Genomic DNA, 60,948 nt, shown 5'->3' with positions numbered 1-60,948 from the left:
TGGCCTATGGTCCCTCTGTGGGCTGGTCCCCCTCCCCTGCCCGCCTCTGGCACTGCTGTATTTTTAGCTGCCACTCTCTCGTGGCCGAGGAGCAGTTAGTCTCTCGTTTCAACACAGCCCAGGCTGAGTTGGGGAGTCCTGGCCTACACTGCCCCACCCTTGAGGGGGTGGAGGAGATGAGCACTGGGGCTCCCCTCTTCCTTATCCAGCAGCCCAACATTAGGGGCTGGGAAGCCCACTAGATGGGCAGGAAGCAGAAGCCTGGGCAGGAGGCTGAGGCCGTGGCTTGGGAGCCTGAGGCCAGAGCTGGGGTTGCTAGGCGCAAAGGTCCCAAGACTGAGCAGAGTGAGGTAGTTTCTCTACCAGGCACTGGGATTGCTCAGGAGAGTCATGGAGGGAGGGGCATTGGGGACAGGGGGACTGAGAAGAGGAATTAGGTCAGGGATGTGGGTGGGTGGGTGAGAGGGGAGGGGGCAGCCCCTGAGCGCTTCCTCCTGGCTCCAAAAGCATCTCCTCACTTCCCTTCCTCTCTCCTCCCCCAGGTCCTGGGAGAATTCGCCGGTATTCCCCCTCCCCCATAGGCCCCCCCCCCAGTTCTTGCCACAAGGGTGGGGGGCGGGGTGGGGGGAGGCCAGCCTCAGCTGTCTGAAGGATGGAGGGGCTGGGGAAGTAGGGCTAGGTGCCCAGACGGCCGCGTGTGTGGGAGGGGATGTCCTCAGATGCCCTCCACCCGGCAGTCCCCGCTCTGACGTGGGTGCCCCCCCTCTCCCCGCCCGGATTAGTGGCAGCTTGGCCTGACTCTCCGGGGCTCCTTCCCCCGCCCCCGCCTGCTGCCTTCCCTGGGCAGGGGGCTGCTCCGCCCGAGGGGCACTGTGCTTGCCCAGGTAAGGGTCTCTGGGGACAGGGTGAGGGCAGCTGGCTGGTGAGAGCCGGCTTGTCAGCATGGACGCGTGTGGCAGTGTGTGTGTGTCGGTGCGTGAGGGGTCGGCGTGGGGCCGGGTGGGCCCACACGCCTCTGGGGGTGCTATTCAGCTTGCCTTTGTCCACCAGTCCAGTATTGTGTCCACGCATTGTGTGGCTTTCCCTCTGTTTGTGTCTTTTGTGTGTCTCCTCAGCTTGCTGGGTCCTCAGGCACAGAACAGCCGGCTCCAAGGGCTCTGTGGGCCTGTGGAGCAGGATGGGGAGCTGGTTGAGGGTGGAAAGGGGATTCCTTTCCTATCCTGACTCCTTCCATGACACCCTGGGTATGTCAGGAGCCTGTCCTGAGAGTTCTGGTCTAGTCCAGAGACTGGGACCTGACAAAACAGGCATGGCAACTGGGGGTGGGGTGGGGAGCTGTCTCTGCGGCTCCCCAGGGACAGTCCCTATCCTTTCAGGGATGACAGTAACAGGCCCTCAGGGACCTGATGGCCCAAGCTCCCACCCAGCCCTGCCCAACCTCTTCTAGGCCCAAAGCCGCAGGAATCTCCCCCTGGGCTCTCCCACAAGCCTTGGCTGCCAGAGGACACAGATGGGGGACCACAGGCACACCCAGCCCACCATCCGCACCCTAGAGCTAGTCTGGAAGTGGGGAACTGGGGACTGTTGTCTGGGTTAGACCCTCCACAATCATTCCCCCTGGCCCATCAGGTCTGGGTCACCCCTCAGGGGAGCTGGGGGTGGAAGGGAGTGTTAATAACTCAGTCATGTAAACAACCCCTACCAGCCTGCCCTGCCACAGAGCTGGCCTCTGGAGGAAGGCGAAGGAGCTGGGCAAGTCTTTGCCACCGGCCCTAGCCGCCCCCTCCCCTTCTTCTCAGAGGACAGGAGGATCCTGAACCCTTCTGGTCTCCTGGGAGAAGGTTCCTTCCCAGCTGGCTGTTTGGCTCTTGATGGTTTCCCTCTCCAGGGATAGTGGCGTGACCTGGGACCAGGCTGGAGGCCTTGGAGAACTCATCTCCCAGATGGGGAGGGGTGGGTGGGGTGGTGCGGCCTGTCCCAGGCTGGGTGAAGGCAGCCCAAGGATGGCTTCCACAAGGAGGCAGAGGAGTCTCCCGGGTGGGAGGTGGGTGCCGGAGGGGAAGGGAAGAGCCCGTTGGGCGTGTGGGTTTCTGTGTGTGTCTGAATCTGTCTGTGTGTGTTTGAATCTGTCTGTTTGTGTCTGTGCTCTGGAACCACCCCCGCAGAGGAGCCGGGATGCTTCCTCGGGTGGAGGGTGCCCTGCTTTCCCATTTCCTCTCCTCTCTGCTCCCTCCCAGGAGCCACTCCCATGGGCTCCTCTCCAGGGCCTGGTCTGGAAGCACTAGAAACCCCGAATGGGATAGACCCCCAGAATGCCAGGCAGAGCAGGTGGTGGAGCATGTCTCCTTCCCCCTCCTCTCTGGACACTTGGTGAAACCAAGGCCCTTAGGGCAGGAACAGACTTGGGCCCTCCCAGAGCTGCTGATGCAGGACACTGCCATTGGGCCCTGGGTGGGTGGGTGGGTGGGTGGGTGGGGGGCTTGGAGGGGCCTTGGGTGGGGTATAGTGAAGAGTAGCTTGGCCAGGTGAGGACCAAACAGGGCAGACTTGGCCCTCCAAGTATGCTCATGTGCCAGTGTTGGAGAGGACCGGGAGCAGTGGTCCAGCAGGCACAGGGCCGGCTGGCGTGGGTCAGAGCGCCCATCACTGACCCGTGAGAACCCGACTGCCCCTGCCAGCTCTGGCACTACCCCCTCCCAGCCACCCCGCCCTAGCACCCCAGGGGGCACCCCGCCCCACAGTGGCCTGGTCCGGCCCCTCCCGCCCTTTGCTCCAGTTCCCGGGTTTGGCACCTATAGTGGGGGTGCTGCCCGCCTGCCAGGCTCCGGGGCCGGGCCCACGGAGGGTGGGGCGGCTGGGAAGCTGGCACGCTGCCCCGGGGGAGCCTCTCTCGGCAGGCGCCCGGGTGCCGCGGGGGGGAGGGGGGAACAAAGGGCTCATTCTCCCCGTGCGCAGCCGGTGGCATCGCCGGGGCGTTGGCGGAAGCCCCCGGGGCCCTGGAGGGGGCAGGCCCAGGCGGGGCCGCCGAATCACGGGCTCCTGTTTCCCGCAGGGTGCTGGAGGAGGAAACCGGCGGAGCAGCTTCCCCACTCTCAGTTGCGCGTCTGGCGATGGCGATCAGAGGTCCTGCTGCGCTCTCCGCTGCGCTCTCCCTCCATTAGCCGTGCTGCGCCGCGCTGCGCCCTCGTTGGTGCCGCTCTCCTGGGTCCTGGGATCGGCCCCCTTTCCAGGCACGACCCCCTCCCCCGGCCCCTCGGCCATCCCCCCCACTCGGCCGTCTCCGATCCGGGGCGCGCGTTCCCCCCGGCCCGGCTCTCTCTCTCCCTCAGGGGGCACCCGCTCCCTCACCCCGGCCCGGCCCTCCCCGCGGCGCAGCACGGAGTCTCGGCGTCCCATGGCGCAACCCACGGCCTCGGCCCAGAAGCTGGTGCGGCCGATCCGCGCCGTGTGCCGCATCCTGCAGATCCCGGAGTCCGACCCCTCCAACCTGCGGCCCTAGAGCGCCCCCGCCGCCCCGGGGGAAAGAGCGCGCCAGCGCGCTGAGCAGAGAGATCGGGAGAGCGAGCCGTCGCCCGCCGGCCGGGAGGCCCCGGAGCCGGCCCATGGGGAGCAGGCGCCCGGCGCTGGCCACGACGACCGCCGCCGCCCGCACCGCGCCCGGCCCGTAAGCCCAGGTAAGCGCCGAGAGGGGGCGCCCGGGCCGCGCCTTCTGGGGACTCCAGGAGGGGGTCCTTTCCGAGCCCAGCGCGGCGCGGCGCTGCGGGGAAGGCGGGAGCTCTCCGGGCTGGTCCGGGCTGCCTCGCGCATCTTTAAGTTAGGATGCGCCATGGGTGGGACCCCGTCGGGAGCGGTGACCCCAGAAACCCCAAGCGCTCTTTGTCTTGGCTCCCTCAATTCCCTTCTGGGGCTTCACCCAGCAGCCCCGGGAGCTGCGCAGGGAGAGGCATTGGGCTGCGAGAGCGCTGCGGCGCTCGGTGCCACCTGTCATCCTGGTCCTTTGCACGCACGTTCAATTTTCCCTCCTTTGCCTCTCTGCGGCCCAGCCCGCTTTCCCCGCCTCCTTCCCTCCCCCTAGTCAGGCTGCAGTTACCAGCGTCTGCCGATGGCTCTGGCACCACTGCTGGCTGGACTGGGACAACTTGACCCATCCCAGCTGAGGCCTCTTAACCCCCTCTCCTGAGCTGGCTCACTTCCTCCCTGGGGGCATTGGTGGAGATCCCAGTGCCCCCCCCCCCACGGCGGGAGTGATGGGGCTCTGTCTCAGGAGCCAAGAAACTGTAGAGCCCTGGAAGGTGGCAACTATGGGCTGACCAGGTGTGGAGAGACATAGCAGCCAGCAGTGCTGGCTGGCACCTCTCCCCGGTGACTCCAGCCTGCCCCGCCTGTTCTTCCCACCCCTGCGAGCCTGGGTGGGGCAGAGGGGTGGGGTGGGCAAGCAGTACCCCCAGAACTACAGGCTGCAGGGTGGGGAGAGGCCTCCAAGTCTGCCAGTTTTCAACCCCATTTTTGTACAAGGGGACGCTGAGGCCTGGAGGAGTGGCATACTTGCCCGAGGTCAGACAGTGGGCGACTGGGTCAGGGCCAGGATCCAGCTTTATCTGCCAGTGTGGTGCCTTCCTTCCAACAAGCTCGCCTTTTAGGTTCTACCCCTGTGCTTCAGCATGGCTCTGCTAGGCCAGGGGATGGCATCCTGGACATGGCAGCCTCTGCTGAGGGATGCTGGCCTAGGTGGGCTGTCAAGTCCCAGACATCTGGGGGAAGGGGTGACCTCCTACTCTGGAGCAGGTCATATGGGCCACTCGTGGGCAGGCAACAGAAAGCCCAGCTGTGGGTGGGCCCTTGCACTACTGGTTTGAGTCGGCTTGGTGCTGCCAGGGCGGTGCCCACTCTGTACCGGGCAGTAGGGTGCTTGAGCACATGCCTAGGAAACTCATGCCATGGTGGTTATGCCCCAGGGACCCACTCGGGGAGAGCCCCATGAGGGCAGGAGAGTGATGGAGAGTACGCCCAGCTTCCTGAAGGACACCCCAATCTGGGAGAAGACAGCCTCTGAGAATGGCATCGTGGGACAGGGGCGGGAGATCCCGCTTGAAGATGGCCTACACCGTGGGGCGCTATGTCTGGGAGAGCCTGCACCTTTCTGGAGGGGTGTCCTGAGCACCCCAGACTCCTGGCTTCCTTCTGGCTTTCCCCAGAGCCCCAAGGACGTCCTCCCACTGGTAGAGGGTGAAGGACCCCGGAATGGAGAGAGAAAGGCCGGCTGGCTGGGCGGCAAGGAGGGGCTGCGTTGGAAGGAGGCAATGCTTACACATCCACTAGCGTTCTGCGGGTCAGCGTGCCCACCTCGCTATGGTCCTCTGATTCCTGAGCACAGTGGTGGCCATACTAAGAGTGACCCTGTGGCCTTCCGGCCCTTGCACTGCCCTTTCCTTCTGGAGACCAAGATCCTGGAACGAGCTCCTTTCTGGGTGCCCACCTGCTTGCCACCCTACCTAGTGTCCAGCCTGCCCCCAGAGCGTCCATGTGACTGGCCCTTGGCCCCACACCCCTGGGTGTACTCAGGGGGGCAGCCCAAAATGCCCTCGGCCTTCACCTTAGGCAACAAGGTGAGTGTTGGGAGCAGAGAGCATACCTGGGGCCCAGACCACACAGAGTAGCTCAGCGATCCCAGCAGCCCTGCCAGGGCCACAGCACTCAGCCTTCCATTCTGCTGTAAAGAGAAGGCGGCCCACAGCAGAGGCCTGTCAGTTGAAAGTCACCCTAAGCAGCTCCTCTTCAGGGCAACTTTGTCTCCCCAGCCTCTGCCTCTGGGCCATTCCAGCAAGTGACTCACCCTGTGTCCACTCAGAACAAGAACCTGAAACTGGGATGTTGGATGTGTGGTCTTGTCCCCTGGGAGGGCAGACCAGGCCTTCTGTCCAGGAGTGGGAGGGATGTGCAGGCACCCTCTGCCCTATGTTCAGGGTGACTTTCCCATAGGGAACCCCCATACCCAGGGATGAGATGTCAAATATTTTAAAACCAGTATGGCTCAGTGCATCAGGTGGTCTAACTAGGTCCTGGAGGTCTTTCAGCTGTGCCAGGCATTAACTATTTAGCCACTGGAGTACGGGGAGGTTTGAGTACTCCTGGGAAAGGAAGGCTCTGGGAGGCGCTTAGCAGAGCAGTGCTTATTAACCACTACGTGGTCAGGATTTTCACAGCCTTTAAGGCCACAGGGGCACACACCTGCATGTTTTGAGCTCTGGGAGCCAAAGCTAGCACTAGCCTAATCCTTTCTTCTCTCTTTAGGGCTTTTACCACAAGGATCCGAGCATTCTCAGGTTGGCAAAGGAGCCTTTGGCAACTGCGGAACCTGGGTTGTTGGGCTTAGCCCCCAATGGGCATCTCCAGAGAACTGGGGGCATAGAACGCCCTTCACTACACCAGAGGGATGGAGAGACAGGAGTTGGCAGGCATGCAAATCTTTGCCCACTTCTCCTGGGGCACCCAGACACTGTTCCTCGGGCCCCCTGGACCACTTGTCCCCCAGGCCTAGTTCATACTCTTGGCAACTTCTGGGCTGTACCAGGGAGTGGAAGCCTCGGGTACCAACTGGGGCCATCAGCCACACCACGATGTCCCTCTCCTGGGCCTCCTGTCACCCAGGTGGGTTGCTGTTCCTCCCACCCACCTGCTAGGGATGAAGGTCTGAGTTCTTGTGGAAAGTGCCAGGAGGATGTGGACGTGGGCACCAGTGGACCCAGTGACTCCAGTGAGGAAGTGAACAAGGCCGCTGCCCCTAGAGCCTGCCCTCCCAGCCATCACACCAAACTGAAGAAGACATGGCTCACTCGACACTCAGAGCAGTTTGGGTGCCCAGGCGGCTGCGCTGGAGATGAGAGCACGGCAGCCCCGCTTCGGGCTCTGAAGAGGGCAAGCAGCCCTGAGGTCCAGGGGGCAGTGGGCGGCCCAGCCTCCAAGCGCCCACCTGACCCTTTCCCAGGCCATGCGGGGCAGGAGGCCAGAGGTTGGCAGGAGGTGCCGGATTCGTCCTTTGGGAACAAGGTGGAGGCAGAACAGCATGCAGATCACAGAGGTAAGGGAGCCGGGGGAGGCCACGGTGGGGGGGGGCTGTTTGGGAGGGGTAACCAGGCCTGGAACTTTGAGGGAGGCAGGGGCTGTAGGTCCTTTATAAGCGCGTCACACCAGTTGTCAGATTTTCCTCCTGGCTGTGATGGCTCTCTGGGAGCTGCTCAGCACCTGCAGGCCAGAGCCTTCCAGCAAGTGGCTTCTACTTCCAAATGCCTCCTCCAAGCCGTGGTGTGTTGGTGACGGTGTGATGACGTGGCTGGGAGTACGGACTCTGGAGTCTCAGAGTGCCCACTCCTCACTGCTGATTGGTAGCTGCGTGACCTTGGGCTGATTACTTCATCTCTCTGGAGCTCAGTTTCTTCATCTATGAGATGGGAATAAAGATGGCACCTATCTCATAGAGACGGCTGCAAAGATTAAATGACATAATTCACAGCAAGGGCCTTGAAGAATTCCTGGCTCTTAGTAAGCACTCAACAAATGTTTGCCTTTGTGATTATTTGTGCCACAAATCCCCGTCTGGGGCATTGCCTCTCCTGAAGGACCCCTTGTCCTGCCTCAGGAACAAACAACCGCTCTCTTGTTCTGCGAGCTCATGGAAACTCAGTTTGGACTCTGCCAGCTCTAGGGCTTTGGGCATATCCCGGACCCCTCTGTCACACTGTGTCCTTCGTGTAGGGTTCTGGCACTGCTGACCCTAGTCTCGGATCTTTGGATCACTTCAGTTTCTTGGCCTCCTGGACGGCTGGGCCTGGATCTGGACTCTCCACAGCCTTGCTTAAGTACTTCTGCACCTGGCGCGGTCTGTGACCCTCTCCCAGGCCTCTGTCTGCCTGGGGAGCTGTTGGCCTCCCTGCCTTCTTGGGTTACGGCACCTGTGGCCTGTGTTGAAACTCGCCGGCCTCTCACCTTCTGGCGCCCTCCGTCCATGCTAGGAATGTCTCCGCGCACTGTCAGGCAGCCAGTTGTATCACTAATCCCACAGCAGTGCTATCCACCATTTATACTGACTGCATCCTGCACTTGTCAGGAAAATCACTCCAGCTGTCCCCACCTTAGGCCCACATAGCAGAACTCTCCTCTCGGCCCATCAGTCCGTGTTAGGGTATTCTCAGGCTTCCTGTTCAGTCTTTTTTGTGAAGTTTCTGGCTGTCTGGTCTGCTCTTGCTCTTCTGAATCAAGTCTCAGAGACCTGGGCCTAGGGGCTGGGCTGGCCTGGCTGTGCGTGTGGATGGGCTGGGTGCTCAGGCAGGACCTGGGGTTCACATAAGTCCAGGAAACCCAGACTCTTGACCAGCTGCATTGTCCCTTCAGGGCCCCGAGATGGCAGGGCCGGTCTCAAGGACCCGGGACTTCAGGATACACCTTGCTTGACATCTCTGGCGGGCATCACCACATGCCAAAGCTGTGGCCAGGCAGCTGGGGAGGCGGGAGAGCTGGCATGCCACTCCCAACAAGTGCCGAGGTGAGCCCTTACCCCTGGATGCCCTAGCTGCCTCCCACTTGTGACTCCCCGCTCAACTTCCTCTGTCCTGTGTCCAGACTGCCTCTGGGAGGAGAGCAGCAGCAGGAGGAAGACCCGGCAGTCACCTCTGAAGAGGCCCAACTCAGCAAGAGCCTCGCCAAGCACCTGCTAAGTGGTTTAGGGGATCGACTGTGCCGTCTGCTGCGGAGGGAGCGAGAGGCTCTGGCCTGGGCCCAGCGGGAAGGTGAGCAGGCCCCACAGGGCAGGCGGGGCCCCAGGGGGCCTGGCCCTGTGGTTGCTGGGCTTTCACAGAATCAACTTTCACTTCTACCGGCACTGCTGTCCCTCTGCTAACTCAGGAGCATGCCTGTTCCAAGGCTTTGACCATTTTCCTGGCTTAAGCTCTTAGTCAACACGTGCTCTGAAGTTTCTGGCTGGGGTTGGAAGATGCTGGGAAGGTGTAAAACCCAGCCCAGCCCAACACCTAAGAGCTTTGTTGGGAAAACAAGACTGAGAGAGCCAAGTGTTGGGAAGAGCCCTCACAGTGCGGGAGCTCCCTGCCTGGAGGAAGAGTAAGAAAAGCTTCCTGGGGGTGAGGCTCACGGCCACCCAGGAGGCTGGTGGCATTAGGACGGGCGCTAGAGACCCAGGTGCACCAGGCATCTGGGTTCTTCTCCTTGGATTCCTTTTCCAGCACCACGAGGGTGGTCTTGGAAAACACATACCTGCAACCCTGTCTCCCTGATAGGGGCCCACTGGTGGCTTCATCTTGTCCCAGGTGGGAAGTCCAGTGCCCCTCCCTGGGCATCAGAACTCTCCTGCCACCCTGCCACTCCCTCCGCCTGCATTCCCAGCAAGTTGCCTGCCTGTCCCTGGCTGGCTCACCGGAGCTTGTCCGTCCCCTCAGGCCTTGGCACTCTGTCCCTTCTGTCTGGAATGCCCTCTCCTCCCTCCCTTTCTACCTGGTGAATGGAAACTTACTCATCACTTGGGACCCATCTTTGAAACTGCCCCTGCCCTTCCCACCCATATCCTTTCGTGCTGGTTCACACTGCAGAGCTTCCTGTGGCCCTGATCACAGCCGTGTTCATGGCTCCACCTCCCCCCTTACAGCCAAGCGCTGGGAGGGCCGGGGCTAAGTCCTGACCAGCTTCGAATCCCCGGCACCCAGCCTGGACAGGCCAAGGTGTTGGTTGAACTGGGTGTTCTCTATCTAGCAGGGGGGCTCAGGCTGAGCTCTGGGTCAGAAAGGAGTAGGCTCTGACATATCCTCTGTGCTACTGAAGACACGCCACCTGGGGAGGGTGTGGAGGGAGGTGGGTGAAGAAATGTGTTGGAAAAGATGTGAATTAGTGATTCAGGGCTGACGGGAAATCCCCGGGCAGGACTGAGTCCATGAGACTGTCCCTGGAGGCTTCGCTGCAGACAATAGAGTGGGCAAGTCAGTGGGTGCTCATAAGGGGTCTTGCTCCCTGGCCCACGACCCCTCAGTGAAAACTGCTCCTGTTTCTCTCCATCCCTGCCTAGAAGCCTCCCACATGAGGTCTCAAAAAGGGCCCATGGCTTGAGCCCCCTCTGACCTTTGTTTCTCCCATGGTCAGCAGGCCAGGGGCCAGCCAGGACAGAGGACAATCCAGACATTCCACACTACTGCAGCCGCTGCCACCATGGACTCTTCAACACCCACTGGAGATGCCCTCGCTGTGCCCACCGGCTCTGCGTGGCCTGTGGTCGAATGCTGGGCGCTGGGAGGGCCAGGGACAGAACAGGTAAGAAGGGAGCTGGGGCTGAGGGTGAGGGGCCAGGAGTGGGGGTCTCAGAAAGGCTGCTGAAAGGATTGAGGTCATTTCTTGGTTGTCTCTCCCCAAGAAAGTCTCCCCACTCCCCAGCCCCAGCCACTGTTGCTCAATGCTTCGAGCAGACCTTCCACTCTCCCCAGCTCAGAGGGCCACGCCTGTGCCCTTCCCACTCCTAAAGGAAGCCAAATGCTGCTCTTTGTCTCCCACTTTGCTCAACTTGCACCTTTTTAAACCTGACAGCACCGTGCGGTGGGTGTTGTTGACTCCACTTTCCAGATAAGAAAAACTAAGGTTAAGTGACTAGTCCAATGTCACACAGCTAATAAGCCTTGGATTTAGATTTCGATCATCTGACTCCAAATCCTGTTCTTTTTATGGTTCTTAGCTCTCTCTCCCTTGGCTCACCTCTGTCATCTGAGGACTGAAATTTCCCAGTGTTCCAATAGTTTGGCCAAAACAATTCCAGGGTCAGGAACACCCTGAAACACGTTATTCCACATGACTACCTTGGAGTCTTGAAATGCACATTGGCGTATTAAAGACTCTGTGTTCTGCAAGCCAAGAATCCTATGTCAGTATTTATCCAAGTTTCCCAGAAAGCCTGTGTTATAGGGGTCCCCAGACTTAGATCAAGTCCTTGCCCTTCCCTGACCTTATCCTGTGCTACCTTGATCCCTCAGCCTGCCACTCCTCCCTTCCTGCCTCACAGGCCCTCAGGAGCAGTCCACTGACGAGTGCACCCAGGAGGCTGGGCACAGTGTTTGCTCCCTGATGCTCACCCAGTTCATCTCCAGCCAGGGTGAGCCATCCTGGGGAGGCAGAGTGTGCAGAGGGCAAGGCCTGGGGAGACTGGCTTCCTGACTGGTGTCCCTCAGCCCAATCCCATGCCCTCCTGGTTGGCGAGGCCCAGCTGTGCAGGGCAGCCTCCTGTCTGCACTCACCACCACATTCCATCTCCCCTCCCTGCTCACAGCTTTGGCAGAACTGAGCACTGCAATGCACCAGGTCTGGGTGAAGTTTGACATCCGGGGACACTGCCCCTGCCAAGCTGATGTCCGGGCGTGGGCCCCTGGGGATGGGGGCCAGCAGGTGAGAAGCAAGGCACGGAACAGGTGCAGAGCACGGGGATGGGGCACGTGCCTGCAGATCACTGACCTTTGCAGGGTTTGGCCCTTCTCTTCTGATGGGGATGAAGGGGACATGGAAGCTGAGTGCCATCAGGCTTCTTCCCACCTTCCCCTGCGAACAAGCACTGGCCTCTGCCTCGCCTCCCCCCACCCTGTGGAAGCCCTCTCTCCCCACCTGCCCTCTCCCTACCTGCCCTGAGCTCTTGCCCACTTTGTTAGGAACTGCCCACATCACGCAGACCTGCCTGTCCCTGGCGGGGGATCCTGCACTGGAGTGCTGGCCGCTCCTCGTCCTCCTGCACCCGGCATATGGTGCACGCTCACTGTGCATGCCACAGAGTTTTTAATGAAGGTCATACTTTTATGATAAAAGTCACTCTTTCAAGAACTAGTTCATTGAGTGCATTTTGTGGGTCATACAATATGCCCATGGTGGAGAATTTGGAAAACACAGACAACAGTGACCTATAATGCCACCATTATCATCCTGACATATTTCTCACCGGCCACCTGCCTACATATTTATTCTAGTCCATCACAGCAAACTTCAGAGACAAACTGTACTGTCTGGAGAATTCCACGGACAACTTTTCTCCACCTAACGCTATACATTTTGCTCCTTATAAACACGATTTTAGGATGCACAAGAGACCTTTGTTAAACACTTGTGGGGTGAATTGGAGTGTATCGTATTTGCCACTTTTAAAGTTCTGGTTGGATTGGGGGTGGGGTTGGATTTCACAGAAAGAGCCAACAGAAAAAACATCCCCAATTCCACAACCTTCCTTCCATGGGGACACCAACAGGACCAAGGACACCAAAGAGGGTGAGTGGTTCCCCTGCTGTTCTGGGAGCAAGGGGGAAGTGGGGCGGGAGAGGATGGGCCAGGGTTGGAGGCAGGAGGGGAACCGAGAGATTAGAGTTGCTTTAGCCACTCCCCACCCTTGTAATCTTCATCATTCTTCTCAAGTTATTCCAGAGAAAAGAAATCTAAATAAAATCTAGAACAAGCCCCTCTGAACCCCTCCTTTGGGAAAATTGGTGGGAGGTGAGTGATCACAGCAGAGCTGAAGAGGAGACAGCAGAAGTGGGAAAAGCAGAGTGGGTAAGGGAGCCTCAAGATGAAGGGGGCTCCCTGCACCTTCTTCCCTCCCAACAGAGGCCCCAGACTCCACAGAGACCCCAGCAGAAGACCGTGCCAGCCGAGGGCCCTTGCCTTGCCCCTCTCTCTGTGAACTGCTGGCCTCTACCGCTGTCAAACTCTGCTTGGGGCACGAGCGGATACACATGGCCTTTGCCCCTGTCACCCCGGCCCTGCCCAGCGTGAGTGAGGGTGGTGAGGGAGGGTTGGGGTCCTGGGGACAGAGGCTGGGGCCAGCCCTCTCTGTGGAGCAGGGTGGGTCCTGAACCCCCGGCCCCTCTATGCCTCCCTCCTGGCAGGACGACCGTATCACCAACATCCTGGACAGTATCATCGCGCAGGTAGTAGAACGAAAGATCCAGGAGAAAGCCCTGGGGCCGGGCCTCCGGGCTGCACCTGGCCTGCGGAAGGGCCTGGGTCTGCCCCTCTCCCCTGTGCGGACCCGGTTGCCTCCCCCTGGGGCTTTGCTGTGGCTGCAGGAGCCCAGGCCCCGGCGTGGCTTCCACCTCTTCCAGGAACACTGGAGGCAGGGCCAGGTGAGCCTCCCAGTTCTCACAGTCTTGACCAACCCTCAGGCCCTCGGCCCTTAGACCCAAACAGATGTCCTTTTGCTGTCTTGGTGCCCCCTACAACGTGTCCTTCCTTTCCCCACTACAGCCTGTGTTGGTGTCAGGGATTCAGAGGACATTAAAAGGCAACCTGTGGGGGACAGAAGCCCTTGGGGTCCTTGGAGGTCAGGTGCAGGTGTTGACCCCCCTCGGGCCTCCACAGCCCACAAGCCTCGGCAGTGAAACCTTCTGGGAGGGATTCTCTCGGCCAGAAAGTGAGTGTGCCTGACGCGGGGAGGAGGGAGCTGGGAGGCTGAGGTGGGTGGCAGTGGAATCCAGAGCGACCCCTGACCCCCGGGGGCAGCTGGAAGCAGAGCTGGAACAGAACCCAGACCTGTGGCTATAGCCAGGGCGGGGACCTCTGTCCAGTGCTCTTTCTGCGTCTCTCCCTAGCTCGCCCCAAGTCCGAAGAAGGCTCTGTCCTCCTGCTGCACAGAGATCTGGGGGAAGAGGACTCCAGCAGGTGGGTGGGGTACAGCCTCCCAGCTACCTCCTGGCCCCTTTCCAGCTTTCTCTGTCCTTGTTCACCACCCCTCCCCAACAGCCCCCCCTCCCCGACCGTGACCGTCAGGGCTCTGTGCTGGTCTCTGGACATCAGTACTGGGAGGCTGAGCCTGCTGGATGTGGCCCTCCCCCACCAGGGTGGAGAATCTGGCTGCCAGCCTGCCGCTCCCGGAGTACTGTGCCCGCCAAGGGAAACTCAACCTGGCTTCCTACCTCCCACCGGGCCCTGTCCTGCGTCCACTGGAGCCCCAGCTGTGGGCAGCCTACGGTGAGTGCCCACTCCAACTCCTTCCTGGGACTGGAAATGTCCGGTCCCTCCCCCCACTCCTGCCATCTCTGGGCACGTTTGTCTGTGCCGAGGTCCTGGGGCTCATTCCCAAGAGTCCCTTCTCTACCTCCATGCAGGTGTGAACCCACACCGTGGGCACCAGGGCATCAAGAACCTCTGTGTGGAGGTGACTGACCTGGTTAGCATCCTGGTATGTGCTGAAGCGCCTCTGCCTGCCTGGCACCGGGCACAGAAAGGTGGGTCCTTGGTTGGAGGCTGGGGTGGGGACCAGCTGCAGATGTGAGGGGGTGTCTCTGCCCCCACTCCTAAGCCGGCTTTCTTCCTCAGACTTCCTCTCCGGCCTAGATGGGGAGGGGCTCTGGTCTCCAGGCAGCCAGGTCAGCACCGTGTGGCACGTGTTCAGGGCACAGGACGCCCAGCGCATCCGCCGCTTTCTCCAGATGGTGAGGAGGGGTCTGGAGCCCTCCCCCGCCCCTGCACAGCCCTCACACTCACTTCCTGAAACGCTCTCCCTGTCTGTGTGTGCACCCCTTGGAGTAGATTCACTCCGGGCCCCGCTATCCCCTCCCCGGGGCCCACGCAGAGCAGACTGGGAAGTCAGAAAGAGCAGCAGGGTTGAGGTTGGACCTGTGGAAAGGAAAGCCAGGGCTGAGGAGGCATTGTGCTCGGGCCTCAGGTGCATTCTCTCAGCTAATTATCACGGCTACCCCGGAAGGCAGGTTCTGCTGTTTCCCATTTTGCAGATGGGAAAATTGAAGCTGAGTGGTAGAGCTGGGCTTTGAGTTTACCTGTTCCCACCCCAGGGCACTATGCTGTTCTTCCCCTGGGTCAGGCAGCCTCCCCTCAGAAGCATGGGGGGATGGAGGGCTCAGGGAGGCTGGCACAAAGCCAAATGGAAGCCTTACTGCTCCCGTTCCCACATGAGGGACCGAGGGAGATTGAGGAGGAGACTGGACCAGGATGAGGGGCAGGGGAAGAAGAGGGGGTAGGCAGGGGGCAGGAAGCTCCAGGGGAGGGGCAGGCTTGAGGCCAGTTAAGGTTATGCAGTTCCAGTGCTTCCGAAGTCCAGCTGAGCCCCGATGGTCCCAGAGAAAAACTGCCCACCAGCGCCATCCCTGCTAAGACACGGACAGGGTGTTGGTCGATACGGTGGTCCCACAAGCAGGTGCATCCTCACACACACACAGATGTGCAGATGCACACGCAGAGCACGCAGAGGAGAGCAGCCAGAGCAAACTTTCATACACAGATGGCCTCGTCTAGGCTGGGTGGGGCAGGCTGTGGGCAGGCCCGTGTGGCCAAACCGATGATTCATGCGGAAGGCTGAGGGGCATATTTTCATGGGTGGCCTGGGACACTCTGCTCCAGCTCCAGGATGACTGAACTTCTGAGGGCAAAGAAATCTTGCCCCCCCCCCCCCTGCCTGGGGCAGCCCACCCCGGCTTACTGGCCTCCTCCTCTCACCAAGCCCAGTCTTGGGGCCCTGAGCCCAAAGCCCAGAGCTAATGGCTGAGGTCCTAGCAGGAGTGGATTTCACTGGTGGCCAGTTGGATCACGATGCAGGCACTCACCTCTGCAGGTGCTCCCAGGGTACCTCCTCTGGTCCTCACACGTCCCTGTATGGCTGAGGAGCTCCCCGCTCTAGCTGGGCTGTGCAGGTTCCTGGGGCTGGGCCTGCCTCAGAGGCCTGGACCTGGACAGACAAGGCCTGTTCGTCCCCTGAGAACGGAGCTTCTGGGTGGCCGTGTCTTTTCCAGATCTGAGAGCTTAGAATTTGGGTTGTCCCGCAGTGACATTCATCTACCTGCTTACCTGTAATTTAGCTCACAGTTCAGCGTGTTCACAGGACTTCAGGTTAAGAACTTCTGGCATAGGTGGTTTTTGAGTTGGGGTGATGAGGGCATCTTCCTGGGTTTTAGAAAGAGGAAACAGGAGGCCAGAGGCACAGAGGCTATTCAAGACATCTAGCCCCAGGAAAGTGGGATTTAGAACCCCCCACCAACCCCAGTCTCCCTGTCCTTAATCCTTTCCTCTAAGCTCCTTCCAGCCAAACCTCTGTTCTGCCCAGCTGAGCTGCCCGGCCCCTCAAACCTGGCTCCTTCCTCTTCTAACCCTGGGCCGCCTCACACCTGCCCTGAGACTCCACCGCTGGAGGACTTCTTATGCCCCCGGCCTGTGAGAAGTTCATGCCCTCCCGCCTGTCCCCCGCCCTTGCCCACCTCATTCTCCCTTCTCTTTTTTGAGGTGTGCCCGGCTGGGGCTGGCAACCTGGAGCCTGGTGCCCCGGGAAGCTGCTACCTGGATGCAGGGCTGAGGCGGCGCCTGCGTGAGGAGTGGGGCGTGAGCTGCTGGACCCTGCTGCAGGCCCCCGGAGAGGCTGTGCTGGTGCCTGCGGGGGCTCCCCACCAGGTGCTTCCCCAGCGGGCCAGGGCCCTGCAGGGAGCTTGGAATATCAGATGCGTCAAGAACAACCGGCACAGTGATTCTGCTCCCCATTAGGGCCTGCCCCTCTCCAGACCTCAGAGGTGGCGGGCAGAAAGCCATGCCCCCACCATAGGGGGGAGGAAACCCAGCAGCTGAGCGCGCTGGAGTCATCCAGCCAAATTGGGACCCGCCCCAGATGTGGAGTCTAGTCCTGGCCTCCTCAGGATCAGACCCAGAGGGGCTCTGCCCTGTCCCCTGGCCTGGTTTTGGCCATGTCCTTTGGGTGACTGGCGCTGGACCCAGGGTTCCTGCTGCCTGAGAGCCGGGTGGGAGTGCATATGGAGAGCAGACCTCAGGGATGGAGGGCAGGGGAAGATGTACGACTTTCAGCCTCTGTTGACCCCCCTGCCTACCTCCTCCTGGCGCAGGTGCAGGGCCTGGTAAGCACAGTGAGTGTCACTCAGCACTTCCTGTCCCCTGAGACCTCTGCCCTCTCCGCTCAGCTCTGCCACCAGGGACCCAATTTGCCTCCTGATCACCGCCTGCTCTATGCCCAGGTGAGTGTGGCACTGGCCAGAGGCAGAGTGCTGACCAAGTGCCCCCACGGCACCTCTGGGGGGGCATGGCAGATCCAGTTCTCTGCCAAGTAGGCAGCCACCTGAGCCCAGAAAGATGTCCTTGGCCGGTAAGGCTGAGGAGTGTGACTGAAAATTCCCCTCTTCTTTCTCCTAGATGGACTGGGCCGTGTTCCAAGCAGTGAAGGTGGCTGTGGGAACACTACAGGAGGCCAAATAGGGGGTCTCAGGTCTGTGGGCTAGAGGCGGGGGGCAGGTAGACCAGGAACTCAGCCCAGTACAGCTTCAGCAGAGAATGCCTCTGGGTTTGGAAACTTCCAGTCATTCCCACAAGCACCACTCTGGGCACAAGCAGGGCACTCCATTCCCCTGCCCTGACCTGGACCCTAAAACCAAGTGCCACTGAAGCTCACACCTGCCCTTCACAGGCTGACACCTGCTCTGCCTACACCCCTCTCTGTGGCACCAGGCCCACATTGGGGGTGGTTGATTCCCACCCCTGCCCCTTACAACCTAGGAGACAAAGAGCCCTTCCTTGGGAACGTGGGAATCATTCTGCAACAACTTTTTCTGCTGTCCCCTCAGGCTGTCCCCCTGTACCCCAGCTCCGCTTACACCACCTGCATCCTCACAGGGCTCCCGGGAGACCCCACACACCGCAGGGTGCTGGATAAGAGGCCAAGAAAATCCTGCCCTTTGACCAGAGAACTGTGCAGTGAGGGGAGGGGGTGTCAGGAGACTCCCCAGGTCTGGCCTGACTTGGGGATGACACGGGCAATTCCAGCTATCCCTGCTCCTCCCGTCCTGCGCCTCCCTCCTTCGTGATTTCCATTAAAGTCTGTTGTTTTGTGAATGCTGCCAGTGTGGTTGGCCCTGCTCCCGCAGGCCACGGGGACTGGGAGGGGGAGAGATGTGGGAGTGGAGTGGGTGGGGGGTTTGGGCCAGGATGTCAGGGACCTCAAATACTCTGGCCTGATCTTCTTCTGGGGGCCTGGGCCTCTGCCTCCCACTGCAAGGCTGCCTCTGAAGATGGTCCTGACAGCAATAGCTGGCAAGACAGACCTGGACAGCAGCATTGGAGGTCGCCCTGTGCGGTACCAGCTACGAGACCTGGAGGCCCCAACCCTCCAGCCAATCCTCCAGGCTACCCTATCTCTCCCGTCTGACCCGACCTGGAGCTGAGTGTGGACCCTTGTCCAGTTGGCTGCCCTTGGTGCCCTTGGCCAGCCCCAACTCACCTCCCCAGTCTGAGCTTGCTGCCTGAGACAACAGACGACCCTCCCGTCCCCCAGGGCCCTTCTGGTGTGGGTCCCCCGCCCTTGTACATCTCAGCCCTGACTCTTGTTATACCTAACTGTTCCTGCGGTGGTTCAGGGAATTTTTTTTAATGAAATAAAATTTTTTTATTATAATGTAATATACTTTCAGAACTTTAGAAAGAAAAAGTCACCTGGAAGCTCACCTCCATGCAGCCCCGACTCAGTCACGCCTAGTGTTTCGGTGTATTCCCGTCTAGTATTTTCCCGAAGGATCTGCTTTATACAAGGCTGGGTTGGTGTATCTTGGACTTGGTTTCTCCCTTTTGATAGTGTTGTAATGTTTTCTATGTTGCTACTTAACCTTCATTTTGAATAGATGCTTATATTCCCTTAAGTGACTTTGCTATGATTTATGTAACCAACCCTCATTTTGAAAAAGTTAGGTTTCTCCGTTGTTTGGCCGGCTAGGTTATTTTTTTTTTTAATGGGATAAAAAAAAAAAAAGAAAAATCAAGGAACACTTCACTGTGCTACTGTTTTCACTGGACTGATCTCATTTAATCCTTCGCTCTCATTTTGATGTCAGTATTAGTTATCTCCATTTTACAGCGCCCCAGAGCAGGCTGGGGTTAAGGTCACACTGTACTGTTCGTGGCAGAATTGGGACCTGAACCAAGTTTCCCGCCTCATTTACATTTATAGTCTTAGCTCTTAATGGACTTTGTAGATGGGCTCACTGTCCTGCTCCTTCCAAGCCAGGCACTTTAGAGCTGGTCAGGTGCCAAGTAGCACTGAGTGACCGATTGCTACCTACATGTCACCTGATACAGCCATGTCCTGATGTTACCCCAGGACCCCAAATGTCAGGTCCTTCTTGTGGGAGGGTGGGGATGGCCCAGACACTGGGCCTTTCCTTCCAGAGACCTCTCACAGCCTCTCCCTTTGTGCTGGGTCACAGCACCTGTGAGGGCATGTTTGGTTTAACTCCTTGCAACCTGCAGGTGGATCCGTGTTCCAGTTCCGCCTGGGCACGAAGTCTGTCCAGTGGAGACTGACCCTGAGATTAGCTTGGAGCCCTGGGTGTGGTGCTTCCCTGTGAGGCTCAGCTGGCTGGCTCCCTCGCCACCCTGCCCTCGGGGCCTCTGCTTCGCTCAGCACCCCCATTGTCCGTGGTTGCCCCAGCCCTTTCTCTGGCCTGATCACCAGAGCTGGAATGACCTCGGGCGTGTGTATCTAGTACCACCCTTTTTTTCCCTTATAAAGTATACTTTTTAGATTTAATTTTGAAATGATTTCAGATTCACAGTTGAGTCACAAAGATAGTACAGAAAGTTCCCAATTACCCTTCACCCAGCTTCCTCTCATGTTTCCTTCTTACATAACCATGGCACGGGGATCAAAACTGAGAAATTGACACTGATCTAACAGTACTAACTCAGCAACAGACTTTAATGGGATTTCATTAGTTTTCCATCGATGTTCTTTTTCTGCTCTTGGACCCACCGATGCCTGCATCTTACAGATGACCTAGACACAGATGTGTCTCTGCCAAAGTCACTACACAAGCTGGTGGCAGAGCTCAAGACACAGCCAGTCCTGCCCTCCTCACCCTTCCCACTTGTCAAGGGACAGGGCTTGCTGCTCTGTAAATGACTAATCACAGACACCCTTGCCCCACCCTGCTAGCCATCCCCATCCCGTTCTGGGGCTGCCTGCCATGGCCTTCCTGCACACGTGCCCACATGCCCTGAAATGGCTGGCTCAACTCCACTCTAATGCACAAGCAGTGTGTGCTGCCTACATGGTCTGCCAGCTGGGCCACTCCTGTCCACTGTGCAGGAGGCCAGTGGCATCGGCCAGTGCTCTTCTCTCTAATGGGAAGATGCCGAGCAAGGCTGATAGAGCTGTTTTTATTTCTGGAGGTTTCTATTGCAGCCCCTCTCTTCCTTCAGCTTTTCTCTTTCTGTCTTGTCTCTGCCGTGTGCTCTCTTTCTCCCAATGCCTTGAACAGGTCTTTCTTCTCCTTCGGCACCTGGAAGGGCTGAGTGGGTGTACCCCCAAGGGGCCTGCCATCTATGCGACCTTCAAGTTTACAAAGGGCTTTTCCACCTGCTCCATGAGCTTCCCACTACGTCTCACGCTTGGGCCTCCCTGGGCAGGAGAGGCCTCCTTCCAGTGAACAGAGGGAGTGGAGCCGCGGTTTGCTGCAGTCCTTGCCCTTCCAGGCAGTTAGGCCGTCTGGTGTTTATCTCAGCTGCCTCTGAGGCGCTCCAAGCCCAGCGCAGACGTGACCTCATCCCCTCTCAAATCATCCCTGGGAGGCAAAAAGGAGTCTGGGATCAACGCTGTCCCCACTTCACAGATGGGAAAATTGAGGGATAAACACACACGCAGACACACACAGCAGATGTGTTGACAAGTCAGTCTGAAATCCCAGAGTCCTGAGTTCAGTTCTTCAGGAGACAAAAGGCCTTCGAGACGACCGGGGTAGTAGTGTTCACCAAATGCCCCAAGAGATAGTGGACTCACTGGGGACACCTACGACTTCCATAGGACCCTGCCTCCAGGGAACTTGTAGTCAGTATCAGCGTGTGGGAATCAGCGTCTGCAATCAGGTGGCTGGGACTCCTGAGAGGAAAGTCCAGTTCCTTGGTGACCCCATAGCCACATTCATGGTGGCAGGCCTCTCTGTGGTAATAGTGCTGTGCCAGGAGGGTCTGGCCTGGAGGGCTGGGCGCTGCCTGGTTACGGAGACCCACTCTGGACAGTCCACAGAGCTCTTCCCATCATGTCTCACCTTCCCACGACTCTGGGCAGGAGTGCTGTTAGAGGTCTACTCTGCAGATGTGCAAACACTGTGAGCCACACGACCCAGGGGCACAGAGCCAGCTAGTGAGCAGGGGCTAAGTGTCTGGCTTCAAGTCCAGTGCTTCGTCTGCTCCACCAAGCCACTGTCCCCCAAAGAGAGGTGCACAAAACCAGCGGGGGGAAAGTAGAAAGAGACGCCCTCACTGTGGGGTGAAGAGCCCCTTTGGCTTGCGTCAGTTTCAGCCCAGCTGGCTCTGCCCTCCTGTCCCAGGATGTTGAAAAGAAAGCTCTAAAGAGGAAAGGTCAGCCTGGGAGAGAGGCAGGAGAACACCAGAGTAACACATTCTCACCCCACTTTTCTTAAGAGCCGTGCCAGGTCCTAAGAGAGGGGCACAAGAGAGCAACAAAGATGCCGCAGGACCCCGCTGCTGCCCTGCAGGCTCACAGTCTTCAGGGGGGAAGACCCTGAAACTGTGTGGGAAGGCAGAGGGCATAGGCGGGCACTGAGGAGGGCTGGGCGAGCTGATAGCAGGCCTTCTTGGCCCAAATCCCCTCCTCCCATGGCCAGACACACGGTGACCACCCCAGCCCTCTCCCCAAACCTTGCCTCACCCGTCCTCTGAGAGCTTGTCTTACCTTCTGCATAAACCAGTCAGTCAGCACTTGGCTTATACTCTCATTTGACCCTATTATATGCCTATGCCCATCTCGCCACCTAGATTAGCATCTCCTCCAAGGCGGGCACTCCTGTCCCACCTGCCCTGTGACACTTAGCACATTTTGGTAAGGAAAGGTTATTAAGAAAGTCAAGTGGGCCTCTCTGGTGGTGCAAGGGGTTAAGATGCAACCTATGAATCTATCAGTAGCCTCTGCAGCACGAGTTCGATCCCCCGGCCAGGGAGCTACCCACGTGGCGCAGCAGACCTCTCCTGACTCGCCTGCTGCTCCCCTCCGCAGAGTACTTCAATCTGCCTGTTCTGTTCCCCACTCTGTCTTTGGTGAGTCCTCTGACCCCCACACCCCTGGCCTGTACCCCAGTTCTTGTATGCATAAATAAATAAATCTTTAAAAAAGAAAAAAAGAAAGTCAAGTGTTCAAAGCAATCATTTCAGACAACGCTGTGGTATGTTTACAACAAAAGCTGGACGGTGGGTCCCAAGCGGGGCCGAACCTTCGTGACGTCATGGGCTTGTGACGACACCGACGCTGGCCTCTGTGGCTCGGCAGCCTGCAGGCAGGATGACGTCAGCGCTGGAACCGGTGGGGATCAGTGCGCGCCGGGTGAATTATCGCGTTTGGCCGCCGGAGACGCGGGGAGGGCCGGGGGGGTGGATCTGATGCGGAGGGCGAAGCCGGGCGGGGGTCAGCGGCTGCGGGGCGGGGCGCCGAGCCCCGGGCGGGCTGGCTCCGCCCCGCGGGCGCCCAGGGCCGGCCAATCCGCGCGGGCCGAGCCGGCGCGCAGCCTATCCGCGCTCAGGGCTCCCCCGGCCCTTCCGCGGTCGCGAGCGCGCCCGGGCCGAGCCCGCCGCGGGAGGGGTCCTGGGCGCCGGACCCCGCGCTGCCCCCCGGCCCGGCCCACCCGCCCCGGCGGGTGCTCGGGGGCCTGGCCCCCGCCTCCCTGGGGACCCGATGGCCGCGGAAGGCCTGGCGGGGGCGCTGACCGCTGTGTTGGGGGGCCAGGGGCTGCGCGTGCAGAGCTGTGACTCGGGGCCGGCCGGGGAGCCGCCGGCGCCGGCGCGTCTGCGGCAGGACGTCTGCTACGTGGTGCTGGCCGTGTTCCTCAACGAGCAGGTGAGCGTCCGCCCGGCGGGCCCGCCGCCCGGCCCTCGGGAGCGCAGCCGACCCCAGTGGAGACCGAGGACCTCCGGCACCAGCCACGCTCCCCGCGTGTGGTGCGCCCCAGTTTTGCAAAGCACTCTCACTTACACTTGCATCCGAACCGCGCGCGGCCCAGCCCTGAGGGTGCCCTGCTAGACGCAGCGGGGCGCGGAGGCGGGGAGCCTGTTTGGCCCGCTAGGCCTCCATTCCTGAGGGGAGGGTCGTCTTACTCTTTCCCTGGAGTCTAGCACACCGCCGGCCTCCGCCTGGGCTGCCCGGTGCTTCAGAGACCGCCCGGAATCCCGTGCACAGTCCTGGCACTTCGGAGCCCCTGTGTGGTGCTCCTTTGGGTGCTGATCCCTGTACAGGTGGCCGTAACAGCTGGAGGTGGGGGGTAAAGAGAGGGGCCTGGCGGTGGGGGGGAGGCATGTTTCAAAGCCGAGACCCCAGTGGGAAGAGGCCACAGACAGCTGGTAAACCAGAGGGGAGCCAGCTACACAATGACATCATACAAAGACACAAAATAGAGCAGGTCATGTGGCACCTCACCCTGTGGGGCCCAACCTCAACCCCTGAAGCAGCTTGCAGGACTTTTAGCCCCTTTCTGAAATGGAAGTCTGAATCCAGAGAGGGAAGAATTGCAGACAGCTGCGCCCCAGTCACACAGGGACAGCCCCTGGAGAACTCAACTATCTGAGGGTGGCCACCAGGAAGGGGAGACTCTGAGATAGAGTCAGGTCCCAGGGCAAGGGGAGGCCCCAGGGCTCCCAGCCCAGCTGTAGTGGGGTGAGGATCCTTTCTCCTCACTCAGGATGAGGTGCTGCTGATCCAGGAGGCCAAGAAGGAGTGCCGGGGGTCATGGTACCTACCTGCGGGGAGAATGGAGCCTGGGGAGACCATCGTTATGGCCCTGCAGCGCGAGGTCAAGGAGGAGGCTGGGCTGCACTGTGAGCCCCTGACCTTGCTGTCTGTGGAGGAGCGGGGTCCCTCCTGGATCCGCTTTGTGTTCCTGGCTCGCCCCACAGGTATGGCTCACCTGGGCACAGTGTGTTTATGGGGCCTGGGGTGGGGAGCATTGCCACCTTCAGCTCATCCTCAGGTGAGATGGACCTCCTATTCTGGCTGGTACAAGCCTGGGCTCACCGGATTCCAGCCTAAGGACTGGACTTACTCCCAGCCCCCAGGACTAGAGGCCAGGACTTCTCATTCTCCTACTCCGTCCCCCTCAACTCTCCCTAGGTGGAACTCTCAAGACTTTCAAGGAGGCAGATGCAGAGTCCCTGCAGGCCGGCTGGTACCCGAGGACCTCTCTGCCCACTCCACTGCGAGCCCATGACATTCTGCACCTGGTAGAGCTCGCCGCTCAGTACAAGCAGCAAGCCAGGCACCCCCTCATTCTGCCCCAAGAGCTTCCCTGCAGCCTGGTCTGCCAGCGGCTCGTGGCCACCTTCACCAGTGTTCAAACGGTGTGGGTGTTAGTGAGTACAGCGGGAGGGCCTCACCTGCCCATCACTGCTTGTGGCTTCACCCCCACGGAGCAGAGGGGTGGCATTAAAATGGCTGTCCTGCGGCTGCTGCAGGAGTGTCTGACCCTGCACCACTTGACTGTGGAGACCAAGGGGTTGCTTGGACTGCAGCACCTGGGCAGAGACCAAACAGATGGTATCTGCCTGAATGTGCTGGTGACAGTGGCTTTTCGGAACCCAGGTACCCAAAATGAGCCCCCAAAAGTTCAGGGCGAGAACTTCTTTTGGTGGAAAGTTATGGAGGAAGACCTACAAATCCAACTCCTGCAGAGGCTTCAGGAATCCTCTGTGGTCCCCATTAACAGATAGGAAGCTGCCATCAGTGGGCACGAAACTGGGTGTCTGTGCTCCCCTCACAGCATGGGAGGCAGGAGGTGGGCAGTCGGGGATCTTGCTGTGCTGGGAGCAGGGTGGTTCCCCTGTTCTCAAGGGCCTTCCATCTCTCCTTGCATGGAGCAGGTCCCTCTTGCGCTAAAAGGGACAGTGCCTTTGACCAAGCAAGGAGTCCAGAGCTCAAGGACCCAGTCGCCCTGACTTCGCAATGAGGCTCTGCTCCCTAAGGGGTTGTGAGGACTGAGATGGCGTCTACTCATCACTTTCCTTGCCCACCTCGGTGTCGGCGACTCTGGTTCCTGAGGCACTGAAAACATGGGAAGGGCGCTGGGGGAGCATATCCTTGCTGAGTAAATAGGTGTTGCTTACCTAACTTCCTGCCTAATGTCTGTGTGGGGAGGAAGTGAGCCGGAAGTGTGGACTGCTGTCTAGGAGCACTGTTCCCCAGCTCCCACCAGCACCTGCCCAGGCCCTCCCAGGTAGTAACTGACATCTCAGGGACAGCCTGTGGGGAGCCAGAAGGCTGGCTCCCTGCTGTCCACCACAGCCTGCCGGCCCTCCAGGGCTCTCCTTATCTCGCCTGCCAGGTGGGAGTTGTGCGAACAGGGGAGAAGCTTCAGTGGGCGAGGAGCTATAAAGCTCTAAATGCTGCCTCTGCCTTTTCACAGCTCAGCCCAAGCCAGAGCCAAATCTTTTCTCCTTCCCCTTTAGTCCAGCTGAATCATGGTAGGGATTACTTTTTAAAGAGGACTTTACTAAAATGTGAGGGGAAACCAAAGAAAGTAGACCATGTTTCATGCGCTACTCACTGCATCTACCGTACAGAAAACACCCACGTGGCTCAGCTTCTGAGGGAACACGGACACCCTGCAGAAGCAGGATAACCTTTCAGCTGCCATGTCTTTCTAGCCTCGGGACCATCGTAGGGGTCATCTCGTCCCCTCTGAGGACTAACATCTTCCAAATGATGGAAGCAGACCTCTCGCTTCGGTTCATTTTTCCCAGTGTCTGAGGGATGACGAGTCCCTCCCTACGCTCAAGGGTAATGGTCTCTGCTCCCAGGAGTTAGCCTGCTAGTCTTCAACCCCGGGTGCCTATTAGAATCACCTGGAGCGCTTTCAAAACTCAGGGACCACCCCAGAGATTCTGATTTAACTTGTGGAGGGTGGGCCCTGGGGCACTGTTATTTTAGAAAGCAACCCAAGTGATTCTGACATCACCGAGTTGAGAGCCACTGATCAGCTGTCTCCAGCCCTGCCCTGGAATGTTTTTGGTGACCCCCCTCAAAGGTGCAACACACACACTTAGGGACAAGTTTTTTTTAAATACCAGGCCCACTGTTTACCACTAAAGAAGTGACACAACCCCTAACAGGAACACTTAAAAAAGGAGACTTGCATACAGATGCTTCCAGATGGCCCAGCCCCCTGCGGTATCAGGGGCAGCTGGCGCTCGGGCGTAGGTAGCTGAACAGTAGAGCTGCTTGGCCAAGAGGGAGGCTGCTGCCTGGCAGGCGCAGAGGAACATCAGGTGTGCACTGCAGAGCCCTCCTCCCTACCCTCCCTCACCTCGCCCACTTAGCTCCAGAGCTGGAAAAGGAATCTGTCTTCCTAGGGGAGGAAGACTGGTCCGAATTAGCAGCGAAGCCCTGGGCAGAAGGACGCAAAGGGTGGAGAAGAAGAGGGCGGCTGTGTCCACGCAACCACACCATTTATTGCCAAGCTGTCTGGGAGGACGCCGCGCGAGTGCCAAGTACGTCGAGGAGGGCAATGTCCAATTCCTGGGCTTGTGGACATTTTCTGAATCGAAGAGTCTAGGCCCAGCTCATCCACTGAGTTCTGCTCCCCAGCCCCCCACCCACACCCAGTGGGCGCGCACACACATGCCCCGTGTCTCTCAGAGCTGCAGTTCAGTCCTCCCCAACTTGAGGAATGCAGGAGAGGTAGAGGTTATTGAGTTTCCTCCTCTTTCATGTCACCTCTTGGCAACCTGCGGCCAGCTTCTAGAAGCGGCATGGGCAGGAAAAGGAAGCACAAGGGGCTCTGGCCTGCTCCTCCTTGCCCAGGAGCGAAGCCAGCCGCTGCAGTCCTGCTGTGAGGTAATGCCTGGCGCTGCCTCTGTGTTCCTGCAGGTCGAGACAGATTCGGGCCGGGCGGGGTGGCAGCCCCAGCCACAGAGGGCATGCAGGGAGAACATCACGACTGGCTGCCCGTACTGCCACCCCTTCCACCAGGCTTGGGGTCTGTAGTCAGGTGGGCATCCTGGCCTCACCTCTACTCTGAGTTCCCTGCTCCCCTACAAGAGTATCTCACTTTGCCAAGAGCAAGGTCTCGCCTCCCTCTTGCTGTCTCAAGCCCCTCTGCCCAGGTGTTGTGGACCTGCTGAGACGGGTTCAGAGGCGCCAGGGAGAAACCAGCTGGAGTTGGAGCCTGGCACCCAGCCCCCCAGCTCCCCAGGCCCTCTCCCGCCCTGGCTACAGTTGCATCAAGGCTCTCATTAGCAGCTGCCCCCGCCTGGGCGCGGAACATGCTTTGGGCATTTGCCATGAGGCAGTTGGAAATTTTGCAACAGTCTCCAGGAGGGCTGAGCAGGAAGAGGGGGCTTTCCCTGCTGTCTACAGCCCCTTCCCATGGTTAAGCCTGGAAGGCGGGAGGAAAAAATGTCAAGTCTCCGCAGCATCTATTGTACCTAGTGTGACATGACAGGGCTCCCTTGTCCCCATCCTTGGGTGAATGGTCATGACCAACGTCAGGCTATCCAATCACTCCCCCGTGTGCCTAGAACTGAGTCACAAGTCTTGGCCCCAGCAACAAATGGCCACTGGAGAAGGGTGGTAGACACAGAACATGTGCGGGGCTGGGTCCCAGTGCTCACCTGGCTGTTACCCAGCTTCCCCAAGAAGGTCCCGAGGACGCCAAGCTGCCTGGGAGGCCGCCTCTTGCTCCTTGGCATCTGGTACCTCAGAGTCCCACTCCCTAAAACCAAGTCTAGTGTGGTCAACAGGCCAAGGTTGTCTTGAGCTAACCTGGGAGCTGAAGCCCAGGCTTCCACGGAGGCACACCCTGGGGTGTAAAGGACATGGAGCCAAGCCCCCGCCCCAGAAGGAGAATGAAGGTGGCAGAGCTGGGCGGGAGGAGGTGTGGACAGAAGTCTCCCCTCCCATCATGCTCCTGGCTCAGACATGCCCTTCTGGGAGCGGGGAGAGGCTCAGGTGAGGACCATGTGGGGGGAACTTGACGAAAGCAATGGCAGCCAGCTCCTTGCAGAACTCCTCGAGTACTACCACGCCCTGGAGGAGAGTCTGGTGGTCCAGCCTGAGGGAGACGGCAGGGGGATCATGGTGGGAGGTGGCAGGAGTGTGCCCGGTTTGACATCCTGAGGGCAATCCCAGGAGACACAACCCAGCAGCAGGCCCTCCTCAGCCCCCGTGCCCTAAAGTACCCTTCTTCCCAGTCCGGGGCCCTCCCTTGGGCACCCATTTTCCTCAGCTACTTACTGCTCCCCAGGAACCTGCCCCATCAGCTGCTTGCGCACCAGGAGTAGTTTGCCTGGGAACTGGGGTACCCTCTGAATTCTCTGCATCAAGTCCCCAATCACCTAGAGTAGGAACAAGGAGGACTGAGGCGTGGACAAGGGTCTCCGCTGCAGGGTCCCTGCGCTCCCACGCCATGTGACTGTGCTTTTCCCTGGTGCTGGAAGGGTGCCCCGGCTTGCCCACCTCCCTGCCCCTCCCCACTGCTGGCACACTCCTGGGGCCCAGGTATCCTCACCCTGACCAGCACAGAGAACAGGCTCCTACAGCCAGGGGCCAGGCTGATGTAGGGATCCAGGAGGTACTCGTGGATATGCGGGTGGGGGAAGAGGGCTAGCCGGGACAGGACTGAGGTCACTTGCAGGTTCAGGCTGTATGGCTGTAGGGAACACAGTGGACAAGCCAAGGGTTGGCAGGGGATGGTGAGCATTTTTGCACTCCCCCAGCAAGGCGCCTGGCCAGTGTGAACGTGTGCGGGGGTGGGAGACTCACGTGATGTGTGTGTGTCATGGATTCCCTGAGGCTGAGGGCCAGAACATGTTAAGGCGTGTGGAACAGAGGCGAGACGGGGCTTCCCAACTGGGGAAAGGTGGGGGGTAGGGGCTGTTGTGGAGCTGGGGAACGGAAGATGACTGGACCCCCATGGCCAGGCCCTGCTGTCCCAAAGGTCTCAAGAGGCACCAGCCTGGAGTTCTCCTGAGACCCTCACCCTGTCACCAAGGCCCAGCCCCGTTGGCTACCTGTTCCAAAATCCGGGACATGCGATCAAACAGCATTCGAAGGAAGTGACCCTCAAAGAAAGGCCGTTCAGGCTCATGGGGGTCCAGGGGCGTGGGATCTGGGGGCCAGCCCCAAGGTGCGACTCGGGAGTTGCACTCCTGGAACTGAGACAGGAAGGGAGGAGTGAGGAGGCAGCACAGTGGTCCTCACTCTGGAAGGCTGGCCAGGGGCTCTTGGTGGGAGCATGCAGCACCTTGGGCCAGAGACCACGGAGGGACAGCTCCGGGTTTATCAACCCAGGGCTTGATGGACCGGGAGTGGGTGCTGGCAGAGGCGTCGACACTCACCAGCCCATATGCATCGTGGACGTACGTGTCATATCCGGTCTCCTCCAGGAAAGCAGAGGTCTTGGCTTCCTCAGGAACCAGGCAGAGGAAACTATGAGACAGGACCCAAGGTGTGGAGGGCCCCGTCCGGGCTGCCCTGCTTGCCCCTGCTCCATCTCAGGCCCTGGGGGCGCACGCCCTCTCAGGCTGCACTGGGTGGGGCTTGGCCCAAGATGGAATAAAGCTCAGGTGGCTCAGACTTCCTGACCTGCACCTACCTGTTGACAATCTCTGTCACTGCAGTTTTGCCATCTGAGTTGGTGGCAGGGGCTGGGGGAGGCTTTGTAGAAGGTTGAAAGCCGGAGTCAAGGAAGCCATCGGTGAAGTAGGGGTCCTCCTCCAGGTCTCTGTGGTGGGAAGACAAGCAGCAGCAATGAGCGAAGAATAGGGTGCTGAGAACTGGGGTGGGTGCCGAAGTGCCAGGGCCTCCCAGAGAGGCCTGGTTTTACTTACAGGTTATCCTCATAGCTCTCGGGCTCAGGGGAGCACCGGGCCACGTAGGGGCGGCCCTCAAGGTTGCACAGGACAAGACTGTGGATGATCCGCTCGTGGGGCTTCTGCAGCAGCTCCTCAAACAGCCGCAGCGTGGTGATGCTGATCTGGGGCAAGAAGCCATCAGCAGGATGCCCCTCCCCCACCCCTATTTCCAGGGGTGCCGGGAACTGCTCACCCAGATAAAAGTCTCCCTAGAACATGGTCAACTTCCCTAGCCAAGGCTATGGAGATAGGTTCTGGGGGGAGTGGGTGGGTGTTTATGTGGGAACCCAGAAGTCTGGTAGGTCCTGGTTCCTTACTAATTTGATGTGTGGTATCAGGCAAGCCAGCCGGCTTCTCTCTCCCTCAGTTCCCAGGACTGAAAAATCAAATATGGACCTCACTTATCACACAGAATGGTGGCAGCCTCAAACAAGTCAGATGACTATAGTAGTTCTCCCTTGTGCTTGGGGGTTGTGTTCCAAGAAACACACACACACACACACACACACACAGACACACACACACAGAGAGACACACACACACACACACACTCCCCCTGTCCCGGATGCCTAAAACTGGAAATAGAACCAAGTCCTATATATATATTACATACCTTCCCATGCCACACTCACCTATGGTAAAGTTTACTCAAAAATGAGGCACAGTAAGAGATTAACACCAATGCTAATAATAAAATAGAACAATTCTAACAATATAATAAAAGTTCGGTGGATGTGGTCGCCCGCTCTTAAAATACCTTATGGTATGGAATATTTTTGGACTTCAGTTGACTCGGATCACTGAAACAGATGGGAGGCTGCTGTATTAAAGAGGTTTGCAAAACATAAAGTGCTGTCACCAGCATGTGATCAGAGACAAGTGCTGTGTGACAAAAGCAGTCAGCCTACCAATCAGTGCCACTGTTCTGTTTTTTGTGTGTGGGTGGAGAGGGGTCAGTACCTCAAAGATAGAACTATCTGGAAAGCTAATGAAAATGGGAAGCCTCAGACAATCCCTTTTGGGGGGTGGGGGCACCTCACCTCATCAGAAAGGTGGTCACAGTGCCTGATGAGGTGGGAGCACAGAGTGTGGGGGCTGTCCCCGAGGGCTGCCGGTGGCTGGTCAGTGTCCAGGAGGAAAGCCACAGCCTCCCGCAGCAGCACAGGGGAGCGGAGCTGGCGCAGCAAGGCTGTGAGCAGGGCGGTGGAAGTCAGGATGCTCTGCTCAGACCTATGAGGAGAGAGCACTGAACCGGCCCCCGGGCTGGGGAAGGACCCACCCTCTCTGAGGTCCCCAAGTCCAAGAATGGGAGGGCTCTGTTGGTCCACAAGTCTCAGAGCGCGTGGGGGGCGGGCTAGGATGTGGGGTGGGGGTAGCCTGGCAAACATTCACTGACGGTGTCCGCAGACTCGGAGCTCTGGCCGAGGAGGTCCCTGGCCTGAGGGGCAGAAAGGGGTGTGATGGGTAGCCCGGCAGACCACGGCCAGGAACTGGACATACACTTACACGTGCAGTAGCTGGGGCTGCAGAATCTCCACAAATAACTTCTCAGTCACAGCCTTTGCCAGGGCATCTGCAACCACCTGGGCCCCAAAGAGCACCCCTTAAGCTTGGTTTACCCTCATCAACAATTTCTGCTGAGAAACCACTATGTCCCCCGCATGGTGCTTAAAACAGGCAGAGGGGCCCAGCCAATCCAGGGCCCTGCCCAGCCTGAGTGAGCCACTGGCCCTCGAAGTGAAGATGGCAAAGGAAATAGTGCGACACTGGGAAACTCATCCCTGCTCACCGTGTGAGCCTCCGTGATCAGGTGGTCGCAGTAATCAAACCAGCCTAGGAAAGCAGCCAAGGCCTCCTTGCCAGGGAAGGAAGCCTCATCAGATGGGGCACTGGGTAACCTGAAGGGAGAGCAAGAAAGCCTTCCTCAGGTATGTTCTGGAAGCTGGGTCCTTTCTCCCTCTGCCCTGGACCTCTGTTCTATTGGGGGTTCTCCGGGAACAGACAGCAAAGATGACGCTCCCTGGAGGGTGAGAAGGGCCCTGGGATGGGCTTTAACCTAGGGAAGGAGGCCAGGTCCCAGGACAGGCAGGGCTTCCTTCCAGTCACTCATGCTGTAGCCCTGCCTTCCCTGGCCAAGCACCTACCTCCAGCTGATGCCCTCTAATGTGGCAATGTCTGCGGGGTCCAGGAAGGCAGGCATGGACTGGTAAAGCTGGCAAAGGTGCCCAACGATCGCGGGGCAGCAAAGGCTGTTCTGCACCAGGTAGGTGGCTGCTGGCTGGGAAGCCACGCTCACCAGAAGCAGCAGGTTCTCCTGGGCCTTTAGGGCCACCCGACCTTTCTAGGGGATAGGGGTGCAACTTCAGGGACATGCACCCAGACCGCCACATCCCTTCCTAGCAACTTGCCACCCCCATGCCTGCCCACTTGGTCTTGGCAGCCACCAGCACCTTGCTCTTACACAACCCAATCAGAGAGATGATCAGGTTGCTCTCCCCGATCCCTCCATCTGGCTCTTCGGTCTCTGCAGGCAGCTGGGTGGTCAAGGCCCAGGCCCCACAGGGAGCCCCATTGGGAGCCTGGCTATGGGGGTGGTCTTTGTTCTGGATGCTGGCTGTTTCTCTGGGCGGAACACTGGGTTCTCTGGATAACTTCTTCCCGACCATCTTTTTACCCTGCAAAGGAGCTAAGGTGAGGCCAGGTGGTAGTGGTCAATCCCCATATGCCCCCTTGGGAAGGCAGATGTACTGGCTGCAGGGCCTTAGCCTAGAGCTGGTGGAGCAGACACCCTGGGGTGTGCCCGTCAACCCCCAGTTCCCAGGAGTCGAACTCACCTCCAGGATGTAGGTGAGCAGGGCTGGGTCCTGCTGGATTTTGGAGCAGAGGACAGTGGTAAACTGTACCTCCTCCTTTTCTGTAAGGGATCCAGGAACTGTCCCACCAAGTCGGAGAAGTTTCTGGAAGAGGAGCAGGATAGCAACAGAGAAGAATGGAGTGGCAGGGAAGAGGGAGGCCTCACCCCCAGACAGCCCTTGGCTTCCTGGCACCTACCTGCACAGGCCTGTGGACATGGAGGTAATGCAGGAGTGGGTGCTGTACCTGAGCCAGCACTTTGCTGAAGAACTGGAACACCTGCTGCCGCATGCCTGGAGGGTACTGGGGGGAAGAGGAGACTGTCGGGAGGAGAAGCAGGTCCCCCTCTTAGACCTCTTCTCCCATGAGGCCAAGGGAGGGCACACCTCCTCCTTCAGCACCACTCAGAGGACACCTTCTCCACCAGCCTCCTTCCCTCAGCACTTTTTTTGAAACCGGCCCCCATGTGCTGCCAGTCCCCTTCCTGCTTTACTGTGCACCATAACCTTGTCAACACTGAACACGCGCTCTGTGGGCCCCTTTGAAGATTCCTCCTCTCCACAGCCGCAAGCCTGTCTGTGTTAATCACCACAGTGTTCCCGGCACCTAGAGCACGGCCTGGCACGGTGTTTCCTCCTCCCGCCCAGGGTGGTGAGAACACACCACCAAAGCAAATAACCGAGGGCCAGTGCCCTGGAGAGGAGGGGGTGGGCTAAGTGATAGGCAGGGGGTGTCCACACTGCAAGGAGCCCCTGCTCCCAGAGGCCCTGGCTCAGCAGAAGGTTCATGGGCACTCGGGTGCTGCCCACCTCGGCCTTGCCCAGTGTGCACAGAGTCTCCAGGATCTTGTGCTGCAGCAGGTACTCCAGGCAGGGCCCGGCTTCACTGGCTGCTGCCTGTTGCCTCTCCTCATACACCAGGATGTCCAGCATCTGCTTCAGCCGCCAGGGAATATCTGTTTTCTTGGCTGGGGTGTTCTCATCTGGGTGAGCAAAAACAAGAATAAGTGGGTAGAAGGGGGGCCACTCTGGCTTGTGGTGTCAGGCCAGGGAGCCCTGGGGGTGGAAAGTGATCAAGGGCAATCTGGAGGGAGACCAGGTTAGCAGTTTGCTCCAAACAAAGCCCAGAGGAAATGGAAGTTGACAGTGGATGCCTCTACTGTAAAAAGCTAGAAGGCCTCATGGACAGGGCCCAGGAGTCAGCCCTCTGACAAATGGGAGCAAGCCCCAGCACTGTATCAGAGGGGAGCAGACTCATCTCCCTGGCCAATCCCTGGCACCTACAGAAGGCTGTGTGCGGGGTCTGCTGGTCAGCGCTGGGCCTGAGGGAGAAGCCAGGGGCTCAGGGGTCTCAGTCAGAGAATTCAGATGCTATTTTCTGCAGTTTCTTGACTGATAACCTCCTAGGGCCTGTTGTGTCTCTTTTATATCCAGGGAAGTCAATACTCTCTTTTTTACAAAGCAGGTAAAAAAAAAAAAATCTGTGGAAAACCTTGGGTTCTGACTGAAACCTGCACCATCAAGCCAGGGTCCTGATGGAAAGGCTGGTTAGTGGGGCTCTCCCGGAGTCCTAGCAGGTAGAGTGTTTTTATAAAGCAAGTTTGGATACTTTGCCACTGGCCTTGGAGCACCCCCTAGCTTTTCTGGAAAGCATAGACGCTAGAGCAAGGCAGTGTGCCTTACCTATTCCAGCACTTCTGGTCTAAGGAGCGTTCTGGAAATTATGAATTGGGCCCCGGGGAAGCCCCAGGTGGACTTGACTCAGTTCTGGGTCTCTTCTACACTTCTGGTGATTGCGGCTCTGTCAAGGCAGTTTCAGACTTGAAAAGCACAAACTTCCAGTTCTGAAATAAGTCCCGGGGATGTACGGTGCAGCATGGTGACTACAGTTAACAATATTGTATTGTGGACTTAAAAGTTGCTAAGAGAGTAATTCTTACAAGTTCTCATCACAAGAAGAAAAATGGGATCATGAATGGCGGCGGGTATTAACTAGACTTGCTGGGCCAATCATTTCTCAACACATACATAGACTGAATCAGAATTTGTATACCTGAAACTAACATAATGCTAAATATCAATGATACCTCAAAAAAAAAAAAAAAAAGGCAAGATCTTAGGTTTAAAGCAGTCATTTTCAGCTGGGGGTAATTTTACCCCCCCGGGGGATATCTGGCATATTCTGGAGAAATATTTAAGTTTGTCACGATGGGGAAGACGTGCTATTGGCATCTAGTTGACAGAGTCCAGAACTGTTAGCACACTACACCCTAAAAGGCAGCACCCTCCAAGGACTGATCCAGTCTAAATGTCAATCGTGACGGACAGACCTGGGTCCCTCTGTGCTTAGACTGCTTTTAATTTCTTGGAATGACTTAGGAAGGAAAGGAAAGGTGTAGGCTGGAATCACACCCCTATTTGAATTCCAGGAGATGGAGAGCTAGGGATGCAGGGCAGGGTTACCTGGCAACCACTGTGCACCCACCAACACCAGCAATGTGACTACACAGCAGCCAATCAGATTACCCCTCAGTCAGATCCTCCTGGGGCCTGGATGACCCAAGCCTTTGCCTTGCTGGGTGTCAGCTGAGGGAAAAGGACAGGCATGTAATGTGCTTTGCTTTTCTTCTCCTACCTTATTTCTATAAGGGAAATGAGTTGACTCAGGAAAAAGAAATTTTCTCATTTTTTTCCCCCTTTAATCAGTAAGCCCTGGCACAGGCCTCTGAGGACGAAGGTCTAGATGTTCTGCCTAGCTGGAAGTTGGGGGACAGTGGGATTCAACCTCTGCTTTGAGAAGTCAGGCCAGTGGGACCCCCACCCCGCTTACCTCAATCTCTCCTAAAAGGTCAGAGTGGGACCAGGCCCCACTCTGCACTCCTGAGCAGTGTATGTCACCTTCCCTAGGACACCTGTGTGTCTGAGCTGCATGGTGACCTCACCCATTTCTTCCCACCCCTCCAAGAGTCCAGGGAGCCCTGGCCCACCTGTGCTTTCGATGTAGTAGTGTGTGATGCCCTTCCAGTGCTCCACGAAGGCTTCTAGCAGGTCAATGCTGGGCTCCCGCTGCAGAGAGAGCAGAGACAACCTAGGTGGCAGCACAGGGAGCGCCGGCTCCAGACTTCCCACCATCCCCTAAGCGTCAGGTCCCCGCTACACCCTGGAGCAGGCACTCTGATCCGGGTTCTCAAAAGGAAATGTAATATATTTTCTCCAGGATGTGTCTGCATTGTCACCATAGCTTGCCAACAATGTCCTGGCACTTCTGATCAGACACCCCTCCCTTCTGGAAATGCTGCCCGTCACAATTCCACAATCCCTAGCCCGGAGGAGCTGAGAATGTTGGCAGGGAAGTAGAAGCAGATCATTTCAATATAACACAGCTATGCTACGGCAGAGGGGCAGAGAGGAAAACAGAAAAGCACCCCCAAAACAACAAAATCAAAATGATACAGATCAAAAACATGGCAAAGAGAACATTCTCAAGCTGAGGGTCTATGAAAATCTATGTTCAAGGCCATGACAGCTCAGCTGAGCCGCAGGGGTAAGGAACTCATACCATTACGAGTGTGTCTTATTTATAATCTTTGTACAAGGCAACAGGCTGGGCACCCCAACTCTTCCTTAAGTAGCTCTGCTCTTAGCCACACCTTCTCCATTCCTTCCACCGAGAAAATTCTGACTCTGTTCTCAGCAAACTTTCCCCTTTTCCAGAAGTGCTCTCTCCACATCCACACCCTGGCTGGCGCTGGCCTTGAACTGGTAACAACCACTTTGCCTGTGAAATCTCCAAAAAAGGGTATTTTTTTCTCTCTCCTTGCAAAGTAAATGTCTGCTGGAGAAAATGCATAATCAAGTTGTCGCTAACCTCTCGCCCTTGCCCGGGTCCCTCGGGAGGCCTGAGTATCCCTTTCTACATCAAGATCTTCACAGTCCCCAGCGAGGTCCAGCTAAGGGCCCCGGCTCCCCAAAGCCCTCTCCAGGGTTCCCGGATGTGTCTCTCACTGACCTCATGCTTCTCGGCATCACTGCACTACAGACTCGAATAATTCATTCCGAAGTATCTTTTGAGCACCTACTGCATACCAGACACCACACTAGATGCTACAGGCAATACAAGGATGTTTAATACCCCATCCTCACAAAACATGCCATGGAAGGGAAGAAAATGTAAAACTGAAAACTGCACTGAACAGTTCAGTGCAACACAGTTCACAGTTCAGTGAACACAGGAGAGGTGGCAAGCGACCTCCGGTCAAGATGGGGTAGACTCTAGCAGGCTGCAACACGTAAGGCTTTACTGAGGTCACAGAGAACTAAAACTAGAATAACTGGGGCAGATTTCAACATTCGGAGAGGAAGGAAAACATTTCCTGCAGAAGGCACTCTGCAAAGTGTGTGGGGAGAAAAAAAACAACGGGTCAATGAGTGTGTGGGACTCGACCGCAAAGTCACAGAGTCAGTTCTTGTTTTTTTTTGTTTGTTTTGTTTTGTTTTTGTTTTTTTACAGGCAAGGAGAAGCAGGTCAAGGCCATCAGAACAGGGTTTTAGGAAGAGTCACCTGGCTGTGGTGTGTAGGAGACAAAGGCAGGACGAATGCTTAGAAGGCCATCACCACGGGGGAGAAGCAATGACACTGAATGAGGCTTTGGGACACCCCCCAGCCTTGGTGGCCCAGGCCATCTTGTCTTCTTTGAAAGTTAGTTGTGGGGGCCATAACCCAACCAGAGTGACACCTCCCAGTCATTCCAAACACCCCAGCCACAGGGAGTGACTGCACTTCGTCCCGTTCTATGCGATACTGTTGTAGCTGGGTAGCAGGCATGGTTCCCACTAGACTGTGAGGGCCTTGAGGACCAGGCTACATGTCTTACATCTCTGCCCCCCTAAAGGCCTGGCACAGAGACTACCAGCAATCATGAGTTTGATGCTCGGCCAGGGAGCTAACCCACATGGCGCAGCAGACCTCTCCTGTCTTGCCCACTGTTCCATGCAGCAGTGTATTTCAGTAGATTCACCTGTTCTGCTCCCCACTCTGTCTCTGGTGAATCCTCTCCCCACGCCCCCTCTGGCCAGTGCCCCAGTTCTTATATGCATAAACAAATAAATCTAAAAAAAAAAAAAAAACAACTTTAATCTAGGCTTAAACCAAAAAAGTCCCGTAAGAATAGGAGTAACAGGAAGAATGTATGTTAGCTAAAACAGCACAAGGAATGAATAATCTTTACCTGAATCAGGAATGAGCTACTGTAACTCAGACCAAATAAACTGTACCAAGTGATCTATATTTAAAAAAGAAACTGAGGAGTTGCTATTCTGGTCTGTCAGAAGAGGGCAGGAGGGAACACTCTTCCTTTTCAATGAGGGAGCAAGCAACTGGGTAGGGACTTAACTTGGTGACCTCAGTTTGGGGAAAGGCCTACCAGAAGATGTGAGGGTGCAGGGGGAGAGAAGGGTTCCCATGCCTCCCAACAATCACTCAGGAACAGTCAAACTTCTAGAGCATTGTTTGTATGTTGCATATGGAGGGGGCCTAAGATCTGCTGCCTAGAAAGAACTCTCTTGATCACCAATATCTCCTCCAGCCACCGATGGAGAAATTCCCACACTGGAGATATTAGAAATGCCCTTCTCAGGGCTGAGGTGCTGTCTGTTCCGTCTGCCCCGCCTTGGGTATGGCGCTTTCCCAGGGAGATAGGAAGTAGTTGTCAGATCACTTTCTGAGATGACAGCCGTTTTGACTGGAGCAGGGAGGAGAGAAGGAAAGATCATTTTGGAAGCTCCTGGAGGTGGGAGGCCCCAGGCTCTGCATGCCTGGGAAGGGCAGGGCTGGGGGCCCGTGAAGAGAGGTGGAAGGTGAAGAAACTGTTCACTTTCTTCACAAATTGCTTAAGGCTGAAACTGTTCTCATTTACAGAAGCTCTGGTTTGGGGATGTGTGCTGGGGCAGAGGGGGGGTGGAACCCAAGTTGTGTCTTCTGAGAACATTTAATAAACTAAACTGACGATTAGGAGGAGGGTTCATACCGTGTGGCAAAAGAATTGTTAACTCTACAGCGGTGCTGGCAGGGTTACAGTTAATGGCGGGCATGGGCCTACCTATCGAAACAGCACACTTATCTGGCTGAATGAAGTGAACCCCTCCAGGCCACCTCTTACCAGCCTTCAGCCCCAACAGAAAGTGGCAAAAACACAAACTGACAGAACTATCAGTAACACTCAGTCTATTTCTCCGTCCACGGCAGCTCCAGGTCTGGCTCCACGTCCCCCCACGGCGGGGTCCACCTGACTGAAGGTCAAGGGGGCAGGTGCGGTGCGGGGCAAAGTGCCCCATGCGCCAGGGAGACCCCGCCTTCTGGGGCTGGGCGCCCGCCCGCCGCCCGCCGCTGTCCCTGTGCCCTCCCTGCGGACCTGCTAGTCAGGACCCGAACTTCCCGAGTGGTGGGTGCGAGGGCCCGCTGGGCCTGAGCAGGGTCTGGCAACCGTCTAGGGGCCGGCCCGGCGCGGAAGCGGGTTATTAAACTCAGGTGACCGGGCCCGAGGGGCGCGGGGAGGCGGACGCCGACAGAGGCTGGGGAGGGGGGTCTGGGGGAGCGCCCGGGAGCCACTACCGGGTGCCAGGGAACGGGCCTGGCCCGGCGGAGCTGGGAACGGCGAGTCTGAGGACGCCGGGAAAGAACCAGGAAGCGGCTGGGGGCGAAGGGTCAGGCCTGGAGCGCGCCGGGGACGAGCTGGGCCGGGCGTGCGGCCCGATCGAGAAAGACGCCCCAGACGCGAGGAGCGCGGTGCTGGGGTTCGGGGCGCCGCGGCCCGGGGAGGGGGTCCCTCGCGAAGCGGCCCGCCGGCTCCTCCCGCGCCCCGCGCCCGCCCTTCCGGCCTAGCCCCGGCGCGGCCACCCGGCGGCCCGCCCCAGCTCCCCGGCCTCACCGCCCCCACGGCCTCCTGCAGCAGCGCCCCGAGCCGGCTCAGCATGATGGCGGCCCGGCCCGGCCCGGCTCCCGGGCGGCGGCGGCGGCGGCGGTGGCGGTGGCGGAGCTCGGGTCGGAGGAGGCGGCCCCAGGCGGGCGAGGGAGGCGGGGCCCTGGCCTGGCCCGCCCCGGCCGGGCTGGGGGCGCCGGCCAGCGGGCAGGGGTAGGAAGCGGGTGGGGGCGCCGGCCTCCGAGGGGCCGCAGCGGACTAGCTCGTCCGAGCCTGCCTGGGGCGCCGTGGGGAGCCTGTGGCAGAGAATGGGGAGGCTTTTTCCTGGAAGAATAAGATTTATGGTTTCTGTGACGCTCTCGACCCCCGCCCCCACCGCCACCCCCTGTCCACACAGCAGCCACTGGCCACATGTGGCTGTTGAGCACTGAAATGTGCTGAACGCAGAGCACATAGGGATTCTGATAACTTAGTGGGAAAAAGAAAAGAGGTGAAAGAGCCAACTGATGTTTTCTATTGATTGCATGCTGAAACGGTAATATATTGGGGTAAATAAATTAATAAAACGAATGTCACTTGTTGCTTGTTATTTTAAGTGGCTACAGCACCGTTCAGATGGCCTGCAGGGCGAGTCAGCTGGCCCCTGTTTGCCCTTTCTGACTGCACCAAGGAAAGAAACACAAGGCGGGTCTCTCGTGGGGGTGGGGTGAGGTGGGGGACACACCCTGGAAAATTACTCTCAAGAAATATGCAGACAAAACCCTCAACCCGAGCAGGGGTTCTGGAATGTCCACAGGAGCGCAAGGCCTCTAGCCGCCAACTCTGCCTGGTTAGAGCCCCAGTTCCAGCTACCACCTCCATCCTGCCAGGAAAGGAAGGAAATCTTCCGGAAGTATTTCTGCTGACTACTGACCTGGTGTGATGAAAGGGTGAGGCGTTAGGGTCCCACTAAGGCAGGGGAGTAGTCTGCATGTCATAGAATGTAGAACCTGTTGTGTGGAGCCTCAGGGTTTCAACCACCGACCCTGCCTTTTGGACGCTACCCACCAGAGGAACTGAGTGGGAGTTGATGGACTGCCTAGCCTTGGCAGTGTGCCCTGCAGTGGGGCTGTAGTCCAGACTGAGTCAGGAGGCGGCCAGGGTCTGGGCCCTAGGGAAGGCCAGGGTTTGGCCAAGACCAGCCTGAGCTGGCATTCGGATCTCAGTTCTGACCGCTGCTTGGGAAAAATAGATGTTTTCAAATAGTTCATCTGCAAACAGGTCCCTGGATGAGCAGCCTTTTGGAAAAGGAGAAGAGGCTTTTAGGTGAAATGTGTAAAGAACAAAGGAAATAAACAAGACTGTTTTGTTTACCCACAAGCAACAGAGAGCCTGAGACTGTAGTCTAGTCCAGCACCATTCTGGGCCCACCTGCTAACAGGAGAAAGAAGCCCACTGCATTAAATCAGCTTCCCCCTCAGCACATTTCAGGGAGTTGTAGGATATAGTGCAAGTGCTTCAGAAATTTATAACCTTTTATTTGGCTTAACTTTTAAATTTTTATTTTGAAAACTCTGCATACATCCATGCCAAAAGTGTTAGCTCCCGTTGATAAATTTCAATTCTGCTTCATTTGGGAGAACTTAGAATAAAGCCTCTCCTGTCAGCTTAAATGAGGTAAGCGGCTGTGGCACGGCAAACAGTTTTAAATGAGCAAGTGACTAACCCCAGATCCCAGGAAGGGGACACAAATGCTGCCTCTCAACAGGAATGTGAACAGATTCGTACATATTTACAAACGGCCACAATTTTGTGCCTTGTGCGAATCAGAATTTTCTTGAAAACGTGCAACCTAATAGTAAATTAGATCCTGTACTTCATAAAAAGGCAACTGTCATATATAACCCCTGACTTAAACATTCTTTATTCATCAAATAGCTTCTTTGTTCTCATTGATTTCATAATAATTAACTATAACATTCGATTTATAAATGTATTCTTTTCACTGATAGTAAGATCTAGTGGTAAAATGGTTTGGAAGCCACTGGACTAATCACCAAGGTTCTGCATTTGTGTGTGTTTTGTGGAGAGACCTTATAAGATTTTTGTTTTGGAGACAGCTCTACACTGAGAGGCTCTAAATTCTTAGGAACATAAAATCCTTTGGGGCTTAGTGTCCATCCTTTCCCCTCCACAAACATCTGCAGTGAACTGTGATTAAACACAGGAGCTCCCTGGACACGGGGGTGCTGGCCTTGTCACTACTTTCTCCATCACACTGGAACAGCCCCCCTACTTGATGCCCAATGCACCTTCCCTCTCTCTCTGCCTCCTAGCCTGACCGCCTCTCCTGTCCCCTGAGAGACAGCTACATGTACATGGGCGAAGTCCTGGGTTCGTGGTCACAAAATTCCACTCTTCACTCTGCTGCATGTTGCTGCCTGCTTCAGGTGAATCTAGCCGACAATTTGCTCATTCACGGAAAGGATTAAACTGATTTGTCCTGTTGACCTCACAGGTGGTTGCAAAGGATAAAGCGGTGTCATGGCACAGCAGAAATCCTACAACTTAAAATAAGCATTCGCATTTGACTGATTTTTCGCCATTTTGCTCTTATTTCAGCCAAAGGGGCTGGAAACTCTTCCCAGTGGCAGGATACTTGGGTCAGGTCCCACTTCCAGGTTTAGTTCATTCTGGGGGTCCCTCTCCAGCTCACCTGGTAGCCTCTTCACTGCACCCACCTGGTGGTTCTGCTCCAGTAAGGCACGGCAGCCCCTCCCCCACAAGCACCCACACCCAGTCTACAGTCCTGCAGATCTTCTGATAGAATTTCTATCCTTTCACCCTCTTCAACAGGTCAGTGCCATGTGTAATCCCTGGCGAGGCCTTTCCAAATCAGCCAAGACCAAATTACCACCCTCCTCCCTGGGTCTCACCTGAGCTCGCTTCTGCTATATTGCATCCGGTCCTGTCTCCAGCCCTTAGCACTCTCTGCTGGGTCTTTACAATCAGCTCACTGCCTATTCACACGCTGCTGACTCTTTCTGTGTGTCTGGCCTATCTAGTGACCTGTATCTGAGGTCCTGGAGGCGCAGTCATGTCAATGCTGAGGTGCAAGTCTTCAGGGGGCATCTAGGGGCTCAGTGGAGCAGCCTTTCCTCCTAGCTCACTCTCACATCAGGCTCCAGTGAGTTTGTGGCCCCTCCTCCAAGCCGCCATTACAGAGCCCACGGAAAGGAGGCAGATGGGACCCTGCAGGACTAGCATCTGCTTCTGCAGCCTGGGAGTGGGGGAAAGGCAATGTGCGTGCCATCTCTACCCCCCAACCTTGTAGATCCCATTTGAATCCTCATCCTTCACTGCGCCCTCCAGCCTGCCCTCTCACCTGGATCTGGTGGCTCATAAAGGACAAATAGATTTGGGGACCCAATGCAACCTTTTAATTCCAAGCAGAGTCCCCTCCCCCAGCATTATCACATATACACAATGGAAAGGGATGCCAGAGTCTGGGCAGGAACGAAACCCAGATCCAGGCAAAAAAAAAAATATATATATATATATAATTATATACACATATATGTCTGTAGAGAAGAAAAGCTGGGAGTGTGAATAAGGTATGGCAGAGAGTTAGGTGAAGAAAGCAGCTGGGGGGGTGCCCCAATAAATTACATTCTTTAGAGAGCATAGTTAGGGGTGCATGGGTGTGGGTGGGACCTGGTAGCCAGGACACCGGGTTGCCTGGTAGCCTGGCCTGCTGATCCCATCCAAGGGCGCCTGAAGGCCTAGGTTGTGCCTAGGACCTGAGCTGGTGCTAGAAGGTAGGATTCTAGCTGACTCTGCCTGGAGACTGACAGTGGGCTGGGATTTTGGATAGGTGACATCTCCACTCTAAGCCAGGGCTTCTGGGGAAGCCACAGGGCTGGAGCAAGAGGCTTTGAAGCTTGGGGGTTGCCAGGAGAGGACAGGGCAAGCTGGACAGCAGGTGATTCCCTGCTGGAGGCTGAGCTCTGGCTTGCTTAGATGCCCAGTGCAGGGGGTGCTGTTAAGGGGAGGCGAGGGGGAGCGCTCGGGCACATAGGGTCCTGGAGCTCTCCCCGCCTGCCTGGCTGCCCCACCTTTACCCTCCTACCAGGCCTGAGGGTGCGACACACCGTTTGGTCAGGACAGGCCTGACCACTAAGTACCATGTCCTTTTCTCCTTGCTCTCTTCTGGGGAACTTCAAGTGGGGGGGGGCAGGGAGAGGGCACACACTTTCACTCCGTGTGCGGGATTTTAGACCACATGTGCCATGGGGACCAGGGGTGAGGAAAGGAGCACGCAGGCTCGCAGGCTCGTCGTGGGGAAGAAGGTCCGTGTCCCAGAGCTCTGGCACCGCAGAGGTCTTGAGCCCCTCCACCCCGGGGGATGGAGCAACCCCACCTGAGCTCCCGCACTGCTCCCCCTAGAGATGATGCTTTGAGGTCTAGCGACCCCCACTCCGGAGCCCGGAAGCAGCAGGGGTGAGGGCCTGTCGTGGAGAGGGTGGGGTGATCAGAAGAGAGAGGCCTTTTTCTTGAGTTCATTCCGCTTCCACAGAGCCAGCTTGCTAAACTCTTCGGGGGACATGGAAAATACCCTTGAGAAGTCTTCAGCTGACAGATGCCTCTGTAAGGGGAACACAGGGCGTGGGGCTGGGACGAGTGCCTGAAGGGGGCATTCAGACAAAGAGGCCCCAGGTTCCCCAGCAGGCAGCCCATGGGTAGCCCTGTCACCCCCAGGACATTTTCCCAGCCTACCTCAAGCCTCATCCGATCCACACCTGGAGGCAACTTGGTTCGCCCCTTGTTGGTCACCACCAGCATTTCATAGGGATAGATCTGGGGGAGGGGGCGAGGGCTGTCTCAGGCTCATAGAGGTCCCAGTCTACATAACCCTCTCTATTCCCCAGACCCCCCATATCAGCCTTCAGGGGCCACTGGGGTTCATGCCAGTTTGCCATTCATCGTCCCCAACTTGCCTGCTGCCCCTCCCAACCTCAACTCCAGGAGGCCCCCTTAGCGCATTCACTTCTCTGGCTTCTCCCCTAGCTGGCCCACCCCCATGGTAGATGGTATGTGCCCTCCCACCACCCCTGGCTCTACCCCTGCCCCTCACCTTCTGCTCCAGCACACAGGGCAGGGAGTTCCCCCGGTCCATCCTCCCCCTCTGGCCCTCTCCGTTCTGGGGAGACCAAAGCCGCAGTGAGCCAGAGTGGGGCAGGGAGACCTCCCCAGACTTACCCTATGCTTCTTGCTTCTCACCAGGTATCTCAGTGGCCCCCCTCCCCCCTCCCCTGACACTGCCAGTTGCCAGTCCCAGCTTTTGGTGCTCCGTGTTCCCCTCCGGATGACACTCACCTGCAGGCCTGAGGGAGAGAAGCAGCATTACTGAGACAGCTCTGTTTCAGCAGGCCTCCAACCTACCCGCTCAGCCTCCCTGACCTCCAGCCACAGAGCCATGCCCACGGCACAGATGCCCCTCTCCCAGCTTGTTGGCACCAGATCTCCCCACTTCTCACCTGGGCTTCCAGTCTCACTCCCCGATGATGGGCTGAAGTCTGTGGACTGAAGCTAGAAAGGACAGGATGGGATGGGGTTAGTGGAGCTGAGTAATCTGCACTGTGCCCCTTCACTCTAGGGTCTTGCCCCTTCTTCAGGATGCCGAGTAGCCCAGTCCCTCTGAGGCCCCGCATGCCCACTTTGCCCTGTAGTCTGTGATCTCTGGTCTGGGACCTTACCCGGCTCAGGGTGGTCCTGCCGTAGGCCGGGAGAGAAGAAGACTTAGACGTTCCTGCGTGCAAGGCTGGAAGACAAGAGGCCCTGTCAGTCCCCTTGGCCTGACAGTCATTTGCGAGAGGACTCCTTCCCTGTCCCCCCGCCAGGGTGGGCTTGGGGGAACCTGGTAAGACTCTGTTGGCTTCCAGCTCCTGCCCATCACCTTCAGTAAGAGACACTGAGCTGGCGCCCTGGACTGTCTCTGATGTGTCCCCTCTCTAAATACTATACCGCAAATACACATCTGGGCCAGATGCCTGAATGTTAAAATTGATAGCCAAAGCAGAGGTTCCTAACATGAATTTCTGGGGTACAAACATAAATCTTCAATTCAGTAAAAAGAATCAGGGTATTATACTTTTATTATTTTTGTTATAACTGTCAGTAATCAAATTTCAAGTGTTTGATGCTGTAACACAGAAGCAATTTTCTCTGCACCTTCAGCTGCTCAATTGTACAAGCTCACATTTGCATGATCAGCTGTCACGTTCAACTTGCACATTCCCTAATCTCACTAGGCTTTCCAGCACCAGATTGTAATTCAAGAAAATTTGTATCAGTAGTGGCTTCTCTTGGAAAGGATTTTGTACGACCTAAGATTCTTAGTTTGAGCAGATCTTAAATCTACTCCATCTCCTGTTACCAGAAATGGCTGCATTCTATGACAACCTGGGTAAGGACTGGAAGTTGTTTGCAAGTTTGATGGGTGAGAACAAAATATGTTTGGGGTTATTTTTCCCCTTAATGCTTTTATTTTTTTTTTACATAAAACGATCACTTTTGCAATCATCATTCACCAATGAAGCATTTCACTTTTGAAGTTAGTGTACATTTCTACTTCAACTGACTGATAGAACTTCAACCTACAAAATGCCAGAAAGATTTTCCCTCCAAGTTACTTCTCGAATGCTTATTTATGTTTGAAAGTGATTCTTTTAATTATCAAATCAGAATGACACACCTGTTCATGATTCTAACTTGTTGAGCTTGATGAGCTACAGAAACCTACTCAATCCTCTCATCACTGATCATTCACAAGTGTAAGGACCTCGGCTATGATGCGAGGTGGGCACTTGGCTACTCTAAAAAGCCAAAATGGAAGTTAAAGAGCAAATTTGACAGAACAGCAAATTCTGATGGAACCTGGAGACTGAATACAAAACCTTCAAAAGATCTTTCTACCTGCCTCATATTTTCAGCTGAAACTGTTCACAGGCCTACTATGACTGTAGCCACGCATACTGACATATCATCCTGGAAGCTTTGAGGATCTCCTAGCCATATATAAACCTTTGTAGTTACTTGACTCCTCCAGCTCCACCCTTCATCAGGCAACCCCTCAAATGGCTACCCTGGATCTCCTTCCTACTGACATGTAAACCTGGAGACCCCATTCTGAGACCCCGTTCTGAGCCCACACCTGCCTTCTTTGTTTGTAGCTTCCCCCTAGTCCCCTTCCCAGCACAGCAGCTTGGCTGCCTTAACTGCTTTCACTAGCACTCAGCAGCTCAACCTGGCCCCGACTCCGTTCCTTACAGAGCTGACTCTGGATAGGTCCAGGTACCCTTCCTGCCTGCCGGCCACGGGACACAGCTTGCACAGCAGCAAGATTAGTATCCCCACAGATGCCAAGTCTGTGTCAGTTTCATCTCCTTCTAGAAACTATTCTAGACTATACCAATGTAGGGTAAGTGAAAAATTATCGGGCTTTTCTGCCCTCCCACTATTAGCATTAATTAATGCATGCCTGATGGCAGACACCTGGAGTAGGGTGTGGGCATGCATAGGTGGGCGCATCTGGGCTGAGACTGGGCTTATAAGGGTGGCATCATGGGGACGCCAGGAGAGAACAAGAGAGGAAGAGGGTAGCAGAGAACGAGCAGAACCAGCAGAGAAGCAGAGACCACAAGAGAACGCCAGAGAGCCCAGAAAGAGTGAAGGTTCACAGGGGACTGGGAGGCCGGCAGGCTGGCCCCCCTGCCTGCCATGTACCTGGTAAAAGCTCAGTAAAAGCCTGAAAAATCCGGGCCTCCCCTGGTGGCACAGCAGTTGAGCGCTGGGCTGCGAGGCTGCCCGCAGCCTTTGCAGCGCCGGTTCGTTCCCTGGCCGCCAGCGAGGGTCCCACCAAAAAAAAAAAAAAAAAGCCTGAAAAATCCACTGAGGGCTCCAGGGCTCTCCTTTACCCATCTGCCCGGATCATAGAGATCCTGCACTGTGCCTTCCTGGCACTACAACCAACCTCACCAAGCTTCACCCTCTATGCTCAGCAGACAACCTCAGTTTCCCAGGTCTTGGTCCCTACCCCTCAGAGAAAGAGGCCTCTAAAAGCCAGCCTCCCACATCCCCAGCCCAGCTTTGCCCCCAGCAGCCTCCACTGCATCTACATGCAAGTGCTCTCCAGGGCACAGTCTCCAGTGCCCTCCCCTCCCTTTGCTCCCCTCTGGAGGGCTCATTTTCTCATGGTCTTACTAATACAAATATGCTGAGGACTCTACCTGAGCTCAACTGGCCCTCAAGCTTCCCACTGGGTCAGACTCAGGTCCCACCTCCACGCCCACATAGGGTACTTCAAGCCCCAAACACCCAAACCAGTTTCTTTATCTTTCCCCAAACCTGCATCTTTCATGATCTCAGTTCCAGATTCATCATCACCTGGCACCAAGATGAAACCCAACTCATCTATCCTGAACCTCCCACCCCCAAACAGCTGCTGAATGCAGCCAACCCCACCTCCCACTCACTCTTCAAGCCCTTCCTCTCCTCTGGACAGGGTGTGTTTTTAGCCCTTCCCTAGACTACTGGAAAGTACAGCAGGCTATCTCCAAGGATGGCCTGCAATGTACCTCCCATCCTGAAGCTGCGTTCCCTTGCCTCAGCGAGGGGCATCTCTTTGTCCTCCCTGGGGTCTGGGCTGCCTGCTGAGCTGCTCTGACCACGAGGCTGCAGCAGAGTGATGACCAGAGACTCCAGGCCAGGCTCTTAGGGGCCCTGTAACTTGTAGTTTGGGGTTCTCTGATCCCCCTCTCCTTTCCAGCCACCAAGTTCGAAGGAAGTCTGGGCTAGATTTGGGTGGTCAGAAGTGCTGTATCCAAAGCCTGGTCCCCACTCTTCACGGCACACTCTGGCCCTCTAATGCCAGGCTGCCGGAGGCCACGGAGCTTGCCAGGCTGTTTCCTGTTCCAGACTGCACCAAAAATCTTTCTCGACCACATTCACATTTTCGTTATTTAATAAGATTCAGTTCACCCCTCCTCCCAAGCCCCAAAAGTAACAGTCTCATCTCACCACAACTCTCCACTCTGCCCGGAAACCCCAGTTTAAACCCCTTTTCTTACTGACCAGAAGTCACAGGGGGACAGGAATATATCTGTTTAGCCTGTGTTTCCCAGTGCCTAGTACACAGGAGACCTCAATAAATGCTTATTAAACTGAATTTGCTCCTTCACTTTAGTTGATGCTCTTTTGCCATCAATTCCTCCTGCCCCATGACAGGTTTCCTGCCCGAAGGAGGGCACGAGTGCCTGACGCAGCGCCCACATTCTGGGTCTCTTATGCCCCTGATAGCACAGTGCCAGGTGGGCGGCAGCCAAATGCAACAGACCTCTTGATGCCAGCCTCTGGGCCTGGCCAGTGATTCCAGCTCCCTCCATGGCACTCACAGGTGTGAAAAGGGGTCCGGTCAGGCAGGGAGCGGGTTTTCCTCCGGATAGGCAGTGACTTCTCCATCTCTTCCTTCAAGATCATCTTTCCCAAGTTGGAAGTAACCTGAGGAGGTAGGCAGGAAGGTGGAGCTGAGACTTAGAAATTCATTTCTCATCCCCAGAACGTTCAGAGTTGGGTAGACTGCAGGCAGGTCTAGAGATTGCTTTCCTGAGGGCAGAGTCAGATCCTGGACCCACAGAACCTGTGTTGTGGTCCAAGGCTCGGCCACTGGGGTTCGGCTGCCTTGAGAGCAGGAGTCGGAGCTGCTCAGTGCAACCCCACCCTGTCCCAGGTCACCAGGCCCGGAGCACAAGCTCACATCCCTGGCCTTCCAGAGCATCAAACGCCCTTTCCTCCCGGGGGGCCAGAGCCTGCTCTTTCCGTCCTCCTGTTCCCGTGCACTTCTCATTCTCCGTCTGCTGAAGCCTGGCACTAGCAGGGCCATTTTTTTGTGCTTTGACCCTAACTTTGAGTACTGTCCCCCAAAGAGCAGCATGAACTACAGGTGTTCCCTCAAGGCAGCACCCGAAATCCTGGGAAATAAGGGGGACTCCTTGCCTGCCTGACCAGCATGCTCTTCAGACACAAGCCCATTTAGAAGAGAATCTCCATGGAACCAGAACTTCTGTCCCCAAGACCAGACAGGGTGGGAGCGTTGAGGGCAGCGAGTGCTACCTTACTGAGTTCCTCTCTCTGCCGCTCCCGGAGAGCCTTCATCTCATCCCCAGAGTCATCTTCTTCCTCCTCCTCCTCCTCCTCTGCCCCCCTCCGAGACGCCTTCCGCTTCCTCCATTCTGTCTCTGAGAAAACAGGCCAGAACAGACCATCAGCCCATGGCCCTGGGGCTCAGCAGGTGCTTATCAGGGCCTCAGTGCTGACTGCACCTTAAAGAGAACACTTCAGTTACGAAAAGAATAATAAAGGCAACATGTCCCGGCCTTTCCGTGACGCGCTCACACAACTTAAATTCTAGATCTTGGGGACCAAGATCTTGTCTTATTTCTCTTTCTCTTTGCAAGAGCTCTTATCGTAGAGCCTAGGATGAGGTCAAATTTTGATAAATGTCTGTTGAGTGATTCAATAAGTGAATGGAAAGTGAACAATAAAGTGATTAATAAAAAGGGACAACCGAGCCCGGAGGGAGGGTCCGCGAAGGTGGTAAAAAGCACACAACGACACTAGAACACAGGATGGGGGTTGGGGTGAGAGTGGGTTCAGAGGACCCACAATGGGAGTCAAGAGGGAGGTCAGTGAGGTGCTGTCCTCACCTTACTACTCTCCAACAGCTCCTCTTACCTACAACGGCCAGCGATGGGGGGCATGGCCAATAGTCAGTTTCGATCTTGGCTGGCTGGTTGGGGTCAGGGGGCTGGGCTGCAGGGAACTTGGATGACTCGATGATGAGGTCCTCAATAAGGTGCTTGCTCTGAGGGCTGCCTCCCATGGATTCTGCAGATGGAGGTCAGGGTCAGTCCAGGCACACTCTGCCCTGGAGGCCACATTAGTCTACCCATAGCCCCCAACTCCTGCTTTCGGCCTTCACCTGAGATCATGATTTAAAAGCAATGCGCAACCAAGAGCACGGGGCAAAGGTAGGATGGGTCATGAAGCTACAGCTAGTGTCAGCCCTTAGTACTAAGGACAGCCCCCCACCCCCCATGTGGTAGGCCAGGGTTCAATTAGGGAAACCCTCACCTCTCTGCTTGTAGATGGGTGGCTTCTTGTAGATGTTGGAATCTGGGCGGGTGGTCTCTGTGGAGAGGGAGCAAGAGCGGATGAGGAGGAGGGAAGGAGGGTGTGGTGATGGCAGGGAAGGCCAAGTCCGGAAAGTGAATGGAGACAGATGGAACAGTAGAAGGTAGGAAATTCAAGGGTTCCTGCCAACAGCCAAGGCAGAACTGAAGTTCCTGGAGCTGCTCCTCAGGGTGGGGACTTGTTGCATTTTTCTGAAGGAGGAAAATGCAGCAGGACCAACCATCTCTGGGAACTCTCCTGGGGTTCTGGCACTGGGGACCCAGTTTTGTGGTGGCCAATTCCATGGTGAGCAAATACTCCAGAGGGTAAGGAACTGAGAGGAGGGAGCTTGGGTTCCTGAAGGGGAAGGATGCAGCCAAGTTGACAGTTTGACCTACCAGGATGGTGGAAATGGGGGAGGCTGGTCCGGGGGGTGCCAGTAGCCCTTGGGGCTGTAGCCTGAGAGATGGTTCCAGGGGACCGGCTATCCGCCCACACCTGCAGAGCACAAATGTGTTTCCCTGCAGCATCCAGGTCCCCAACCTACCCCTTCCAACCCATGGAGATGCTACTTCACCTCACTCCACCATCCTGTTCCCCACCCTAATGGCCCACATGTCCCCAGCCCCAGGGAAGAGGAAGGATGTCCAAGGACTCAGCCTGCTGATGGTGCCTGGCCCAGGGAAAAAGGGTGAATGAGGCCCCGAGTCAGACAGATAGCTGGGCACAGAGCCGGCCAGTAACAGGATGAGAGCCACTGATTCTGTCACCGCCTGGGCCCTGCAGAGCCGGGTCTAATTGTGTGGGGAAGGGGAGCTGGGCCCTGTCAGAGCAGGGCTGGACAAGTGTCAGAGTGGGGCAGACTCACCTCTGGGGATGGTGGGGGGGATGTGGATTTGGGTGACAGCGAGCGCTGCGAATGGAGAGCAGGCTGGTCAGAGCCACACGTAGAATTAAACCCTTGTCCCTACAACCCCCCGGGCCTCTTCATCCCCTACTCAGCTCTGCATCCTTGCCTTGACAGTATCTGATCACCTCTTCTCCCTCAATCCTGCCGGGTCCCAGAGCTGCCTCTGCATTCTTATCCCGCCCTTGTCTCCCTCCTAGCAGAGTCCCTTCTATCCCTTGGATGCAGGAAGCAGCCATGGACTGTGGAGCAGTGTCCTTGTGCTCCAGGCCTACCTGGAGATGGTTAAGTCCCTGTCCTCGGAGCCTGGCAGTGAGTGGGAGGGACAAGACCTACCAGCATCCAGGATGGAGTCAGGGCCTCCCCACAGCCTGGCCCCATCTCACCCCTTTCTCAAACACAGTTTACAAAGTACCTGCTGTGTGTTACCTCGTGTGCTTGACTACCTAGTGAGGCGGACAGGCAGCTGTATCACTTTTACTTTATTGGAGGGGAAACTGAGACCACACATTCACACAGGTCACTGAGCAAGACTTCCAACCTCTGAGTTCAGTGCTCCTGAGTGCCTTCCACAATTCTTTCTCCTTCTGCCCACTCCTCCCTGCTCCTACCCAAGCCCCAGGTCCTGCCACCATTCAAACATGGCCTTCCCACTCTCCGCATAGAGCTACCCTCCACTCCAACCCCTCTCCTGCTCTCACCAACACAGGTCAGCAGGCTGATTCCCGCACACAGCTCTCTTTCCTAGTTGGGAGTCCGCCCCCAGGAAAGAGAGCAGGAAGGGCATTCCACGGCCCACCAGTGTGGCCGGCGCAGCCCTTCCCTCCAGTCCTGTTCAAGAGGGACTTCCCACCCCTCACCTCCCGGCTTCTGGGCAGTTCCACATGCTCCAGGAGAGAATAGGTAAAGTGGGGCTCATAGATCATGAGGTCAGGCCGCTCAATGTCCAGGATGGCCTTGTCCTTGGGGATGGCGGCCAAGTCCTTGTAGCCCAGCACCTGATTATCCATCTTGGCCTGAGGGGGAACAGAACAAGAGGAATGAATATGCGGAAGGCCTCACCTACAATACTCTCCTTACAAGCCAGACTTGCCATGTAGTAGGAAGAAAACAGGTGGCGGCTTTAGATAACAGTTCTTGTAAGTTAATAATTCTAGTATTTGAATTTTAAGGGGTTCAGTGGTAGCCTTAAAAATGATAGCCAGTGGCCTAGCACTTGGGGTACCACCACACCTGACCAGTGGAAGAGGGTGTAGAGAAGCTTCTCTGGATACGTGGGTTCCAGCAGGACTATCACCCCGGAGGCTCTGAGCGAATCAGCGGTCCAGCAAGGCCGGCGCCCCTGCCCCCCTCCTCCCAGCCTGAGGCTCGGGGGGGCCTAGGGTACTCACCACGATGCTGGAGGGAGAGCCGGGCACGCTGGAGTCTCGGGAGGAGCTGACGCTCCCAGGGGAGGTAAGTGGTTGCTGGGAAGAGCGAGAAGGCTGGTGGGAATGTGCGTGTGTGTGCGGGCCAGGCAGGGCGCTTCAGAAGGCGGCCCCTCCCCAGGGCTTCCCTAGGCCTCCGGGGCCCCGGGGTGCGGCGCAGCCGGCAACCACCAGGTGGCATCACCGATCCCCGACTTGGTTCCCACCCGGTGGCCCCGGCACCCCACTGGCGGCGTGGGTGCCGCCCCCGCACACCTTCTGCAGCCGTTCCATGCAGCAGGGAGCCAGCGGGTCGGTCACTAGCAGGGTCCTGTGCGCGAAGGGAGACGGCAGGACGTCAGGCTCTGCCCGGCTCCGGGGCGCTGCGCGAGAGCAGAGGGGGCTGTCCACCGCGCTGTGGCCTCCTCATCCCTCGGCGACTCCCCCGGCTGCTGACCGAGCGCTGGGCCTGGCAGGGGAAGCGGAGGAAGAACGTGCCAGCCAGGGGTGTTGGGCCCCGGGATCCCAGAGGGGGGCGGGAGCGGCCCCCTTTGGCTCCGCCGGGAGTGGGGAGAGCTGGGCGCAAGGGCGGCGCCAGGGCCCTCCTGGGCCCAGAGGAAAGCCAGGCGTGTGGACCGGGGCGGGACAGTGAATGGCCTGCGCTTGTTTTTTTGAGCCATTGTTCTCTGGTTGGAAAGGAAATGACGGCAGGGGCCAGAGCCCGGCCGGTGCAGCCTGTCCATCCCTGCTTGGTCACACCTGCCCTGCCCTGCGCAACGGGCCACAGTCCAGTTCACGCCCGGCTTCTCGCTGCCCTCGGCCTCTGCCGTGACCTCTCTCTCCGGCTCCATGCTGGTCTCCCCCATGTCGCTCCCCCTCAATCTACTGTCCACGAAGCCACCTTAAGCCCAGAAGACAGCACAGAGGGACGCATGGCAAGGAGGTGGACGCATGAGAACAGGGGCTGGAAGGAAGCCGACTGGGCACGAGGTGGTCAGGTCAGTGGGGGTGGGGCTGCCGTTCTGTGCAGGGTTCCACCCAGCGAAGGGAGACTCCACCCCCTTTGCCTGCAGAGACTACACTACCCGCCACCCTCCCCCCCCCCCACCTGCCTCTCCAGTCTCACAGGCATTTGGAAAAGCACCCGATGCGGGCAAGGCTGCCGTCCAGTGAGGCTGTCCTCTGAAGTGCTACTTCCACGAATCAGCGCCCCTAGTTCAGCAGGGAGGCATCCCGGGGCCGGGCCTAGGCACTTGGGTGCTGTCTGCTACAGCAGACTATGGATTCCCCGGAGCCACAGCCCATGTCTTTCCTGTCCTTTCTCCATAACTCTCTTAGAGTCATCCCTCCCACGCCACCCCCGCAGTGGACACAATAACCATTCAGTGAACACCTGGCTGAGTTTCCAGTGTGATAGTGGCAGTGGGGCACCTTTCCATTTGCTGGCAATAAGCCAGAATGAAGAGCCTTAATGGTTACAGAAAGTACCGGCAGGAGGCAACACCATGTGGTGGTTAAGACCAAAGGCTCAGACTGGACAGCCTGGGTCTGAGTACAGACGCTGCTTCTCAGAAGCTGTGTGACCTTGGGCAAATTACTTCTCTCTGTGCCACATTTCTTATCTGTAAAGTGGGGACGAGTAATAGTTTCTGTGTCATAGGGCTGCTCTGGGTATTAGATCAGTAGTAACATGTCAAGTGCTGAAAACATCACAATTCTAGGTGGAGTGTTAGCGATTATTATTATTATTATTTCCGTCCCCCAAGGACTGAGGAATTTAGTTGGCTTTTCTAAAGTGTTCTTTGCGATGGAGAATCATGAAAGACTGAGGTCACTGGTGTTCTCTGTCTTATCACCTACTACTTTGTATCAGGCCATTGTTTTACTCACTGTCTCCACCACCAAAACCACCCACTTGCTGCACAAGCAGCCCTCACTCCCACTCCTGCTTTGAGGCATGCCCGTCTCCAGTTCTCTGTCCACTTCCGAGTCTCTCAGATCCCAACCATCTTTCAAGGTCCATCATCTTAAGCCCTCTTCCTCTGGGAGATCTCCCCTACACTTCTAGTCCTCACTGATAAGCCCGTCTCTGAATCCCAGTGTGACTTAAAAGAGAACCAGCCAACTTAGTCCTTGATTACATGTTGCCTGACATGAGAACATGTTTTTTCCCTAATTAGAACAACTGCTAACTTTTGGAGGGCAAAACAATAATAATAACAGCTATCATTTTTTTAAATACTCATGTTAATTAGGTACTTTGACAAATAGTTTATATCTATAATAACTCCATCTCTATAATAACTCCACAAGGTAAACCCATTTTACAGAAGGGGAAACTGAGGCCTGGAGAGGTTAAAAACTTGTCTAGAGTCATGGAGCTGAAAATGACTGTGTCTTCAGCATTGATATGATTCACAGTGCCAAATGCATCACAGTGCATAGATTAGTGCCAGGTGCATCACAGACATAGATTAGATTCTGCCACTGTTCTCAAGTCCCTATGGAATTCCAGAGCCAAGGCAACTCCAAGACAAGACTGGCCATCAAAGGCACGGTAGGTGTTTGGTGCCCACGGAAAGACTCCATTCCAGGGCTTCATTCTTCTCTTGCCTTCTTAGTACTCACTTTGTAATGTTTTTAACTAGGTGCCTGGCAACCATAGTAAACTCTAATAAATATCTGAAGACCTGTTAATTCCCTGTCACTCATCTCTGACCTTTACTTTGGTAAAAGCCATTGACAAATTAGCCATACTCTGGCTTAGCCCTAGACTCTAACCCATTATCCATGTGCCCACTCATGTATTCACCATCCATCTACACACTCACTTGTCCCTTTATTCATTTATCCACCATCCATCCATCCATCCATCCACCCACTCACCCATCTATCCATCATCCACCCATACATACATACATACACACATACATACACACATACATACACACATACACTCATCCTACTCACCTTTCCATTCATCATCTACCCACCCATTCATGTATTGTTTTTTCCATCCTTTCATCAAAGACTTTCTGCAATGCCCAGAGCGCCACACTCTATATTGAGTGTTATGGAGAACAGAAAGATGAGTCAAAGGAACTGAGCTGCCCCTCCAGAAATGAGACATCATAGAGATAACTCTATGCAAAGCAGAACATTACATGTGCCAGATAAGATAGTATGAGAAGCTGTGAGAGGTCAGAGGAGAGAGTGATCACTGCTGTGGGATATGAGGAGAGGAAAATAAATAGGGTTTCTTAGAGGAGGAAATATTTGAGTTAGGCCTTGAAGGATGCCCAGTTTGAGATCATTCAAAAACTGAAAAGGGGTTCCTAAAAGAGAAAGCAGTGTGAGTGAGGGTGAGGACATGGGCATGCACTGGTAGGTCTGGGGAACAGCAAATATGTCTGGATCAGAGGGCTTAGGACATTGAGACAGACTTGGGGTGGGACGTTGGGGGCCAGCTTGTGAAGGCTGTGAACTCAAGCTAGGGGATTTAGATTGTATTCTGTGGGCAATAGGGGGGTAGGGGGTGTGTGGCATGCTTAAAACATTTTTTTAAGCCAATAAATGACAGATCCCGTGCTTTTGGAAAATGAATCTGGCTGCAGCCTGGGAGATGATTGAATAGGAATAGGCAGCCCCCACAGAGCCCTGCAAGGAAGCTGTGGCCAAAGTTCACACAGGGGGCTACGGGGATCTAGACTTGGACAAGGGACCAAAGATGAAAAGGTGACGGTAGGAGAAACCCTAGAGACAGAAGGTGCAAAATAGGACTTGACCTGGAGAGCCCCAGGGGAGCGGCAGGTTGCAAGCTCCAGAGACAGAAGAAGGGAAAGCAATGAGTTCACCTTTTGCCAGGTTGAGACTGAAGTGAGTGAGGAGGCGAACAGGTGGGAATGTCCAGGAAGAAGAGGAGGTTGGGGGAGAGGCTGGCAGGAAATAGAGATCTGGGAGCCATTTGAGCTGGAGGTGGTCTGAACATAAGGTTGCCAAGGGAAAAAGGAAGTCACTACCACACCCTGGGGGATTAGAAGGAAAAAATAGCCAGATGTGGCATGAGGAGGAGGAGGAAAAAGAGCTGGCCAGCTCTTTCAGGGCAGGGAGTGATCTAGCGATTTTTTTATATTTTGGCCAAAGGTCTAGACTATGAAAGGTGAAATAAATATTGAAAGAAGCGGGATGACTGAGGAAGTACAATGTCACGAAGCCATCGGTAAGAAAAGGAATGATAACTGGCAGTTTGAATGTGGGGCCTGATGACCTTGGCAAGTGCACACTTAGGAGGGACGGTGCTGCCTCCAGGGTAGGATTGTAGGGCAGGGAGTGTGGGGCAGGCCTGGCCAGGACACGCAGGGGCGTGGGGTGCACTTCCAGGAAGGGCAGGAGGGCTATAAGAGGGCCCACGGAGGAGATGAGATTAATTGAAGATTTTTAAGGGAAGGGGAGACTTGAATATGTTTGTAGGCTATGGAGGGAGAAGAGTAGAGGGAGAAAGTCAGGCGTTCAAGGAGAGAGGGGTTCTGTCCAGGCCCTAGAGGAGGACCGGTGTGGAAAGAACGCTCAAAGCTCATACTTTTCTAAAAATGGAGGAAAGAGACATTTAGGGATTTATGGGGGCATTTAGAGGGAGCTAGACCAACCTGGAGGCTTGTTTTCTCAGGACGTGAGCGATGAGGTCAGATGGGGACCTTAGAGGAGGGTGGGCAGAGCAAAAAAAGGCTTGGAAGAGTCAGCTGGGGGTGTGTCAGGGGCTGTGACAAGCAGCGCACTATGCGACACACAGGGGAGGGGTGCAAAAGCTGAGCTGGCCAGGGACAGTGGAGAGCTCGCCTCTCTGTGTTTTGCAGCCTACAGGGCTGAACCTGGGGGTGGCCTTGATGCCTGCCCCTTGATCACCAACTTGTGGTGGGGGTAGACAGGGGGACAATGCAGGGGCATTGGGTGGGTGACTATCAGAGTGTAGCTGCTGGGCAGGGAGGGAGGTGAGGGCTCTGAGGTGAGCCATGGCACAGGTGTGCATGGTCATGTGACCACCCCCCCCCCACAGGCACAGCCACTCAGAAGCGTGATTCAGAATGCTGGGGGAGGGGAGAGTGGTGGTTCTGTTCTGGCACCAGCCCCTTTGTCTCCACAGTCATGGGGGCCACCGCAGGCTCAGGGCTGGGTCTCCTCTCCCTCAGCCTCCATCCACAATCCCAAGGCCCTGCCTACCAGCTCTCAGGGCATTAGGAAGCAAGTTGGCAAATGTAGTATCTCCCCCTTGGCTGGGGGGCGGGGGTGAGTAACCATCTGAATTTTAATTTGGGTCTAGCCTGGTGAAATTTTAGGCCACAAGGGAAAATGTTTTAGGGGTGAAGGAATGTGTGTGTGTGTGTGTGTGGGGGGGGAGAGAGAGAGAGAGAGAGAGAGAGAGAGAGAGAGAGAGAGAGAGAGCCCGCACACCACAGCATGCTTGAGCTCCAGAGAGGAGAAAAGGTTTTCGTGGCTTTGCTCAAATCCTGTCCTGTCATGTGGGCAACTGCTAACTCCACCCACGCGTAGCCCCCTCCCCCAAAGCTAATTTCCTTGCTAGACTAGTCAACCTGCCTCTCGCTCTGCTCTCCCTCCGCCTCCTCCATCCTAACCCCACTTCCTCCAGCACTTGCTTCCCCTGTGCACGTGCACTCCCTGGGTCCCGGCAACCTTCCCTGGACAGGCCCCAGAGGGCAGGCGGCAGCAGGAAGGGACGGGGATGGAAGGAAAGGGAGAGGACCAGAGAGGAAGGCGAGCCCAGGTGGCGGAAGGGACACCTCAGCTGCACAGGCGCCCATCACACTCCCGCTGCTCATCCTGCCATCCCCACCCCACCCAGCCCCCAGCAGCGGGCCTTATCCGAGCCGCCAGCCCAGCCCCACCCCACAGGGCCCACCCCTCGGCTCCGGGAGGCGGTGATAAGAACCACCACCCACCCCAGCTGGCTCCTGCTCCAGGTGGGGACTAAGCAGACTGTGGTCCCTGGACTGAGAGAAATGAAGGCTCACCCTGCAGAAGCCCAGTCTCTGCCTCTCTCCGAAGCCAACCGCCTCGGACTTCATGCCGCCCCTACGCGGCACACCATCCAGTCTCCCTCACCCAGAGGCTGGCTTGCCAAAGGCTACCCAAATGGAAGCCAGGCTGGACTTCCTACCCAGGCCGGTCTTTTCAGTGGGCCCACCCCACTTTAGTGGGCCCCAAAGATCCTGCTTTAGTCTGAACCTGGGGCTCTGGGTCCATGGGGTTGGCAGAGCCAAACCGAATGCCGCTTGCTGGCCAGTTCTACGGAGCAGGCGGTGGAGGCGCTCAGCTCCATGCCCGGGCGGGCGGGCGGGCACTCAGGCTGCAGACTGTAAATGAATTATGAAATGAGGGAGCCAGCCAAGTGGGCTGGGGTCAGGGCGGGCAGGGAGCTCGGCCTCTCTCCTTCCTTGCCCCAGTCTTATCCCTAGCCCTGCCTTGCCCTCCCTCTTCTGCGCTCTGCTTCCCTTTCCTTTTTTTCTTCTTTCTTCATCTTTTCTCCCTCTGCATGTTTCCCTTTCACCCTCTCCCCCTCCCGGCCCCACCCCCGCAGTTACTGTGGCAACAACTCAATGCCAGAAATAAAGGCAGGATCCAGCTAGGTCACCAGTTCCCAAAACAGCACCCCAGGGCGGGGATGGGCAGGGCGGCAGCAGGGAAGGCCCCAGGATCCTGGGGGGTGCCTGGGGTGTGCATGTGTGTGGAGGGGGCACCACACTTGCCCAAAAGGACATGGCCAGCGTAGAGGCCGGCTCGCCCCTGCTCGGGGCCAGTGGCCCATCAGAGCATCCCTTCCCTCAGCTAAGCCCCAGGCCTGCGCTTTGTCCGAGGCTGGCAGAGCCAACCCTTCGTCTGCTTTCATTTTTCTCCATCTCTGCCCCAGCTTTAAAGCCCTGTTCTGTCTGTTTAGACGAGGGTTGGGGTTCCTGTGATGCCAGCGCTATACAATGGACTGGCACACTCTGAGGAAGGGGTGGGCAGGGCCCAGAATCTGGGTATGACCAGAGAACCCACCTGCTCAAGGCCCTCCCCTGCTCCCCACAACAGCAGGGCTGGCCCAGAAGCCCCTTTTCTGCCCTTGTACCCCACACAAATAGGCATCCATTTGCTCCCTTTCCTTTCTAGCTTGGCTTCCCATCTCTTCCCTCTATGCCTCCCTCTGAAGGGCCCCTCTTTCTGTGCCTCCCCCTTGGCCCCCTCCCCCACACTGCTTGGTTCTGCTCTGGCCTCTATTTGTAGTGTCATTTGTACACAGCAGGCAGGGGGCATGCAAGGGTCTTGTATTCTAAATTCAGCTTTCTGAACCCTGCAGTCCTCCCTATTCTGTGATCCCTAAAAGAGGGATTCCTCAGACTTGCACCCCCAGGGGGACAGCCTGACACAGGTGTCTGACACGGGGCGCTGGGCCGAAGGCAGCACCCAGCCAGACTCACGTGGGCACAGGCACTTCACCCACACGGAAACAGTTGCAGTACTCACGCACCCTGCTTGCGAGATCACTCCCCCACGCTCCCAGCGAGGCCCCCACGCAGTGACACATGGTGTTGCTGACACCCACTCGTACCCACCCACTGATCCTCCCCTTGGCACCAGTTCTCCATGCTCACAGCCACCGCACCATGTGCTGACACCCCTCCCTGAGGGTGCACGTGTACAGTGACATACATACAGCCCCCCACTCACCCTTCCCCTGGGGGCTTCTCATGCCCTCCCCCCCATTCATAAATTGGGACTGTCTTCCTTCTCCTAGACCT

General features: G+C 56.7%; 5 protein-coding genes across 10 annotated transcripts; 3 read left to right on the top strand and 2 right to left on the bottom strand.

The window, feature by feature from the left end:
* Positions 1-3,394: 3,394 nt before the first annotated feature.
* HRURF (HR upstream open reading frame) lies at positions 3,395-3,499 on the top strand (the record flags this gene model as incomplete). The annotated part of the gene is made up of 1 exon (XM_084245147.1): positions 3,395-3,499. The coding sequence occupies one exon, from the start codon at positions 3,395-3,397 to the stop codon at positions 3,497-3,499; it is 105 nt and encodes a 34-aa protein (XP_084101273.1).
* Positions 3,500-4,994: 1,495 nt separating this feature from the next.
* Positions 4,995-17,226, top strand: HR (HR lysine demethylase and nuclear receptor corepressor; the record flags this gene model as incomplete). Of its 2 annotated transcripts, XM_084245049.1 has the most annotated exons (18): positions 4,995-5,606; positions 6,292-7,078; positions 8,389-8,539; positions 8,617-8,783; positions 10,144-10,308; positions 11,048-11,137; positions 11,312-11,427; positions 12,210-12,291; positions 12,625-12,788; positions 12,906-13,142; positions 13,264-13,429; positions 13,608-13,677; positions 13,856-13,986; positions 14,124-14,243; positions 14,335-14,450; positions 16,252-16,416; positions 16,860-16,988; positions 17,164-17,226. In XM_084245049.1, 18 exons carry the CDS (start codon positions 4,995-4,997, stop codon positions 17,224-17,226), a joined length of 3,531 nt encoding a protein of 1,176 aa, XP_084101175.1. The 2 variants fall into 2 exon arrangements, with proteins under 2 accessions (XP_084101175.1, XP_084101176.1); XM_084245050.1 differs by lacking the exon at positions 16,252-16,416.
* A 5,476-nt stretch (positions 17,227-22,702) lies between these two features.
* Positions 22,703-24,726, top strand: NUDT18 (nudix hydrolase 18; the record flags this gene model as incomplete). Of its 2 annotated transcripts, none has more annotated exons than XM_084246359.1 (3): positions 22,703-22,864; positions 23,703-23,916; positions 24,131-24,726. In XM_084246359.1, the coding sequence occupies 3 exons, from the start codon at positions 22,703-22,705 to the stop codon at positions 24,724-24,726; spliced, it is 972 nt and encodes a 323-aa protein (XP_084102485.1). The 2 variants fall into 2 exon arrangements, with proteins under 2 accessions (XP_084102485.1, XP_084102484.1); XM_084246358.1 differs by having other exon boundaries at positions 22,703-22,960.
* Positions 24,727-27,792: 3,066 nt separating this feature from the next.
* On the bottom strand, positions 27,793-39,688 carry FHIP2B (FHF complex subunit HOOK interacting protein 2B; the record flags this gene model as incomplete). Its single annotated transcript, XM_084245051.1, has 17 exons — positions 27,793-28,064; positions 28,247-28,347; positions 28,521-28,661; positions 29,023-29,166; positions 29,350-29,440; positions 29,607-29,735; positions 29,842-29,987; positions 30,906-31,095; positions 31,372-31,448; positions 31,655-31,763; positions 32,010-32,206; positions 32,316-32,540; positions 32,700-32,822; positions 32,917-33,021; positions 33,528-33,700; positions 35,705-35,783; positions 39,644-39,688. The coding sequence occupies 17 exons, from the start codon at positions 39,686-39,688 to the stop codon at positions 27,926-27,928; spliced, it is 2,214 nt and encodes a 737-aa protein (XP_084101177.1). The 3' UTR covers positions 27,793-27,925.
* Positions 39,689-44,144: 4,456 nt separating this feature from the next.
* Positions 44,145-53,449, bottom strand: DMTN (dematin actin binding protein; the record flags this gene model as incomplete). Of its 4 annotated transcripts, XM_084244950.1 has the most annotated exons (13): positions 44,145-44,258; positions 44,390-44,470; positions 44,748-44,813; positions 45,143-45,202; positions 45,370-45,434; positions 49,066-49,171; positions 49,784-49,908; positions 50,405-50,557; positions 50,804-50,860; positions 51,241-51,340; positions 51,711-51,755; positions 52,610-52,765; positions 53,432-53,449. In XM_084244950.1, 13 exons carry the CDS (start codon positions 53,447-53,449, stop codon positions 44,145-44,147), a joined length of 1,146 nt encoding a protein of 381 aa, XP_084101076.1. The 4 variants fall into 4 exon arrangements, with proteins under 4 accessions (XP_084101076.1, XP_084101078.1, XP_084101077.1 ...); XM_084244952.1 differs by lacking the exon at positions 44,748-44,813; XM_084244951.1 differs by lacking the exon at positions 51,711-51,755.
* Between the last annotated feature and the right edge of the window lie 7,499 nt (positions 53,450-60,948).

The sequence above is a fragment of the Talpa europaea genome (assembly GCF_964194135.1).
Source record: "Talpa europaea genome assembly, chromosome: 10".
NCBI lineage: Eukaryota > Metazoa > Chordata > Mammalia > Eulipotyphla > Talpidae > Talpa > Talpa europaea.
The sequence above is the reverse complement of the archived record's forward strand: the minus strand, read 5'-3'. Positions and strand labels throughout refer to the sequence as shown.